Raw genomic sequence first — 72089 nt, forward strand, 5'->3', positions numbered from 1 at the left:
GTAGAATTAGGGGATCAGGTGTCACGAACCGACACGTAGATTTAGGGGATCGAGTGTCACGAACCGACACGTAGATTTAGGGGATCGGAGTGTCACGTACCGACACAAGAGGATTAATGAATATGAGGGAGCGGAGTGTCACGTACCGACACAAGAGAAATAAAGATAATGAATCTTGAAAGATGTTAATATACTCAATCTAATGAACATGATTCCCAAATGAGTATGGTATTGAGGCTTGAGTCCTCATGTGTGAACTTGACGGTAATTGTTAATGATATAGTATTTGTTGTTGCTATATGTTGAGTATCATAGTTGATTTTATGATATTACTTGGTATATATTGATTTCTATTTTGAGTTGGCCGATGATATCTACTCAGTACTTGTGTTTGTACCGACCCCCTACTTTTATGTTTTCTTCCTTGTTATTGTGGAGTGCAGCAAACATGCCATCGTCTTCAACTCAACCGCAAATCTAGCCAGTCTTCACTACATCGGATCTTCAGGGTGAGCTAATGCTTTTAGCTTGGACTGGATCTTCTTCCTCATGTCTTGATGCCTTGAAGTTCCGGCATGGACTAGCTTTTACTTGTTTTAGCTTTTAGAATACTCTTAGTTTAGTAATTTGATCATAGATGTTCTTGTGATGATGACTTCCAGATTTTGGGGAATAATAGATGTTGAATTTTAGAAGTTAATGAATTGGTTTTATTTAATGAGTTTAAGTCTTCCGCATTACTTTCTGTTGATATTATATTGAAATGTTAAGGTTTAGATTGGTTGGTTCGCTCACATAGGAGGGAAAGTGTGGGTGCCAGTCGCGGCCGGATTTGGGTCGTGACACACACATATTTAGGATAGGGGGCACCCATGCACAAAATCATAAAGAGCTGCTACTGGTACGTTGATACTCCCTAACTCGAGCTGTCATCTCGTTTTATAGCCAGTCTAAATATTTTTTTCCACGAGTTTAAGCTTGATAACTGAAACCAAATATAATTGTTCGTAGTAGACTTCATTATTTGAATTATTTACATATGATTTAATAAAAAACTTTACATATGATCGAATCTATCTAGGACAGATAACTCAATTTACCATTTTAAATTAAAATCAGAACAATAGAAAAATATTTTTTCTTTTACAATGTAAAGTTCACAAAAAAGAAATTTTAAAAGTTTTCTTATATCACTTTAAACGAAGAAAAAAGTTGCATTTGTCAACAAATTTCTAACAAAAATTATTTAATTATTCAATCTGAAAGAACTATGCACACCATAATTCTCACCTTGATAAGATACGTAGGCAACATTCTTTGGGTTCTGTGATCCTTATTTAAAAATTAAAAAAATTAAAAAAATATCTTAATTATTATTTAAAATTTTGAAAATGAAATAATATGTGTATCCATTAAAAAGAGAATTTGTCCTTATGAAAACAAAAATGTTTTTACTCATATTTCTGAAATACGTTTGATCTGATCCTTGCTTTGACAAGATACATACACAATCTTATTGTGAGGTTAGGTCCAAACTAGAAAACATTTAAAAATCCTCGTCACATAAAATGGGGCAAAAAAAATATAGATTTTTTCTTTGACTTGGTTGGTAACAGCATGCTTAGGATTATGCATAAGAAAAAGGGATAATGCGCAAGTACCACCTCAACCTATGCCTGAAATCTCAGAGACACACTTATACTATACTAAGGTCCTATTACCCCCTGAACTTATTTTATTAATAATTTTTTACCCCTTTTCTACCTACGTGGCACTATCTTGTGGGCCCAACGATGGTTGACTTTTTTTTCAAACTAGTGCCACGTAAGCTAAAAAGGGGTAGAAAATTACTTATAAAATAAGTTCAGGGGGGTAATAGGACCTTAGTATAGTATAAGTGTGTCTCTGAGATTTCGGGCATAGGTTGAGGGGGTATGTGTGCATTATCCCTAAGAAAAAATAATAAAGTGTTAAACTATTTGACAAGACAGATCAACTTTGTTGTGATCTATATACTTCCATTGACATCTCTCAATATATTTATGTCATACTTGAGAAATTATCTTGTTTAAAGTTATGGATAAAATAAATTTGATCTCATTATTTCAAATGCATTGTGTGGTGAGCTTTAGACGTAAAATTCAAAGACATGATTTTGTTGATCTAGAACTTGGTCTGAATATTAGTTAAGACAAAATTTTGAGCAATATTTAACTTGAGAAAGAATTATAGGTTTTCTTTGAATCGATTGTGCCTTTCAAACCTACCGAATGATATGTTATCCATAGAACTCCCATTTCGACCTTGAAAGCTTTTTATTTGAATAACCACATCTTAGCATATACCTTTTGAGTGTATAAATGCATAATCCCTTTATGTCACCTTCTTGAGCGCACTATGAAATTGCTAAATAACACCAAAAACCTAAGTTGGGTAACAAAGTGAAAAAGACCAAATATGTCAAAAAAAGAGATAAAATGAAAAAATGAAAAAAAAAATCTCCAATAAAAAGGAGAGAAAATTAAAAAAAATGAAGAGAATTTTTTTAAAAAAAGACCTTACAAGAAAACAAAGGTCAAATGCAAAAATAAAAAAAAAATTGAAAGCATTGTGCAAATTTTAAGGAGGAAATAGTCACTTTATCTAAAATAAATATCCTACCTTTCCCTAAGACTACATTATAAGTCAATGAAAAGTCCTATTTGATCTCATTTTTTATGTTCTCACTTTAGTGGATGCTTACACGAGGGTCAAGCTTATGATATCTCAATCTCGTGCATTGATATCTTTCTGAGTGTGAGTGACTTTCAAAAATGTCCTATGATCTAAATTATTATATTGTGTGAAGTAGGACTTTCATATGTTGAGAGTGTATTTGAAACATGAGGATATGAATAATTCTATCCCTTAATTTTGGCAAGATAAATTGATCTTGTAATTACTTAAGCATATTTAAGATACAATTTGAAACTATATAAATTACTCAAAGTTGATCTCTAATTTGTTTGAAAGTAGTTGAATGTGGTTCATATGCATAATACTAACGGAAAAGGGCTTAAAATACCCTCAAAATATTAAAAATTGTTTAAAACTAACCTCCATCCACCTATTGGCTCCAAAATACTCTTTTCACCCACCTATTGACTTCAAAATACCCTTGTCATCCACCTTTGGGTTCAAAATTGATCACTTATTTGACGGTTTCAAATTTAAACTATTTAAATATTTTTTAAAATACTTGGCGCTCAACTATGAGATAATTTAATTTATTAATATTATTTATAAACCAAACCACTACCCACCAATTACTAATTAAGCCCCACCCAATTAACAAACCATTTCTAATATCAAAATCACCCTAAGCATTACTAAAGCACGATGAAACTACCGATTTCTGACATTCAAAATTATTGATTCTGAATTGAAGCCCTAATTAAATTTAGGTTGAGTCGCTTATTTAGGAGGAAACTTTCAATAGAATTTTGTTTCAAACTTGAATTCAAATTATGATTAAAGGTAAATAAGTAGCACCTCCCGAATTAGTTCATGCACTTTTACATAAAATTTTATAAATATTTATTATTTGTTTTAAATATTAAAACTTTAATATATTCTTTTCTTAAAAAGTTATCTATTAAGTAACATTACATAATTGAGGTGAATGAATAATTAAGATGAATATAGTCAGACTTTTAAGTTTATGGATAATTTTTATTTAGACACTTGAATTATAATTTTGATTAAGGACTTGAATGTACGGTAATGTACTTCTACAGACATTTTCGCCTCAAATTTTTAGAAACACTCACTGTAGTACCTTTCTTATTGTGCATTAGTAATGGAGCGGGTTTATTAATTGGCTATGATTTAATTAGTAATGAATGGATAGTAGATTGGTTAATAAATTATATTAATAAGTTAAATTATAACAAATAGTTGAGAGTCGTGTATTAAAAAATATTTAAATAGTTTAAATTTAAAATCATTAAATAAGTGGTTAATTTTGAACCCAGCGGTGGATGATAAAGATATTTTTGAGCCAAAAGGTGGATGAAAAGGGTATTTTGGAGCCAATAGGTGGATGGAAGGTAATTTTGTACCATTTATGATACTTCAAGTGTATTTTAGGCCCTTTTCCGTGATACTAATTGTTGGTATCAACTAAAATCAAGACATTATCAAACATTAAATGATTCTTTTTTTTAATTTTTTCATTATATTTCTACAAATAAATCAAGAAAAAGAAAAATAGTTTTTTATTATTAAACTAGGTTCAACCTGATTCCTAAGATGATACGTAGGCAGTCTTTCATTGAGGTTTGGTCTAATCACTCAATAAAATAATAATCATGTTATTTCAAATGTCTAAGGGTTAAAACATTACACTGTAGCCTATGGTATGTTACAAAAAAATAAAATAAAAAAATGAGATAGTCGTATGAGTGAAAATCCTCACGAGAACCGTAAGACAACAGTAAAAAAATAAGATGTCTACTTGGTAAAAAATCACGAATGATATCATTGATCAAATGATGACATTCTGTCTTGGCATGAGCATAATCAAGATAGAAATAAAGCTATAGGCTAAAAGAGCTATAAAGCCAAATTGTGCAAGTAATTCGCTAGAGACAAACGCTGCAATGACAAATTTTTCAATTGTTGTCTTTCATATAATATGCAAAAAAAAAAAAAAAACCAACAACAACAACAAAAAAGAATTACTTTTTTCTTAATTAAATCTGGGGAATTTTATTTCATTTTTAGATTGGTCAATGTCATAATAAAAATAAAATAATATTAAATAATAATGATATAGGTAAAAAAAAAAATAACCCTAGTTGCATATAGGGCACAACAATAATCCCTATTTTATTTTCTTGTCTTCATAGGACATACTAATCTATGGTCACATATAAGGCAAAATAATTCTTATTTTATTTTTCACGTCTTCACAGGGCACAATAACCCTTGTTGCATATAGGGCACAATAACCCCTATTTTATTTTTCATGTCTTCACATGACGCAGTAATCCCTGGTTGCATATAGGGCACAATAACCCCTATATTATTTTTCATGTCTTCACAGGACACAATAACCCCTGGTTCCATATAGGGCACAATAACCCTTATCTTATTTTTTCATGTCTTCACAGGGCATAATAACCGCCAGTTGCATATATGACACAATAACCCCTATCTAATTTTTAGTGTCTTCAGAGGGCACAACAACCCCTGGTTGCATATAGGACACAATAACTCCTATTCTATTTTTCATGTTTTTACAGTACAAAATAACCCCTTGTTGCATATAGGGCATAATAACCCCTATTTTATTTTTCATGTTTTCAGAGAGCACAATAAATCCCTGGTTACTTATAAGGCACAATAATTTCTATTTTATTTTTTAATGTCTTCACAGGGCACAATAACCCCTGCTTGCATATAAGGCACAATAACCCTTATTTTATTTTCATGTCTTCACAGGGCACAATAACCCCTATCTTATTTTTCATGTCTTCACAGGGCACAATAACCCCTGATAACATAAAGGGCACAATAACCCTTTTCTTATTTTTTCATGTCTTCACAGGGCACAATAACCCCTAGTTGCATATGTGACGCAATAACCCCTATCTTATTTTTAGTGTCTTCAGAGAGCACAATAACCCCTGGTTGTATATAAGACACAATAACCCCTATTTTATTTTTCATTTTTCACAGTACACAATAACCTCTAGTTGCATATAGAGCACAATAACCCCTATCTTATTTTTTCATGTCTTCACAGAGCACAATAACCCCTGGTTGCATATAGGGCACAATAACCCCTATCTTATTTTTTGTGTCTTCATAGGGCACAATAACCCCTGGTTGCATATAGGGCACAATAATCACTATTTTATTTTCATGTCTTCACAAGGCACAATAACCCCTAGTTGCATATAAGACACAATAAATCCTATTCTATTTTTCATGTTTTCATAGGTCACAATAACCCCTGGTTGCATATAGGTCACAATAACCCCTATTCTATTTTCACGTTGTCACAGAGCACAATAACCTCAGGTTGCATATAGGGCACATTAACCCCTGTTCTATTTTTCATATTTTCACAGATCACAATAACCCCTGATTGCATATAGTGTACTATAATCCCTATTTTATTTTTCATATCTTCACCGGGCACAATAACCTTTGTTGCATATAGGGCACAATAACTCTTATCATATTTTCATGTCTTCACAGGGCACATTAACCACTGGTTGCAAATAGGGAACAATAACCCTTATCTTGTTTTTCATGTCGTCAAGGGTATAAAAACCCTCGTTGCATTTTGGGCACAAATTTCCCTTTTGTTTTATTTTTATATTTGTCATTGGCTACAATATTTTTATTCTTAGTATAAACTTTTATAGTTTACATCAATAACTCCAAATTTCATAGTGCAAACTGGCAAAAAAATCGTTTTGTTTATTATATTTTATGGTGTGCAGGTTTCTATGTAGTATACAAATTGGAAGTTCAAAGAATAAAAGAATTCACTCTTTCAAGAAAATAAGTATTCAAGAATACTATGCGGAAGAACGTCAATGGCTGAACTCAAGTCATGAAGTTTCTAATCTTGAACTCAGATGTCCAGAATAAAGTTCTGAATCAATGAACCTATCAAAGAGGTAACCGATAATTCAAATTGAAGACTCAACACCATTGGAGTAGATAGGATTTCATAACTTTCCTTTCTCTCTTTGTACATTTTATTTTTTATGTAATAGCTGGAGCTACGAACCAGAATCTCGACAAAATCTCACTCGACTATCTAACTCACTGGAACTACATCTGACTCCTTATCATCAACTCAGGATAGGTAGTTTTTCAAAAGTTAGGACGCAGTCAAACCTCTTCTCTTCTATTAGTTTTTCACATTTTGGCATAAATGTTTCAGTAAAAAATTAGTCACATTTTGTTCACGACTTTGCATTAAAACTCTTCATGTTTTCAAGCAAAGAAGGACATACAGTGAACACCTAATTTTTTACCAAAACATAAATATTTTACACCAATTTGAAAAAAAGGTGTGATATTTAAAATAAAAAAATTATTAAAATAAATTATAAGATCAGTTATAGTTTAATAATAATAAAAAATGATAAATAGAAGTTGAAACTTTAAGATATTTGTTAATTCTATCGAGTCTAAAAATAATAATAATATAGAAAATATTATGAAAGAGTATAGAAAAAAGAAAATAAAAGAAAAGAGAAGTCCTAAATAATTTCAAATTTGTTTTACCGTGTCCTAATTACTCCCAACTTCCTAACTTATTTTTTTTAAAAATCTCATCCTATCGATTTATTTTATTTTTATTTCTTTTTGCACGATTTTCTTTTGTGTTTGTTTACACAATTTTTTTGTATGTTAATTTGCTATTATTATTATATATTTATTTTATTTTTATATCCTTATCTCAATCCCAATTTTCTCAACTATTTTTCAAATTAAATCCTAATTCCGCTCTACTACGTTTCTTTTAATTAACACCAGACTTTCACCTAAAACTACTGTAAACATATACGCTCAGTAAAAAAAGGAGGAGGAAAAAAAAGATATATACAGAGACAGACTGAAATACAGAAAGAGAAAAAAAAAAGCAAAAACAAAAGCAAAGAGAAAAAAAGTAAAATTTTTCTTTGGAGAATTAGGAGAGGGTTAAAAGTTTTGATCGTGATTCCAAATTCGTGGAAAACAACTTGTTTTTATGATATCAATTTTCACAACGAGGTAACTATAAATTCTTGCGTGATTTAGATAATATTACTTGTATGGAAATTTGATTCCAATAGTATAAAGTTCTTCAAATCGCATGTATTATATTTATTATTGTTACATTATTATTGTTATTATTATTATTATTATTTGTAACGACCCGTTTAGTCGTTTTGAGCAGCAGACTTTATTTCTGGAAAAACTGGAAGAAGCGACGGACCCCACGATGGACCGTCATGGACACGACGGACCATCGCAGGGTCTCGTTTCAAAACACTTAGAAAATCTGAAATTGGGTACTGAAAATCGACTCTCTGAACTTCGTGACGGAATGGCAGGAAGGACCGTCACAGGCGTGACGGACCGTCACGGAGACTTCAGTGAAATTTCATTCTCTGAACTTTGCGACGACCTGCAGGACGGACCGTCGCAGGCACGACGGCCCGTCACAGGTTGCCCAAATCCCAGGCAGAATCGGATTTCCTTACATGTTTTAAGGGACGTTTTTGGACTATTCTTTCCTTAATTATAGATTTCGTGGATTTATATTAATAACTCAAATTCTTGGGGGTTAAAAGAGGTAACCCTAAGTTAATTAGTGGGGTATTATTGCCATCTTTTATTCTTAATTATATGTTAATTTGGGGTAAAAGAAAGAGGGTTTTGAATAAAAAAAGAGAAAAGAAAAGCGAGAGATAGATTGATCGATTAAGAGAGAGAGTCGAACGAGGAAGAAGAATATCAAAGCTTGGGAGATTGCTTGTTGATTCCAATTCTTCGGTGGAGGTAGGTTATGGTTTCTCTTACGATATTCGTAGTAAACTCTTAATAGAGAATGATATGTATTGATAATATTGTAAACCCTGCTATGTGCTTAATTGTATGCTTGCATGAATGTAATTATATAATTGTGATTATATAAGCATGATGAAGTTATTGAATCCCAAATCTTGCAAAATCTTAATCTCTTTGTTAATAATGAGGCCTTGGTATAAAAGAAGGCGTGATGAACTAAAATAATGGGATTGATGATGCCTTGGTAAGAAAGAAGGCTTGATGAATTGATGGAAGGAGATTAGGGGATCGGGTGTCACGAACCGACACGTAGAATTAGGGGATCGGGTGTCACGAACCGACACGTAGAATTAGGGGATCGGTTGTCACGAACTGACACGTATTATTAGGGGATCGGGTGTCACGAACCGACATGTAGTATTAGGGGATCGGGTGTCACGAACCGACACATAGTATTAGGAGATCGGGTGTCACGAATCGACACGTAGATTTAGGGGATCGGGTGTCACGAACCGACACATAGATTTAGGGGATCGGGTGTCACGAACCGACACATAGATTTAGGGGATCGGAGTGTCACGTACCGACACAAGAGGATTAATGAATATTGAGGGAGCGGAGTGTCACGTACCGACACAAGAGAAATAAAGATAATGAATCTTGACAGAAGTTAATATACTCAATCTAATGAACATGATTCCCAAATGAGTATGGTATCGAGGCTTGAGCCCTCATGGATGAACTTGATGGTACTTATTTATGATTATAATACTTGTTGTTGCTACATGTTGAGTTTTATAGTTGATTTACGATAATATCGATATATATACTGTTCCCTATTTTGAGTTGGCCGATGATATCTACTCAGTACCCTTGTTTTGTACTGACCCCTACTTTTATGTTTTTCTTCTTGTTATTTGTGGAGTGCAGCAAACGTGCCGTCATCTTCGACTCAACAGTAACTCAAGCCAGTCTTCGTCACACCGGATCTTCAGGGTGAGCTAACGCTTCTAGCTTGGACTGGATCTTCTCCTTCGTGTCTTGATGCCTTGAACTTCCGGCATGGACTAGCTTCTTATGTATTTTTAGCTTCTTAGAAACTCTTAGAATTAGTAGTTTAAAGTAGATGTTCTTGTGATGATGACTTCCAGATTCTGGGGATAATGATAAGTTTTTGAGTTATAGAAGTTGATTATTTATGAGTTTAAGTCTTCCGCATTACTTTCTGTTTATATTATATTGAAATGTTAAGGTTTAGATTGGTTGGTTCGCTCACATAGGAGGGTAAGTGTGGGTGCCAGTCGCAACCCGGTTTGGGTCGTGACATTATTATTATTATTATTATTATTATTATTATTATGCTTTTTAGATACACTTTGTAACTTATATCTCTTCATAATATTGTTTAATTTGAATAGATTCGTATATCTTTCCGTTTAGTTTTTCACTTTAGAAGATTTTGTTGAATTTATTGTTAACTTGTTGGATTAAGATATCAAAATAATTAGTAAATAATTTTTTAAAAAAAATATCTAAATAGAATTTTTAATTAAAAGGAGAAATAAATTTCATCTAGAGATTCATGATATAATAGTGAGAATTATTACTAATAATTACCAAAAAAAGAGAGTAAAATTTGAGAAATTATATAAAGAGAACAAAAGAATAAAAAATAATAATAAAAAAGCATAAAAAAAGAAGAAAACAACGAAACAAATAAAAAAAATATAACAGAATTTTTTTAACAGAAATAGAAAATTAAAAAAAAAAAGAAAGTGAAAAAAAAAACGTGAAATAATGAAAAAAAATTACAAGAGAGAAGTAGAATAAAAAAATTATAAAAATATAAAATTATTAAACAAAAGGTAAAAAATAAAATAAAAAAAAGAACGTACAAAAAGGAAAAATAACAAAAAATATTAATAAATAAATAAAATAATTAATAAGAATAAAAAAAGACAAATTTGTAAATAATAATAAAATAACAATAAAATAATAAAAAGTAACAGAACGTTAATAAAAAATATATATTAAAAAAAGAAAAAAAAAGCAAAACGTAACGAATATATATATATATATATATATATATATATATATATATATATATAACATTAAAAAAATATATACAAAAAATGTAAAATAAATAAATAAAATATGAGTGTTTCAAATTTTGAATTAATGAACACATATCGATAACAATAAAATAATTTCCAATAGATTCAAAAATAAATAAGATAACTTTTAATAGGTTTAAAATAAATAGCAATGTAAAAATAATTTATTATTAAGTTTAAATAATATAATATTCAAAATTAAGTCAATTCATATCAAAATTAATAAAGCTACCGTGCTATAACCACGGGACTCGAGGGGTGCCTCACACCTTCCCCTCGGTCAACAAAATTTCTTAATCGGATTTCTAGTTCGCAGACCAATAAAAAATATAGAGTCAAATTTCCTTTTGATTAGGGATTTAAATTAGGTGACTTGTTACACCAAAACTCAATTCCAAGTGACGACTCTGAATAATAATTATCTCTTTTCAAAATGTCACGTTTGAAAAAACTATTTTTCTTTAGAAACAAATAAAATCAAAATTTTGAGAAAAAAAAGGGCGTGACACGCATCTACCATCTCAAACTTCAGTTTGAACCCTATTTTCTTGACTAACTTAGAGTCTGTTGGATTTTAAAAAGGTGTGAATGGAAAATGAAGAGTTGCGACTTTTATGAAGAGTTGTGACTTCTATGAAATGTTGCGAATTTTACGAAAAATTGTGACTTTTATGGAAAATTGCGACTTTTATGAAAGGTGACGACCTTTCTGAAAGATTGTGACTTTTCCAAAGGTTTGTCACCTTTCCGGAAAGGCACTATAAGAACCTTTTCGCACTACCCTTTGTTTTCTATAAATTGAGGGATTTTTCCCATTTTAATATAGAATTCATGGACTTCTTCTTCAACTACTAAATCTAGTATTTTAAGTGTACTTTACTGCCGTTGAGTGGTTCGCTGACACCGAAATTTTTGGTATCTATACTCTGGTGATTGAGATCATTTTACCTTGGGAGGTCATATTCCAAATCAAACCTCGAATACTAGAGGGGAATAATTTTCTTAAGGAGACACTGTGAGTTCAGTGGACTTGATCTTTTTTCTATTATAAATTTTTCAGATTCTGGTACGTGTTTTTTCACAAATTTTAGATTTGTGAATTAATTTCATTTCTTCTATTCTTTTGTTCTTCACTGGTTCATTAAACTTGGTAACTTCGTGTTTCTGCAAAGTTTGTTGGAATCAGTAAGATTCTTTAGACACATATTAACAACAAGTCTTCTTTAAGAAAAATATTTCGTATATTTTTTTAAATCTGTTTTTTATTCTAGTTTCGCTATTAGTTTTAATTTTCTATTTGTGAAAATGTTCTTAAACTTTGTTGTCTTACAAAGATGTTCAAAATTTTGTTCTAAGTATGTTTGGAATACAAGATAAACAACAGAGTCTATGAAATTATGAGAACTTTCAGTGTCAATTAGTATGTGTAATCCCATTTTTGAATGGTAACTAGTCACCTTCAAGGTTCTATATCCAAAAGAATCACTTAAGGCATGTATAAAGATCTAAATGTGTTCCACAGGTTTCCTCAACTTTGGTTGTTCATTCTGTTCATTTTGTATTTCGAGACCCCATTCTTCTACCAAGTCATGCACCTTTTTTCATTCCTCCATTTCCAAAAAAATAAAATTGCTTGGAATTCCTACACTTATTTTCATGTATGTACTTTTTATTGCAAAAAGTAACATAACCCTTTTGTCCTCTTTTCATTGATCTCCTTTAAAGTTCAAAGTTTTTTTTGTTTACCCTCTTCGAAAAACTACAATCATTGACACCAACGGTAGGTAATAGAGGCTTACTATTGGTATTCTTTTGATCCATGAACCTTCTTGTATTTTTTTAAGACCGAGTAGATATTGGTTGTCTTACAACAACAATTAAGTATTATTTCAGCATTCTCGAATTCCTATACACATGAGATAATGAAGTGGGATTGGTGACCTTCACAATAATATTCAACTCAAGCTCCAAGACCCTAATAAAATAACTAATAACATTTTTCTAGGACAAATTCACACCTTGTAAGACTAATGGATACTCCACTATAATTTCCACATATGCTTATTTTTTAATTTCTTTCATTGAGTCATAAAAATGAGCCTTAATTCTCTAAACCAAATACATCACATATTGTATCGGGTTGGTTGCAAGTACTTTCCATATCTCATGAATGATAGAATATATTGCAAACAACTCAAATAAAATAGAATGATTAGATCTACTTAAAAAAGTATATTAGGAAAAAATATTTTATTAGAAATATGAAAAATAATACAAAATCAAGTAAAGTAACTAAAATAACAAAAACCACGATAGAAAGAAAAGTATGAAAGATATGAAAAAAATTAAAACCTTTATACATAGAATATGAACTATCACAACTTACTAAAACAAGTAATGATAAGACAAATCATTTGATAAACATAATTTCAAAAACAGAATATAAATATTTTTATTATTTGAAAAGACGATATAAACAAAAGAAATATATAAGCAACAACAGATAGAAAAAATAGATGAAAAAAGACAAGAACTACAACATAGGAAAGAAAGATTAAAAGAAAATATGTTGGCAGGAGTATGTAAAAAATCAATATTAGTACAAAGAAAAGTTATATTTATGTTAGAAATACAAATAGATTGCCTTGAATATAGGTTACAACACAATATAGGGCCCGTTTGGATGGGCTTAATAAAATCAGCTTTAAAAAAGTACTTTTGAAAGTGCTGAAACTTATTTTTAAAATAAGTAGTTATGCGTTTGGATAAAAGTGCTGAAGTTAAAAAAAATTTGTTGATGTGTTTGGTAAATAAGTGATGATAAACAACTTTTTAAATCAAAATGTTCTGAAATACCCTTAAAAGTTGTTAACATAATAAAAGTTAATTAATTTATATTTTACAGCCATAAATAATTATATTTTTCTATCATTCACATATTTCTTTCTCATCACAAATTATTTATAAGAGGAATATAAACTTATTATAGATTTTAAAGATATATAATTTGAATAGATCAAAGAACGATTTAAGATTTTATTTTAGTTTCATCCATAGGTAATAATAATTGTCTATCATTCACATATTTCTTTATTATCACAAATTATTTATAAGAGGAATAGAAATTTTTATTTATGTCAAGACTCAAAACGAGCCGCGAGTGGCAACCACAATTATCCTACTATGTGAGCGAACCAACAAATCTAAACCCCAACATTTCAACCATAGTAAACAGAATACAATGCGGAAGACTCAAAATCTTATTAATGTAACTAATAAATAAACATTCTAAAGTTTACCAACTATTATCCCCAAAATCTGGAAGTCATCACACCAAGAACATCTATTCTCAAATTTCTAAGTCTAAGAGTATTCAAGGAAACTAAAATAAGTAAAAGAGATGGTCCATGTCCGAACTTCAAGACATCAAGACGTGAAGGAAAGAGTCAATCCGAGCTAGAAACAGTAGCTCACCCTGAATTCTGATATACTGAAGACTGGCTAGAGTTGCGGACGAGTCGAAGTTGTTGGCACGTTTGCTGCACTCCACAAATAACAAAAGAAAAGTACAAGTAGGGGTCAGTACAAGGAACACGTACTGAGTAGGTATCATCGGCCAACTCAAAATAGGAAGCAATATATATCGAATAACAATATAAAATCAACTACAATACTTAACAGGTGACAACCACAAGTATAAGAACCATTTGCAACAACATCAAGCACACCTATGAGGACTCAAGCCTCCACACCATACTCATTTGGGAATAAGGTCCTTTTAACTTGAGAATATTAACATAATTCCACATTCAACCTGTTATCACTACCGTGTCGGAACGTGACACTCTGATCCCCTAACACTACGTGTCGGAACGTGACACTCCGATCCCCTAATACTACGTGTCGAAACGTGACACTCTGATCCCCTAATACTACGTGTCGGAACGTGACACCAGATCCCCTTATACTACGTGTCGGAACGTGACACCCGATCCCCTAATACTACGTGTCGGAACGTGACACCCGATCCCCTAATCTCATTGCTTTAGTTCATCAAGCCTCTTTTATGTCAACATCATCTTAATATAGAGGATTTAAGGTTTAATATTCAACAGCCTCATCATTCTAATCCATCACAATTTCATAATCACATCATGCAATCACACAATTAAGCATATAGAAGACTTTACAATATCACCCAATACATATCAATCACTATTAAGAGTTTACTATGAACTAGCATAAACCATAACCTACCTCCACCGAAGAATCGCGATCAAGCAAGCTACTTCTCAATGTCTTTGCTTTCCTCTTCGCTTCTCCCTTTTTCTCGCTCGTTCTCTCTCTCTTTCTGTCTCTTTCTTATTTTTCCTTCTCCAAGATTATTTTCTTTTAACCTAATTATCATATAATTCCTTATGATAAAAGTAACCCATTATTTATTTTAAGTTACCTCCTTTAACCCCCAAGCAATTACATTATTAAACTTACCCCACTATTTTCATACAGTTTGTCATAATTAGTCTAAAACACCCCTTTAAAACTTTAGCAGAAATCTGACCCAGTCGAGGTTACGCAGCTCGTGATGGCCCGTCGTACCTGCGATGGTCCGTCACAAAGCTCAGAGAGTCAAATTCAGCAAAAATGTTTGTGACGGTCCGTCGTGTCTACGACGGACCGTACTGCAATTCCGTCGCGAAGTTCAGAGAGTTGATCCCAGCACCCAGATTTTTGAGTTTTAAGTGTTTTGGCACGAACACGCTCGACGGACCGTTGTGCCTATGACGGTTCATCCTACTTGTCGTCGAGGGTAATGAAGGAAAGCAACAGGAGAATAACACAAGTACGGGACGAAGGAGTTCATGACGGTCCGTCGTTACCATGACGGTCCGTCGGGTGATCCGTCGACCCAATCAGTTTTTATCAAAAATAATCTACTGCTCAAAATGACTAAACAGGTCGTTACAATAGATACCAATTTACCTATCGTTCGTACTTGAACGATCACAAGAAGAAAAACAAGGGAGACAAAGAGTACCTGAATCTTTAAAAAGATGTGGATATCTTTCTTGCATATCAGCCTCCTTCTCCCAAGTGGACTCTTCAACATGCCGATTCTTCCATTGAACCTTGATGGATGCAATATCCCTTGATCTCAACTCGCGGACTTCTCTATCTAAAATAGCAACAGGCTCCTCCTCGTAAGACAAATTCTCATCAAGAAGAACTGAATCCCAACGAATGATGTAGTTTCCATCCCCATGGTATCTTTTCAGCATAGACACATGAAATACCGGGTGCACTCCTAAGAGTCCTGGAGGCAATGCCAATTCATAAGCCACCTCCCCCACGCGCTTCAGAACCTCAAATGGACCAATATACCTTGGACTAAGCTTACCTCGCTTACCAAACCGCATCACCCTTTTCATGGGTGAAACCTTCAGCAAGACTTGCTCACCCTCCATAAAATCCAAGTCCCTAACCTTTCGATCTGCATATTCTTTCTTCCTGTTCTGAGCTGCTAGAAGCTTCTCTTGAATGAATTTCACTTTATCTAATGATTCCCTCAAAAGATCGGTACCCCATGGCCTCACCTCAAATGCATCAAACCAACCAATGGGAGACCTACACCTTCTCCCATACAGTGCCTCAAATGGGGCCATATTAATACTTGAGTGATAGCTATTATTGTATGAGAACTCTGCTAACGGTAAGAAGTTATCCCAACGACCACCAAATTCTATCACACATGCACGAAGCATATCCTCCAAAACCTGAATCGTTCGCTCAGACTGACCATCGGTCTGAGGGTGAAATGCAGTACTAAGATCCAACCTAGTACCTGATTCAGCATGCAATGTTTTCCAAAACTTAGAGGTAAACTGCGTTCCTCTATCTGATATGATGGAGAGTGGAACTCCATGCAATCGAACAATTTCTGAGATATAAAGTTTGGCCAACTTCTCTGCATTGTAAGTCACCTTAACTTGAATGAAGTGAGCAGACTTAGTTAATCTGTCAACAATTACCCAAATGGAGTCATACTTACCCAATGTCTTTAGGAGACCAACTACGAAGTCCATTGCAATTCTCTCCCACTTCCATTCAGCAATGAGCATTCTCTGAAGTGTCCCTCCAGGCCTCTGGTGTTCATACTTTACCTGCTGACAATTCGGGCATTGAGCAACAAAATCAACAATGTCTCGCTTCATCCTACTCCACCAAAAATGTTGCTTTAGGTCACGATACATCTTGGTTGCACCAGGATGTATAGAATACCTTGAACTATGAGTCTCTGTAAGAATAGTGTGAATAAAATCATCGACGCGGGGCACACATACCCTTCCCTTAATTCTCAAAACGCCTTCCTCATCAATTTTTGCTTCTTTAGCCTCTCCTCGCCATACCATATCTCGAATCCGGATCAGTTTCTCATCGGCAAACTGCTTTTCCTTAATCTTGTCAAGAAAATAAGATCTTGCCTCCACACAGGCCAAAAATCCTCCCTTCTCTAGTACTCCCAGCCTCATAAAGTCATTAGCCAGAGTCTGAACCTCACTAGCCAATGGGCGTCTAGAAACCTGCAGGTGAGCTAGACTTCCCATGCTCCCTGCCTTTCTGCTTAAAGCATCTGCCACAACATTAGCTTTTCCTGGGTGATACAAGATAGTGATATCATAGTCCTTCAGTAGTTCCATCCACCTCCTCTGCCTCAAATTCAAGTCTTTCTGAGTAAAGACATACTGTAAACTACGATGATCCGTATAGACTTCACACTTAACCCCATATAGATAATGTCTCCATTGTTTTAATGCAAACACTAATGCATCCATTTCCAAATCATGGGTCGGATAATTACGTTCATGCACCTTTAATTGCCTCGAAGCATAAGCAATTACATTCTTCTCTTGCATTAGCACTGCACCCAAACCAGAATAGGATGCATCACAATAAATAATGAAATTCTTACCTTCCACTGGCAGGGTAAGAATTGGTGCAGTAGTCAACAAGGTCTTGAGTTTCTGAAAGCTTTCTTCACATTCGTCTAACCATACAAATGGAACATTCTGCTTAGTCAAATTTGTCAGTTGGGAAGCAACCGAAGAAAATCCCTTGACAAATCGATGGTAGTAGCTAGCTAAACCAACAAAGCTCCTTACCTCTATAACATTGGTAGGTCTTACCCAACTCTTCACTGCTTCAATCTTAGAAGGATCCACCATCACTCCATCCTTAGAAACTACGTGCCCCAAGAAGGACACTGAATCTAGCCAAAACTCACACTTGGAGAATTTGGCATAAAACTTTTTCTTCCTCAACACTTCCAATACAATTCTCAAACGCTCTTCATGTTCTTTCCTGCTATTTGAGTATATTAGTATATCATCAATGAACACAATGACAAAGAGATCGAGATATGACTTAAAAATACCGTTCATCAAGCTCATGAAAGCAGCAGGGGCATTCGTAAGCCCAAAAGACATTACTAAGAACTCATAATGCCCATACCTGGTCCGAAAAGCAGTCTTTGGCACATCCGTTGCCCGTATTTTCAATTGATGATAACCAGATCTCAAATCAATTTTTGAGAAGGTACAAGCACCTTGTAACTAATCGAACAAATCGTCAATGCGAGAAAGAGGATACTTGTTCTTAATAGTTACCTTATTCAGTTGCCTGTAGTCTATACACATCCGAAAACTTCCATCCTTCTTATTTACAAATAAAACAGGAGCACCCCAAGGGGATGCACTTGGTCTAATAAAGCCTTTACCTAAAAACTCTTGAAGTTGGGCCTTTAACTCCCTTAACTCAGCGGGAGCCATTCTACAAGGGGGTATGGAAATGGGGCGAGTACCTGGCTCCAGATCAATACAGAAATCAATATCTCTATCCGGTGGAATACCAGGAAGGTCTGCAGGAAACACATCCAGAAACTCACGAACTATCGAAACGGACTCAATCGAAGGTACTTGGGAAGTATCATCCCTGAGATGTGCCAAGAAAGCTAAACACCCTTTTCTAACCATTCTCTTAGCACGAAGAAAGGAGATGATACGAACTGGAGTTGAAGTGTAGTTACCCTCCCACACTAACGGATCTGTCCCAGGCTTGGCCAATGTTACAGTTTTAGCATTACAATATAAGATTGCAAAATTTGGAGAAAGCCAAGTCATACCAAGAATTACATCGAAATCAACCATTTCTAGGATAATACAGTCTACATGAGTATTGCTCCCCACAAAAGTAACTAGACAAGACCTATACACCTTGTCAACTATCACAGACTCACCCACAGGAGTAGAGACACGAATAGGCATGTCAAGCAAATCACAATGTAAATCAAGACCAGTAGCAAATGAGGAAGATACATACGGTAATGTGGATCCAGGATCAAATAATACAGAAGCCATGCAATCACAAACCAAAAGATTACCTGTGATAACAGCATAATATGTCTCTGCTTCAGACCTCCCGGGGAAAGCATAACAGTGGGCCCTATCACCTGTCTGCCCATTGTCCCTACCATGTTGTGCTGCAGTAGCTCCAGCTTGCCCGCCACCCCTGCCGAATTGGTGACCACCATTACCTTGGCCACCACGTCCTCCAGAATGGCGGCCTCTCCCATGACCACCTCTACCTCTGACTATTGGGGGTCTGTAACTTTGTTTTGGACAATATCTCCTAATATGTCCAGTATCTCCACATCCATAACACTCTCTGGAGTCAAGCATAGGTCTCTGTGAGAATGACGAAGTCTGGGGATAACCTCCAAACTCAGAGAAATGTTGACCGGTCTGCGATGGTCCCCCAGTTACAGCCTGTAGTGAAGACTGAATAGGTCGGGCGGGGTAACCTCCTGAACTCTGCCCTCTAGAGTAACAGCCACTAAACTCACCTCCCTTACGAAACTTCTTAGATGTCGATGCCATGGTGAAGTCGTCTGGCTTCACCCCCTTCACCTCTATCACAAAATCTACCACTTCTTGAAAGGATTTTGCTGCAGCAGCTACCTGTAAGGCTGGGATCTGCAAATCTAACCTCAATCCCTTCACAAGACGGCGAATCCGCTCTTGCAGACTGAAGTAAAGCTGGGTGGCATACCTGGATAGCGCACGGAATTTAGCCTCATAAGCAGTAACTGACATCCTGCCTTGCTCTAGGCTCAGGAACTCATCTCTCCTCCTATCCCTCAAAGTCCGGGGTATTGACTTCTCCATAAATAGGCTAGAGAATGATGCCCAAGTCATAGGTGGTGCCTGTGCTGGTTGACACTCTACATATGATCGCCACCACATTTTGGCAATTCCCTGAAACTGATAGGTCACAAACTCAACGCCGAATCATTCTACTATATTCATCTTATGTAGCAGCTCATGACAATCAACCAGAAAATCATAGGCATCCTCAGATTCAGCACCCTTGAAGACTGGAGGTTTCAATTTCAAGAATTTAGTGAAAAGTTCATGCTGATCACTCGTCATTATAGGCCCTGTAGTAAATCGAGGAAACGTGCCTACTCCCAATGAGGCATCCATGCGGGGAGCCACAACAGTTGCATGTTGTACTCCCGGAACCTGAGGTGCTGGTGCAGAAAACACTGGAGGTGTTTGGTCTTGATCAGATAACCCTCTAAGATAAGCAAGAACCTGGTTAATCATCTCTGGGGTAGGTTGGGGTGGTAATTCCTCATCCTGCACTTGCTCATTTTCTCCTTCCTCACCCTCTCTTACTACCTCATCAGTCGGTGGAGGAGTCACCGCCCTAGTACTAGCTGGACCAGGTGCTTGTCCTTTACCTCTAGAGGACGTCCTCCCGCGACCTCTACCACGGCCTCTTGCCACTGATCCTCCTCGAGTTACAGCCCCAGTGGCTGGCTCAGACGCACCCTGTCTTGCCGGTGTTGGTGTTGGCACAGTTGTTGCTCTAGTTCTAGTCATCTGCGAAATAGAGTGAGGATGTCAGATACCAATTTGTATCACCCAGATACCAATTGGATCCAAGTAATAGCACGAAAGAAAGAAAAAATAGAATTTTCCTAAAGTCCTATAGCCTTTCAAAGAAAAGTAAAAGCGTCCCCCTACCGTTCCTCAAGACTCTACTAGACTCGTTCTTGTGTGATGAGACCAACGAACCTAATACTCTGATACCAAGTTTGTCACGACCCAAAACGAGCCGCGAGTGGCACCCACAATTATCCTACTATGTGTGCGAACCAACAAATCTAAACCCCAACATTTCAACCATAGTAAACATAATACAATGCGGAAGACTCAAAATCTTATTAATGTAACTAATAAATAAACATTCTAAAGTTTACCAACTATTATCCCCAAAATCTGGAAGTCATCACACCAAGAACATCTATCCTCAAATTTCTAAGTCTAAGAGTATTCAAGGAAACTAAAATAAGTAAAAGAGATGGTCCATGTCCGAACTTCAAGACATCAAGACGTGAAGGAAAGAGTCCAGTCCGAGCTAGAAACAGTAGCTCACCCTGAATTCTAATATACTGAAGACTGGCTAGAGTTGCGGACGAGTCGAAGTTGTTGGCACGTTTGCTGCACTCCACAAATAACAAAAGAAAAGTACAAGTAGGGGTCAGTACAAGGAATACGTATTGAGTAGGTATCATCGGCCAACTCAAAATAGGAAGCAATATATATCGAATAACAATATAAAATCAACTACAATACTTAACAGGTGACAACCACAAATATAAGAACCATTTGCAACAACATCAAGCACACCTATGAGGACTCAAGCCTCCACACCATACTCATTTGGGAATAAGGTCCTTTTAACTTGAGCATATTAACATAATTCCACATTCAACCTCTTATCACTACGTGTCGAAACGTGACACTCCGATCCCCTAACACTACGTGTCAGAACGTGACACTCCGATCCCCTAGTACTACATGTCGGAACGTGACACTCCGATCCCCTAATACTACGTGTCGGAACGTGACACCCGATCCCCTAATACTACGTGTCGGAACGTGACACTCGATCCCCTAATACTACGTGTCAGAATGTGACACCCGATCCCCTAATACTATGTGTCAGAACGTGACACCCGATCCCGTAATCTCATTGCTTTAGTTCATCAAGCCTCTTTTTTGTCAATGCATCATCTTAATATAGAGGATTTAAGGTTTAATATTCAACAGCCTCATCATTCTAATCCATCACAATTTCATAATCACATCATGCAATCACACAATTAAGCATATAGAAGACTTTACAATATCACCCAATACATATCAATCACTATTAAGAGTTTACTATGAACTAGCATAAACCATAACCTACCTCCACCGAAGAATCGCGATCAAGCAAGCTACTTCTTAATGTCTTTGCTTTCCTCTTCGCTTCTCCCTTTTTATCGCTCGTTCTCCCTCTCTCTCTGTCTCTTTCTTATTTTTCCTTCTCCAAGATTCTTTTCTTTTACCCTAATTATCATATAATTCCTTATGATAAAAGTAACCCATTATTTATTTTAAGTTACCTCCTTTAACCCCCAAGTAATTAAATTATTAAACTTACCCCACTATTTTCATACAGTTTGTCATAAATAGTCCAAAACACCCCTTTAAAACTTTAGCAGAAATCCGACCTAGCTGAGGTTATGCAGCTCGTGATGGTCCGTCGTACCTGCGACGGTCCGTCACAAAGCTAAGAGAGTCAAATTCAGCGAAAATATTTGTGACGGTCCGTCGTGTCTACGACGGTCCGTACTGCAATTCCGTCGCGAAGTTCAGAGAGTTGATCCCAGCACCCAGATTTTCGAGTTTTAAGTGTTTTGGCACGAACATGCTCGACGGACCGTTGTGCCTCTGACGGTTCTTCCTACTTGTCGTCGAGGGTAATGAAGGAAAGCAACAGGAGAATAACACAAGTACGGGACAACGGAGTCCATGACGGTCCGTCATTACCATGACGTCCGTCGGGTGATCCGTCGACCCAATCAGTTTTTATCAAAAATAATCTACTGCTCGAAACGACTAAACAAGTCGTTACAATTTAAGTTATATGTGCAAATTATTTTACATTTTAATAATATATAATTTGAATAGATCACTTGAAAGATTTAAGACTTTTTTTATTTTCATTCATTAGTAATAGTAATTGTCTATCATCCACACATGAAAAGAGAAAAATGGAAGAAAGAGATATTATGGTTATGTGGATAATTTGGAGATTGTATAAAAATATTAAGGGTAAAAAGGTAAAAATATGGTCAACTTAAAACAACTTATAAGCTAAAAAGAAAAAGCACTCCTACCCCAGCTTTTAACTTTTGGCTTAAAATAAGTTTTTTTTTAACTTAAAATAAGTTATTTTGAGTATTGCCAAACAGCTAAAAAAGTCAAAAATCAGCTTTTAAGTCAGTTTGACCAGCTTTTAAGCTGAGCCAAACAGGCTCATAATTCATAAATTATAATGAATAAAGAAGAATTTGCTGTAGACGAAAAGACATATGAAAACCAAGATGGATTAACAATAAAAACAATATTTTCAAATTTAGGAAGAAGATATAAAAAAAATAGGAAATAACTTATATTTTTAATGTTAGAAAAAGAAGCAGTAAAATTAGAAGATATTCTAACAGCTATGATAATAATAACAAAAGAAAATGAAGAAATAGAAAAATCAAAAGAAATTGAAAAGATAAAAATGCAAGCAAAGCAAGAAGTACAACACCTAGAAGAAATAAAAATACAAGAATAATTGAATTAGAAAAAGAATTAGTTAAGTTAAAATTATTATATGAAACTAAACAAAAAGAGAAACACATAGAAAAAAATAAAGAGCTCGAATTAACTAATGAAATAAATGAGATGAAACAAAAATTAAATGAAAATCTTGAAGTAAATGAAATAGACGAAAATGAATCGGATACAATAAATGATCAAAACTCTGAAATAAGTGATATAAGTGAAACATACACCGAAATTTTAGAACAAGTAAATAAACCGAAAAAATTAGAAATAAACACAGGAGATATGAATCGACCTAGCACATCAGGAGTTCAAAACCCGGATAATAGTCCTAGAACTAGTCCTAAATGGACACCACCAACATATTATACAGAAAATTATGAACAATCAGATAGAACAAACGCAATATGGAATAACAGATTAAATAAAAAATGGACACCTAAGCCAATAACTGAACAATATAATTTTTTAGATTTAGATTGTGTTACAGATATAAATAAAGCAATATTACTATGGATAGGAAATACATCTAAACAACTAATTGATAATAAAATAACAACTAGAGAAAAACGCCAAGATTTATAGAAAGAACATTTGTAGGAACAACAAAATTATGGATAGAAAATCTACCCCCAGAAAGTTTAGAAACACTTAGAAGTGATAAAAAAAATAGATGGATCTCCATCAACAACAAATATAGATATACTAGATAAATATGAATTAGCAATAAGAAATGAATTTGGTGGTATGACCACAGATATAAGAGAACAAAATAGAGAAAAAAACAATAAATAGACAACTTATGACAAAATTAGCTATATGTAAAATGTGTTACATAGAAGAATACACATGTGCATTTAAAGAATATTATTACAAAGCAAGATATAATATGAATGAATCAAAAGAAATAAGACAACAATATTTTATAAAATTACCAAAACCATTCAGTACAAAAATAATTAAAGATTGGAATGATGAAGGATTAACAGATACTTTAAAAGCTAGAATAAAATTTTTGCATCAATGGTTTATACAACTATGTGAAAAACAAAAACAAAAAATAAAAATGAAAAAAGTACTAATTAAAAATTTAGCTTGTTGTAAAAATAAAACAGCACCACAGTTTGGATGTACAAACAAATACTATAAAAAGCAAAAAGCTAGAAAATATAAAAATTATAGAAAAACTAAAACTAGGTATAAATATAAAAAACCAAGACAAAGATATTATGTAAAAAATAATAAAATAAAAAGACCATATAGACCAAAAAGAAAAATATCACAATGTACTTGTTATAATTGCGGAAAGTTAGGATATTTAGCTAGAGGCTGTAAGTTACCTAAAGATCCAGAAAGAAAACAAATTGCAGAAATAATGATAGATAATGATGAATATATGCAAATAGAATATATAGACTATGAATTAAGTGAAAGTGATAGTATATATGAAGTATCAGATATAGAATTTAAAAATGAAGAAGAAAATATTTATATAGATAATGATGAAATAGAAGATGAAACATAATGACTGAAGAAGACATAAAAATAATATCTAAAGAAGATTATCAAAATGAAGAATTATCAGAACAAAGAATAATATTTGATAATACAATTTTTGAACAAATAAAAGGAAAAGAATTAGATTTAAGTGTTGAAAAAGTATTTGAAATACCTACTTTAAGAAATTGGTTTAAAAGACAAAAAGAAGAATACTATGTAGTTAGTCAGAAAGAACATATTATAGATTGCAAATATACAAAAGGAAAAGCACAAATACCTATACTAAGTAAACAAATAATAAATAGAGAAATACAAGATATAAAAGCTAAAACACCTATAAAATATGTACATTTAGGAGGAACAGAAATATTAATAAAAGCTTGTTTTAGAGAAGGAATAGATACACCTATTGAAATATATTTAGCAGATGATAGAATTATACACCCTATAGAAAAAAGTGTAATTAGTGCAGTTAGAGGAAATTTAATATACCAAAAAATTTAAGTTTATAATAAGTGTCAACTATTCAGTAGCATTAACAGATAGAAATATAGATAAATCATTAGTATTATATTGGAAGATGTCTGTAATAGAGCTAGCACCAGGAAGTAAAATATTCACAGCAAGATGTAAAAACTTATATATATTAACAACAAAACACAAAGTAACAGCGAGAAATAAAATTGATAGAATAAAAGTAGAAAATCCCTTTGAAAAATTAATTACTATAATAGATAATAATGACTATAGTTATAAAGAAATTGACATAGAAGAAGATTTAGAAATAGTAAAAGAAAGATTAAGTACTTCAAGCGTACCAAATACACTAACAAGAACTACCTCATCAAGAATGAGTACATCTAGAAGAAACTATGAAATTCCGAAAAATTTATTAGAAGATATAACAACATATCATTATTTTATAACAGGAATAGTAGACCAAAGAAGATATAAAATTTTAATAAATACAGGAGAAGAAGAAAATTACATAATAAGAGAATTAGTATTAGAAATAGAAATTATAAAAACAGGACAATTATGCCCCGGACTACCTAGCGAGATAGTAAATACGAACGAAGAAATAACAAAAAAGAAAATAATTATAGGAGGAATACCGTTAATAATACCATTTAAATTTTTTCAAGGAAACCAGAACATTACATTAGGAATAAAATGGTTAGAGAAAGTTAAACCATACAATATAGAAAATGAACAACTAACAATAACTTGTCAAAATAAGAAAATAATCATTAAAAGGACGAAATGAATAATGAAAATATATATACTTGCAAAAATTATTGTAGAAGGCTATCACAACAGATATTATACTCCTATGATAGATATTGGAGCAGAAGCAAACATATGTAAATATAATTGTTTACCAGAAGATAAATGAGAAAAATTAAAAACACCTATGGTAGTAACAAGATTTAATAATGAAGGAAGTATGATCACATATAAAGCAAAAAATATAAAAATACAAATATGGAATAAAATACTAACAATAGAAGAAATGTACAATTTCGAGTTTAAAACGAAAGATATGTTAGCCATTTCTAGATAAATTTTACCCACATATAATAACAAAAACACATTGGTGGTTTACTACACCCTGCAGAAATAAGATAGGAGCAAAAAGAGTAAATAACAAACAACGTAAACCTATAGAATGGATGAGAGGAAGTGAAAAAATAAACCAAGAAATGGAAAATATAAATAAAAAACAAATAACACAATTAGAAATTATCATATTTACAATAGATAAAGTTAAAATAATTAATGAACAACTAGAATTACTTTATAATGAAAATCCATTACAAGGATGGGAAAAACATAAGACAAAAATAAAAATTGAATTAATAGATGAAAACAACATAATAACACAAAAACCATTGAAATATAATTTTGATGATTTAAAAGAATTCAAAATACATATAAATGAACTATTAGAGAATAATTATATACAAGAAAGCAATAGTAAACATACAAGTCCAGCATTTATAGTTAATAAACATAGTGAACAAAAACGAGGTAAATGGTTATAGTTAATATATTCTAGATATTCACTTTCTCGGGTTCTTCGGTACATATACAAATTTTCAACTAATAATTTTTCTTCTAGATCTATGTTTTCTTTAGTTTCTTTCCAATATTGTAGGTACATATAATTTATCATTGAGCTCTGAATATTTCTAGATCATCATATAAATCTATGTCAAAATTATTATCATAAAAATCATCTTGTATAACTAATTCAGCCCAACCATGGGTTGTTATTTCTATTGCTTCATATGTTAATAATTTGTTATAAATTGTCCTTTTTATATCAGTATTCAAATTTTTCAATATATAGAGTATTAATATTTTATAATTAACATCGTTATCTAATAGGTAGGAGTTCATTCTAATCATATTTTCGCTAAAATTTTATTCCTTCCAACCTCTTAATAGATTCTATTTATTTATTATTGTAACGACCTGTTTAGTCGTTTTGAGCAGCAGATTTTTATTTCTGGAAAAACTGGCTGAGACGACGGATCCCACGGCGGACCGTCGAGGGGGTCTCGTTCCAAAACACTTAGAATTCTGAAATTAGGGTACTGAAATCGACTCTCTGAACTTCGTGACGAAGTGGCAGGACGGACCTTCACAGGCATGACGGGCCGTCACAGATCTTTTAGTGAAATTTAGTCTCTGAACTTCGCGACGAAGTGACAGGATGGACCGTCACAGGCGTGACGGGTCGTCACAGACCCTTGGTAGAAATCCAGTCTCTGAACTCTGTGACGGAAGCAGCAGGACGGACCGTCGCAGGCACGACGGGCCGTCACAGACTGCGTAATCCCAGGTTGGGTCGGATTTCTGTTAAATGTTTTAAGGGGCGTTTTGGACTATTCCTGCTATAATTATAAATTTAGTGGGTTTATATTAACAATCCAATTTCTTGAGGGTTAAAGGAGATAACCTTGAATTAATTAATGGGTTAATTCATCATCTTTTATACTTAATTATATGCTTATTAGGGTAAAAGAAAGAGGGTTTGAATAAGAAAAATAGAAAGAACAAAGAGAGGGAGAACGATCGATCAAGAGAGAGGAAAAACGCAGCTTTGAGGATTAGCTTGCTTGATTTCAATTCTTCGGTGGAGGTAGGTTATGGTTTTTATGCTATTCGTAGTAAAATCTTAATAGCGAATGATATGTATTGGGTAGTGTTGTAAACCCTTCTATATGCTTAATTGTGTGTTTTGCATGATGTGATGATATAATTGTGATGAAATAAGCATGATGAAGCTACTGAATCCTAAATCTTGAAAACCTCTTTGTTAATGATGATGCCTTAGTATGAAAGAAGGCGTGATGAACTAAAGTAATGAGATTGATGATGCCTTAGTATGAAAGAAGGCTTGATGAACTAAAAGAAAGAGGTTAGGGGATCGGGTGTCACGAACCAACACGTAGTATTAGGGGGACCGGGTGTCACGAACCGACACATAGTATTAGGGAGACCAGGTGTCATGAACCGATACGTATTATTAGGGGGATCGGGTGTCACGAACTGACACGTAGTATTAGGGGGATCGGGTGTCACGAACCGACACGTAGTATTAGGGGGATCGGGTGTCACGAACCGACACGTAGTATTAGTGTCACGACCCAAACCGGGTTGCGACTGGCACCCACACTTACCCTCCTATGTGAGCGAACCAACCAACCTAACCTTAACATTTCAATATAATATCAACAGAAAGTAATGCGGAAGACTTAAACTCATTAAATAAAGACCAATTCATTAACTTCTAAAATTCAACATCTATTATTCCCCAAAATCTGGAAGTCATCATCACAAGAACATCTACGATCAAATGACTAAACTAAGAGTATTCTAAAAGCTAAAAATACATAAGAAGCTAGTCCATGCCGGAAGTTCAAGGCATCAAGACTTGAAGAAGAAGATCCAGTCCAAGCTAGAAGCATTAGCTCACCCTGAATTTCCGATGTAGTAAGACTGGCTTGAATTACTGTTGAGTTGAAGACGATGGCACGTTTGCTGCACTCCACAAATAAACAAGAAGAGAACATAAAAGTAGGGGTCAGTACAAAACACGGGTACTGAGTAGATATCATCGGCCAACTCAAAATAGAAATCAATATATACCGAGTAATATCATAAAATCAACTATGATACTCAACATGTAGCAACAACAAATACTATATCATTAACAATTACCGTCAAGTTCACACATGAGGACTCAAGCCTCGATACCATACTCATTTGGGAATCATGTTCATTAGATTGAGTATATTAACATCTTTCAAGATTCATTATCTTTATTTCTCTTGTGTCGGTACGTGACACTCCGCTCCCTCAATATTCATTAATCCTCTTGTGTCGGTACGTGACACTCCGATCCCCTAAATCTATGTGTCGGTTCGTGACACCCGATCCCCTAAACCTATGTGTCGGTTCGTGACACCCGATCCCCTAAATCTACGTGTCGGTTCGTGACACCCGATCCCCTAATACTACGTGTCGGTTCGTGCACCCGATCCCCTAATACTACGTGTCGGTTCGTGACACCCGATCCCCTAATCTCCTTCCATCAATTCATCAAGCCTTCTTTCTTACCAAGGCATCATCAATCCCATTATTTTAGTTCATCACGCCTTCTTTTATACCAAGGCCTCATTATTAACAAAGAGATTAAGATTTTGCAAGATTTGGGATTCAATAACTTCATCATGCTTATATAATCTCAATTATATAATTACCTTCGTGCAAGCATACAATTAAGCACATAGCAGGGTTTACAATATTATCAATACATATCATTCTCTATTAAGAGTTTACTACGAATATCGTAACAGAAACCATAACCTACCTCCACCGAAGAATTGCGATCAACAAGTTATCTTCTCAAAATCCTTGCTATCCTCTTCGTTTCTCTTTCTTTTTCTGTTTTCTCTTTGTTCTTTCTATTTTTCTTATTCAAACCCTCTTTCTTTTACCCTAATTAACATATAATCAAGTGTAAAAGATGGCAATAATAACCCACTAATTAACTTAAGGTTACCTCTTTTAACCCCCAAGTAATTAGACTTATTAACATTAACCCACTAACCTTATAATTAAAGCAAGAATAGTCAAAAACGTCCCTTAAAACGTATCAAGAAATCCGACCCAGACTGGGATTTCGCAGTCTGTGACGGCCCGTCGCGCCTGCGACGGTCCGTCCCTCTATTCCATTACGAAGTTCAGAAAGTCGATTTCAGTACCCAATTTTCATTTTTTCTAAGTGTTTTGAAACGAGACCCTGCGACGGTCCGTCGTGCCTATGACGGTCCGTCGTGGGGTCCGTCGCCTCAGCCTGTTTTTCCAGAAATAAAATCTGCTGCTCAAAACGACTAAACAGGTCGTTACAATAGATACCAATTTACCCATCGTTCGTCCCCGAACGATCACAAGAAGGAAAACAAGGGCGAAAAGGAGTACCTGAATCTGTAAACAGATATGGGTATTTTTCTCGCATATCCGCCTCCTTCTCCCAAGTGGCTTCTTCAACGGGTCGATTCTTCCATTGAACTTTGATGGATGCAATCTCCCTTGATCTCAACTTGCGAATTTCTCTATCTAGAATGGCAATAGGTTCCTCCTCATAAGACAAATTCTCATCAAGCAAAACTGAATCCCAACGGATAATGTAATTTCCATCCCCATGGTATCTTTTCAACATCGACACATGGAATACCGGATGCACTGCGGACAGCCCTGGAGGCAAGGCTAACTCATAAGCCACCTCCCCTACTCGCTTAAGTACTTCAAAGGGACCAATGTACCTTGGACTTAGCTTACCCCTTTTACCAAACCGCATCACCCCTTTCATGGGCGAAACCTTCAGCAAGACTTGTTCACCCTCCATAAACTCCAAGTCTCTAACCTTCCGATCTGCATACTCCTTCTGTCTACTTTGAGCCGCTACAAGCTTTTCTTGAATAGATTTCACCTTCTCCATCGAATCTCTCAGAAGATTAGTAACCCAAGGTCTAACCTCGAACACATCAAACCAACCAATGGGGGACCTACATCTCCTACCATACAATGCTTCAAATGGAGCCATATCAATGCTCGAGTGATAGCTATTATTGTATGAAAATTCCGCTAAGGGTAAGAAGCTATCCCAATGGCCACCAAATTCTATCACGCAGGCACGAAGCATATCCTCCAACACTTGAATCGTTCGCTCAGACTGACCATCGGTCTGAGGATGGAACGCAGTACTAAGATCCAACCTAGTACCCAATTCCGCATGCAATGTTTTCCAAAACTTAGAAGTAAACTGCGTACCTCTATCTGATATGATGGATAGTGGAACCCCATGCAATCGAACGATTTCTGAGATATAGATCTTGGCTAACTTCTCGGCATTGTAAGTCACCTTAACCGGAATAAAATGAGCAGACTTAGTTAACCTATCAACAATCACCAAAATAGAGTCATACTTACCCATTGTCCTTGGAAGACCAACCACAAAGTCCATTGCAATTCTTTCCCACTTCCATTCCGGAATGGGCATTCTCTGAAGTGTTCCTCCGGGTCTTTGGTGTTCGTACTTTACTTGTTGACAGTTTGGACACTTGGCAATAAAGTCAACAATATCACGCTTCATTCTACTCCACCAAAAGTGTTGCTTTAGGTCACAATACATCTTGGTTGCACCCGGATGTATAGAATACCTTGAACTATGAGCCTCTGTCAGAATAGTGTTGATCGAATCATCGACGCGGGGTACACATACCCTTCCATTGATCCTCAAAACACCTTCCTCATTGATTTTTGCTTCCTTAGCCTCTCCTCGCAATACCTTATCTTGAATTCTGCGCAGTTTCTCATCATCAGACTGTCTTCCCTTAATCTTGTCAAGAAAGGAAGATCTTGCCTCCACAGAAGCCAACAATCCTCCCTTCTCATTTACTTCTAATCTCATCAAGTCATTAGCTAGAGTCTGAACCTCTCTAGCCAATGGGCGTCTAGAAGCTTGCAAGTGAGCTAGACTTCCCATGCTTCCCGCCTTTCTACTTAAAGCATCCGCTACAACATTCGCTTTTCCCGGATGATACAAGATAGTGATATCGTAGTCCTTTAGTAGCTCCATCCATCTCCGTTGCCTCAAGTTCAAATCCTTCTGAGTAAAGACATACTGAAGGCTACGATGATCCGTGTAGACCTCACACTTAACCCCATATAAATAGTGTCTCCATTGCTTTAATGCAAACACTACCGCAGCCAATTCCAAATCATGAGTTGGATAGTTACGTTCATGAAATTTTAATTGTCTTGAAGCATAAGCAATCACATTCTTCTCTTGCATTAGCACTGCACCCAAACCCGAATAGGATGCATCACAATAAACAATGAAGTTCTTACCCTCTACTGGCAAGGTAAGGATAGGTGCGGTAGTCAACAAAGTCTTGACCTTCTGAAAGCTTTCCTCACATTCGTCCGACCATACAAATGGAAAATTCTGCTTAGTCAAGTTCGTCAATTGGGAAGCAATAGAAGAGAATCCCTTGACAAATCGACGGTAGTAGCTAGCTAACCCAACAAAGCTCCTTATTTCTGACACATTAGTAGGTCTTACACAATTCTTCACTGTCTCAATCTTAGAAGGATCCACCATCACTCCATCCTTAGAAACCACGTGCCCAAGAAGGACACTGAATCTAGCCAAAACTCACACTTAGAGAACTTGGCATAAAGCTTTTTCTCCCTCAATATTTCCAATACCATTCTCAAATGCTCCTCATGTTCCTTCTTGCTCTTTGAGTATATCAGTATATCATCAATAAATACGATCACGAAGAGGTCCAAATATGGCTTAAAAATCTCGTTCATCAAGCTCATGAACGCAGCAGGGGCATTCGTAAGACCAAAAGACATCACTACAAATTCGTAATGCCCATACCTCGTTCGAAAAGCAGTCTTTGGCACATCCGTTGCCCATATTTTCAATTGATGATAACCGGATCTCAAGTCAATCTTAGAGAAGACACAAGCACCTTGTAACTGATCGAACAAGTCATCAATGCGGGGAAGAGGATACTTGTTCTTTATGGTTACCTTGTTCAGTTGTCTGTAGTCTATACACATTCGAAAACTCCCATCCTTCTTCTTTACAAACAAAACCGGAGCACCCCAAGGAGATGCACTTGGTCTAATAAAGCCTTTGTTTAACAACTCTTGAAGTTGGGCTTTTAACTCTCTTAACTCCGCGGGAGCCATTCTATAAGGGGGTATCGAAATGGGGCGAGTACCCGGTTCAAGGTCAATACAGAAATCAATATCCCTATCTGGTGGCATACCACGAAGATCTGCAGGGAACACATCCCGAAACTCACGGACCACCGAAACCGACTTAATCGAAGGTACTTGGGTAGTGTCATCCTTGAGATGTGCCAAGAAAGCTAAACACCCTTTACTAACCATTTTCTTAGCACGAAGAAAGGAGATGATACGCACCGGATTGGAAGTGTAGTCACCCTCCCACACTAACGGATCTGTCCCAGGCTTGGCTAACGTCACCGTTTTAGCATTACAATCCAAGATCGCAAATTGCGGAGAAAGCCAAGTCATACCAAGAATTACATCAAAATCATCCATTTCTAAGATAACCAAATCTACATAAGTGTTGCTCCACAAAGTTACCCAAACAAGACCTATATACCTTTTCAACTACCACAGACTCACCCACCGGAGTAGAAACACGAATAGGCATATCAAGTAATTCACAATGTAAGTTTAGACCATAAGCAAATGAGGAAGATACATAAGAAACTGTGGATCCAGGATCAAACAATACAGAAGCCATGCAATCACAAACCAGAAGATTACCTGTGATGACAGCATCAGATGCCTCCGCTTCAGTCCGCCCAGGGAAAGCGTAACAATGGGCCCTATCGTTTATCTGTCCATTGCCCCTACCATGTTGTGATGTAGTGGCTCCAGTTTGCCCATCACCTCGACCATTTGGTGACCACCATTACCTCGACCACCACGTCCTCCAGAATAACGGCCTCTACCATGACTACCTCTACCTCTAGCCATTGGGGGTCTATAACTCTGTTTTGGACAATTCCTCCTAATATGTCCAGTCTCCCCACATCCATAACACTCTCTGGAGTCAAGCATAGGTCTCTCAGAGAAGTGTTGACCAGTCTGAGGTGGACCCCCAACTACAGTCTGTAGTGAAGACTGAATTGGTCGAACTGAGTAACCTCCGGAACCCTGTCCTCTAGAGTAAGAACCATTAAACTCACCTCCCTTTCGAAACCTCTTTGATGTTGATGCCATGGTGAATTCATCTGGCTTCACTCCTTCCACCTCTACCACGAAATCTACCACTTCTTGGAAGGATTTTGCCGTAGCCGCTACCTGTAAGGCTGAAATCCGCAACTCTGACCTCAACCCCTTCACAAAACGACGAATCCGCTCTTGTGGACTGAAACAAAGTTGGGTGGCACATCTGGATAGTGCACGAAACTTAGCCTCATATGCATTGACCGACATCCTACCTTGGTCTAGGCTCAAGAACTCATCCCTTTTCCTATCCCTCAATGTCCGAGGGATATACTTCTCCATAAACAAGCTAGAGAATGACGCCCAAGTCATAGGTGGTGCTTCTGTTGGTTGACACTCAACATGTGACCGCCACCACATTTTGGCGTTCCCTTGAAACTGATAACTCACGAACTCAACACCAAACCGTTCTACAATACCCATCTTGTGTAGTAGCCGATGACAGTCAACCAGAAAATCGTAAGCATCCTCAGATTCAGTACCCTTGAAGACTGGAGGTTTCAATTTCAATAACTTACTGAAAAGTTCATGCTGATCATTTGTCATTATAGGCCCAGTAGTCAGACGTGGAAACGTGCCTATATCTAATGAGGCATCCATACGAGGAGTCATAATGGCTGCATGTTGTACCTCTGAAAGTGGAGGTGTTGGTGCAGAAAACACTGGAGGTGCCTGACCTTGATCAGACAACCCACTGAGATAGGCGAGAACCTGATTGATCATCTCTGGGGTAGGTTGGGGTGGCAATCCCTCATTCTGCACTTGTTCATTTTCCCCATCCTCCCCTTCTCTTATTACTTCCTCAGTCGGTGGTGACTCCTTCACCGGCTGAGGAAGTAGTGAGAGAGGGGGAGGATGGGGAAAATGAGCAAGTACAGAATGAGGAATTACCACCCCAACCTACCCCAGAGATGATCAATCAGGTTCTTGCTTATCTTAGCGGGTTTTCTGATCAAGGCCAAGCGCCTCCAGTGTTTTCTGCACCAGCACCTCGGGCTCCGGAGGTACAACATGCGGCTACTATGGCTCCCCGCATAGATGCCTTATTGGAAATAGGCACGTTTCCTCGGTTGACTACGGGGCCTATAATGACAAGTGATCAACATGAACTTTTCAGTAAGTTCTTGAAATTGAAACCTCCAGTCTTCAAGGGTACTGAATCTGAGGATGCCTATGATTTTCTGGTTGATTGTCATGAGCTACTACACAAGATGGGCATAGTAGAACGATTTGGCGTCGAGTTTGTGACCTATCAATTTTAGGGGAACGCCAAAATGTGGTGGCGATCGTATGTTGAGTGTCAACCAGTACAAGCACCACCTATGACTTGGGAATCATTCTCTAGTTTGTTTATGGAGAAGTATATACCCCGGACTTTGAGGGATAGGAGGAGAGATGAGTTCTTGAGCCTAGAGCAAGGCAGAATGTCGGTTACTTCTTGTGAGGCTAAGTTTCGTGCACTATCTAGGTATGCCACCCAGTTTTGCTTCAGTCCACAAGAGCGGATTCGCCGTTTTGTTAAAGGGTTGAGGTCAGATTTGCAGATTTCAGCCTTACAGGTAGCTGCTGCAGCAAAATCCTTTCAGGAGGTGGTAGATTTCGTGATAGAAGTGGAGGGAGTGAAGCCAGACGACTTCACCATGGCATCGACATCTAAGAGGTTTCGTAAAGGAGGCGAGTTTAATGGTTCTTACTCTAGAGGGCAGAGTTCAGTAGGTTATCCAGCCTCCCTATTCAGTCATCACTACAGACTGTAGCTGGGGGTCCACCACAGACCGGTCAACACTTCTCTGAGTTTGGAGGTTATCCCCAGACTCCGTCATTCTCACAGAGACCTATGCTTGAATCCAGAGAGTGTTATGGATGTGGAGAGACTGGACATATTAAGAGGTATTGTCCAAAACAGAGTTACAGACCCTCAATAGTCAGAGGTAGAGGTGGTCATGGAAGAGGTCGCTATTCTGGAGGACGTGGAGGCCGAGGTAATGGTGGTCACCAAAACGGCCGAGGTGACGGGCACGCTGGAAATACTGCAGCACAACATGGTAGGGGCAACGGACAGATCGGTGATAGGGCCCATTGTTATGCTTTCCCAGGGAGATCTGAAGCAGAGACATCTGATGTTGTCATCACAGGTAATCTTTTGGTTTGTGATTGCATGGCTTTTGTATTATTTGATCCTGGATCCACATTTTCATATGTATCTTCCTCATTTTCTACTGGTCTTAATTTACATTGTGAATTGCTTGACATGCCTATTCGTGTTTCTACTCCGGTGGGTGAGTCTGTGATAGTCGAAAAGGTGTATAGGTCCTGTCTTGTGACTTTTATGGGGAGCAATACTCATGTAGACTTGGTTATCTTAGAAATGGTTGATTTCGATGTAATTCTGGGACTGACTTGGCTTTCTCCAAACTTTGCAATCTTGTAATGCTAAAACTGTAACGTTGGCCAGGCCTGGGACAGATCCGTTAGTGTGGGAGGGTGACTACACTTCCACTCCAGTTCGTATCATCTCCTTCCTTCGTGCTAAGATAATGGTTAGAAAGGGTTGTTTAGCTTTCTTGGCACACCTCAGGGACGATACTACCCAAGTACCTTCGATTGAGTCAGTTTCAATAGTCTGTGAATTTCTGGATGTGTTTCCTGCAGACCTTCCTGGTATGCCACCGGATAGGGATATCGACTTTTGCATTGATCTGGAGCCGGGTACTCGCCCCATTTCCATACCCCCTTATAGGATGGCTCCTGCTGAGTTAAGAGAGTTAAAGGCTCAACTTCAAGAGTTGTTAAGCAAAGGCTTTATTAGACCAAGTGCATCCCCTTGGGGTGCTCCCGTTTTGTTTGTGAAGAAGAAGGATGGATGTTTTCGGATGTGCATTGACTACAGACAACTGAATAAGGTAACTACTAAGAAAAAGTATCCTCTTCCTCGCATCGATGATTTGTTCGATCAGTTACAAGGTGCTTGTACCTTCTCTAAAATACGGACAACGGATGTGCCCAAGACTGCTTTTCGGACCAAGTATGGGCATTATGAGTTCTTAGTAATGTCTTTTGGGCTTACGAATGCCCCTGCTGCTTTCATGAGCTTGATGAATGGGATTTTTAAGTCATATCTGGATCTCTTCGTCATTGTATTCATTGATGACATACTGGTATACTCGAAGAACAAGAAAGAACATGACGAGCACTTGAGAATGGTATTGGAAATGTTGAGGGAGAAAAATCTTTATGCCAAATTCTCTAAGTGTGAGTTTTGGCTAGATTCAGTGTCCTTCTTGGGGCATGTAGTTTCTAAGGACGGAGTGATGGTGGATCCTTCCAAGATTGAAGCAGTGAAGAATTGGGTAAGACCTACTAATGTTACAGAGGTAAGGAGCTTTGTTGGTCTAGCTAGCTACTACTTTCGATTCGTCAAGGGATTTTCTTCCATTGCTTCCCAATTGACAAACTTGACTAAGCAGAGTGTTCCATTTGTATGGTCGGACGAGTGTAAAGAAAGCTTTTAGAAGCTCAAGACCTTGTTGACTACTGCACCAATCCTTACCTTGCCAGTAGAAGGTAAGAATTTCATTGTTTACTGTGATGCATCCTATTCTGGTTTGGGTGCAGTGTTAATGCAAGAGAAGAGTGTAATTGCTTATGCTTCGAGGCAATTAAAGGTGCATGAACGTAATTTTCTGGTTGATTGTCATGAGTTACTACATAAGATGGGTATAGTATAACGGTTTGGCGTCGAGTTTGTGACTTATCAATTTCAAGGGAACGCCAAAATGTGGTGGCGGTCACATGTGGAGTGTCAACCAACAGAGGCACAACCTATGACTTGGGCATCATTCTCTAGTTTATTTATGGAGAAGTATATACCCCGTACTTTGAGGGATAGGAGGAGAGATGAGTTCTTGAGTCTAGAGCAAGGTAGGATGTCGGTTACTGCATATGAGGCTAAGTTTCGTGCATTATCCAGGTATGCCACCCAAATTTATTTCAGTCCATAAGAGCGGATTCGCCGTTTTGTGAAGGGGTTGAGGTCAGAATTGCGGATTTCAGCCTTACAGGTAGCGGCTACGGCAAAATCCTTTCAAGAAGTGGTAGACTTCGTGATAGAGGTGGAAGGAGTGAAGCCAGATGACTTCACCATGGCATCAACATCAAAAAGGTTTCGAAAGGGAGGTGAATTTAATGGTTCTTACTCTAGAGGACAGGGTTCAGGAGGTTACTCAGTCCGACCAATTTAGTCTTCACTACAGACTGTAGTTGGGGGTCCACCTCAGAACGGTCAACACTTCTCTGAGAGACCAATGCTTGACTCCAGAGAGTGTTATGGATGTGGGGAGACTGGACATATTAGGAGGAATTGTCCAAAACAGAGTTACAGACCCCCAATAAGCAGAGGTAGAGGTGGTCATGGAAGAGGCCGTTATTCGGGAGGACGTGGTGGCCGAGGTAATGGTGGTCACCAAAACGGCCGGGGTAACGGACAAACTGGAGCCACTACAGCACAACATGGTAGGGGCAACGGGCAGGCAGGTGATAGGGCCCATTGTTATGCTTTCCCTGGGAGATCTGAAGCAGAGACATCTGATGCTGTCATCACATGTAATCTTTTGGTTTGTGATTGCATGGCTTCTGTATTGTTTGATCCTGGATCCACATTTTCTTATGTATCTTCTTCATTTGCTAACGGTCTGAATTTACATTCTGAATTGCTTGACATGCCTATTCGTGTTTCTACTCCGGTGGGTGAGTCTGTGATAGTTGAAAAGGCGTATAGGTTTTGTCTTGTGACTTTTGTGGGGAGCAATAGTCATGTAGACTTGGTTATCTTAGTATGATGAGGATCGGAGTGTCACGTACCGACACGAGAGAAATAAAGATAATGAATCTTGAAAGATGTTAATATACTCAATTTAATGAACCTAATTCCCAAATGAGTATGATGGGGAGGCGTGAGTCCTCATTGATGTGCTTGGTGTTGTGACCAAGGGTTATGGTAATTGTACATGCCTCATGTTGAGTATTGTAGTTGATTTTATGATATTATCTGATATATATTGTTTTCTATTTTGAGTTGGCCGATGATATCTACTCAGTACTTGTATTTTGTACTGACCCCTACTTGTATGTTTCTTTCTTTGTTATTTATGGAGTACAGCAAACGTACCGTCGTCTTCAACTCAACCGCAACTCTAGCCAGTCTTCATTACACCGGATTCAGGGTGAGCTAAAGCTTCTAGCTTGGACTGGATCTTCTTCTTCATGTCTTGATGCCTTGAAGTTCCGGCATGGACTAGCTTTTTATTTATTCTAGCTTTCTAGATACTCTTAGCTTTAGTAATTTAAGGATAGATTTTCTTGTGATGATGACTTCCAGATTTTAGGGATATTAATTGATAAATTTTAGAAGTTATTAATCTATTTTTATTAATGAGTTTTAAGTCTTCCGCATTATTTTCTGTTTATTATTGGTAAATGATTGGGGTTTAGATTGGTTGGTTCGCTCACATAGGAGGATAAATGTGGGTGCCACTCACGACACGATTTGGGTCGTGACAATTATGTAATAATAATGGTTTAATAATCATCTCGTCTGGTCACTACTACAGTTTTCTTCTTTGATCAGTTACCCTAACAACGCCTCAACTTTTTTTACTCCCCTAAATGGCCTTCTTGCCTATCGATTTCAAGCTTAGGATGACATAGTCTGGGTATACCTATTCGCAGAATATTTCTGTAGCAAACTTTCTAAAGATGGTTATTATAACATTATTAAAACATAATAAAGAATTATAATCAACAAGAGACTATCAGGAATAAATCAGTTTAGCTACTCATAAATTTAAATGAGTATACCTGTTTCTGTAGATCTTTTGATCCTTCTTTGTTTTCCATATCTTATTTTAGTTATCTAGCTCTGATACCAATTTTGTGGGAAGCGGAAAGAATAGAGAAGAGAGAGTGAAGAGGAGAGTTGATTAAGAGTAGCCAGTTTATTACTGAGGGAGAAACCCTCTATTTATACAACAATTTTACAAACTTGGCCAATAGAAATGACCAACAATATACTTTACAGTTGGCCTTATATCTTTTGGCAGACACAAGACGATAAAATACTTTAATAATAATGACCCTTTACTTTATTTACGGCCGACACAACTTTTTACATATGGACACCTTATCTTTGGCCGACACAAGACGATAAAATACTTTAATAATAATGGCCCTTTACTTGGCCGACACAACTTTTTACTAATTAGACATACAATTTTATACTATACACATACTATTTACTACTTTTACATATTTACTCCAGCTATACATCTGGAATATAATTATCTTCTCCTTAGCACTTTGAACATAGATGATCGGGATATTTTTGTCCTATTATCTTACAATATCTTGTCATTAGATTAGGAAAAATAAAATTTTTCCGAATTGCTGTTGTTGTAGGTGTTTGCTCTGGTTTTAATAGGCTTAATATCCACTGCCTTAGGTCTTCCATATCTGCTGCTAGGATTTCTCTACAGTTGGAGTATATGATTGTCTGATCTCTGTTATAGTAACTACAAATTGCATTTTCGTTCAAATAGTTGTTTGCTATTTCATTTAATATAGTAGCTATTCCAATAGTTCTCTTATTTGCGTAAAACTCTGGAATATCTACCTTTTGTATTTCTTCTTGCGTATCTATCTTTTCAGGGATTATCATTTCCCTAGTTAATCCAATTTTTATAGCTTGTATTGTAGGTTTGATCTCATCATATAGTATTTCCGCTGTAAATGAATAGAACTTTATGTAAAATAGAGTTCCTTTAGTTATTCTCTTGTATTGTAAAAATGCCTTATATAATTCTGACATGTTGGATACTTCTTAACAACTTTTGTTGTATATACAGTACTTAATAATCCATAGTTGTAGTAGGTTGCTACTAGGTTTGGATTTGTTCCAGGTTGTTCGATTAGCTTGTTATAACCTTGTAAATATTGGGTTACATAGTCTTCATTCAGGTTTTTTGTATCTTTTGCTCTGGGGTTCTGATTTAGGAAAGTTTTTATTTTGTATATATTTTATATGTACATTCTAGTGATGTGGTTGTATATCTGTTTCTGTGAATCTAAGCTGGCTTTATAAGTGTTTATCTGTGGAGGTACGAATATGTCTTTTTGGGTATTTTGAGGAGTATATGGTTTAGAAAATAATTTATTCATGTTTGTATTTGTATATTTTACCTTAGCTTCCTCCTTTTTTGTAGATGGTCCTGCTGTAGATGTACTCCCTGCTGTAGCTGAGCTCCCTGCAGATGTATATATCTTTTTGTTTTGGGTTTTTAGGTGTTTCCCATCGTCACCTTCTAGATCCGCATTGTTTAAGTCATGCTGCTGACTTAGCTCCGCATATTTTAAGTCATGCTGCTGACTGTTTACTGTTTCTTTTAATACTTGTACGTCTGTTTCTATTTTCTCCATCTTTTGACAAAGATTTGTCATCATAGCCAATATTTTTTCCATTGTATCTTTTTCTTGAGAGATAGTCTGCAACAAGATTTTTGTCAGTTTTAATTACCTCAATTGTAAATGTAAAATTTAATATATTTAATACCAATCTCCTTATTTCTTTTGTTGTAACTGAATCCTCTACCTTTTTGGTTATCCACCATTTTACCTGTGTATTATTTGTTCTTACAATAAATTTATTGTAAACAATATATGGTTCAAATGCTAATAAACATTTATATAATGCAAATAATTCTTTTTTATTTATTTCCCATTTTATTTTTGCTTCTGCATAAGATCCTGAATAATATCTACAATGGTGTTCTATTTTTTCTTTTTCATATTTATATTTTAAAAGTCCTCCATAACTATGATCACTTGAATCTGTTTCAAGAATATAAGTAAATGATTTATTTTCATCAGGGAAATATAGTTTTGGTAATTTTTTACATAAATTTTTAATATTTCTTATATGTTCTTTATCTTTATTGTCGAAATAGTAGAATGGTTATCGATTATCGCAACCTAAATGCTAAAACTAAAACATATAATTACCCAATACCGAATAAGATACTAAAAATAAGACAAATACAAGGATATAACTATTTTAGTAAATTTGACTCGAAATCAAGATTTTATCACCTAAAACTAGAAGAAGAATCTAAACAGCTAACAGCATTCACAGTACCGCACGGTTTCTATGAATGAAATGTTTTACCATTTGGATATAAAAATGCACCAGGTAGATATCAACATTTTATGAATAACTATTTTAACCAATTAGAAAATTGTATTGTATATATAGATGATATATTGTTATATTCTAAAACACAAGATGAACATATAAAGTTATTAGAAAAATTCATACATATAATTAAACATTCAGGCATAAGTTTAAGTAAAAAGAAAACAGAAATTATGAAACCACATATAGAATTTCTAGGAATACAAATAGATAGAAATGAAATAAAAATGCAAAACCACATAGTACAAAAAATAATCACCCTTGATGAAAATATAGATACAAAAAAGAAATTACAATCCTTTCTAGGATTAGTAAATCAAGTAAGAGAGTATATACCAAAATTAGCAGAAAATTTAAAACCATTACATAAAAAAAAGACAAATTCCATTGAATGACTCCCCCCTCAACTACATCACTCTTTCATTAACTACCACATTCTTCATAAAGAAAAAATGTTCAATCTTAACCAATCAAGATCTAAGATATTTCTGTGCAAAATCTTAACAACTCTATTCTTGATCATTAATTGAAATTCGATTGATGAAAATGATAATTATTACCATTATTACATCATATTTCTCTTTTTCTATAAAAACCTACTCTTTCATGTCGATTAACAATTTCCTCTTTTCTCGATGTAAGAACAATCTTTTGATTTTCCTAGCAACTTCCTTTTGTCCAAATGGAATAGTCTTTCTATGATTTTCTTCAGATAACTTATTCCTTTATATGAGATTGTGATCGAAAATGGTGCAACATCATTCTCATCATTCGCTAAGTAACACATGCATATTATGACAACTGTACAAACAATAGTTTTCAAAGTAACAGTGTTCATTATCTAATCGTTCCTTTGATCATCAATTTTCAAATGTCGAACCACTCCAGCTTTCGCCTATACCACACAAGTACTATTTCCTCTGCTGGGTAACTAACCTAAAAAGATAATATGTTCATAAAGTTCTTCAAATTATTGTTTAACCTCATCATTCAAATATCCTTGAAATGCATCATCGAGCCATCACCTACTCAATTCCTTCGAGTTGCTAAACATTCTGAATTTGACCATATATACTTTCAATAAGTCTATCACGCCCAAATCAGATCTAGCCTACGATTCGTACACAACATACCAACGACTCACATTAAGAATCACACACGAGTCATCACTATAATAAACAGAGTCGAATGAAGTGATATAAACCAGATTGGATTAAGGAGACATGATAGAGATTTAAGAAGTGAAGATTTTTCCTAGAAGTCACCATAGCTTCTCAAAGATAAGCAACAAACGTCTCCGCCCGATCCTCGAGACTTTATTAGACTTGACTTGTACACACATGAGACCTATGAACCTGAAATTTTATACCATTTGTCATGACCTAAAAATGAATGTGATGACACTCATCTTATCCCACCAATAAAAGTTAGCCCAAAACTTCAAATAATACTATAAATGTAGAAGTATAATGAGAATAAAAGTCTATTACTATAAAATAATATAAAAATACATAATCAAGTTTATTACTATAAAATAATGCAAAAATACCTAATCAACTTAAATATGCCCTCAAAACCTGGTTGTCATGTGTACAAGCCTCTATTATATTACAACAGATTTGTAACGACCGGGACACCCCCTAGAAGTTACTTGCGTCATCGACCTCTTGGAGGTCTTAGACAAGCCTCTTAGCGTTCATTCATCGCATTGTCATAAAATTTGTGGAAAATTTACAACTTTTTATAGAATAACATAATGCTAAAACATCACTTCATTTATAAAATCATAAGTACATAGTTTAGACACTAAGTCCCCTTTTGCCATCTTAGACTCAACATAAATAGAATGGAATAGGGACACGACCCTTTCACAACATAAATGAATAATTTATACTATTACATGATCTTAAAAACATATTGACATGAAGGTCCTTGAATCATAAGGATACACTTGAACTTGGGAATAACTATCCAAGCTCTTCATTCTAAGGAAGATCTTCTAACCATTACCGCCTACACTTTATGTAAAAAGATGAAGAACAATGATATTAGTACAAGAATACACTAAGTATAATAACCATGCAAAGCCATGACTTAAAGATGACATTTAGTTAGAAATCATACATCATGTATTTATAGTAAAACTTCATGAACATCGCTACAATAAGCACAACATAGTTCACATACATCATGTAGATAATGATATCACTCATAAAAATACTTAAAGCTATTTTATCACATTTAATTCGCATTCATTTAAGAACCATATACACATAAAAACCACCACCTAAGACAACCTTCAAATCTCACTAGTTCAATGTACAAGTAGCATCACATAATACTACTCACATCAAGTTAACAAGTCACCCTAGGCTTAGGCACATCTCATCAAATAACATACCACACATTTATTTAACCTTAGACATAAGACCAACATACTTCATTAATGGTCACATAAGAACTCTTTCATTCATTACATCTTAGTCTTAACTCATTCAGTTCATATCATAGGAAAACCAGCCCCCACAACCCCTTGACAAACTTACTTGTGCTATGTACACATGGAGTCCCATACCCCCACATATACCAAGCAAACCCATTTAGAATTCATTAGCGTAATTAACATGAATAATCATAATTCATATCTTGATATAAGTAAATAAACCTTTACATACATTCATATTTACATACATGAACCATAATCCTTATTTCATAAAGGAACCTCCTCCTAACTTCTCTTAGAGTCCACTTGTACAATGTATAAGTAGGGCTCATAGTCCTACCTACACTAAGTAGTCCTTTAAGTAATCATGACTAATATTCATAATCTTATCTTAGTTTATTTCTTAACTTTAGGGAGACTTATCCATAACCGACATAAGCCATGTGAGCTACATGGAATTCAGTGTCATATAACCCTACACTGAAAGAAGGTGTTCTAATTGCCAAGGTATAACCTACATAATAACTATCTAGGTGGATCCACTAGCTAGAACCTATAGGGTCACATAGTTAAGGGATAGTGAGATTGCTTCTAGAAAACCGACCTATAGCATTAGCAAAGAGGCTTCCATTTCATGAGTATAACTTGGATGACCCAGCATATTGCATTAACAGAGGGGTCTTTTCCTCATTGTACATATCCTCTCAATGCTATGGTTAACTCCCTCTTTAAAATCTTTAAGCCTTTACTTATCATTAGTTCATAAAATAGGTTAGGGACTTGCTTCTTCGTATATTATATAGCTCAAAGGTTTCTAGGATGGGAATGAACTTTCATTATAGAACCTATATTATGTGAGAATGTCCTTTCAGGTAATCCTATCATTCATGACATAATCTAGTTTTAAAAACAATTGGGGAAGCCCTACAAAAGACTCACTTGCGCTAGATTCTCATAACATTATTCGTTCATGCATTCATATGTATGTGTGTGTGCATACATATGTGAGAAATCCTTTCACATAACACCTTTAAAGAACAGATGATCATACTCCCTTATTCATATACTTCACATGAATTATATGAGATAAATGTGCATATGAAAACTACCCTTTCAATTGACACCATAAAAATATCAGACTCATAGTGATGGATGGAGTGTGTCTGTTCATATTGGTTATCATGATCACATAAGAGCAACAACTTAGTTACTTATGAAACCACCCTTCAAAGGATTACAACACATATACAATGTATCCCTCAAGTCATGAACAACTCACATATAGAACGTTTAGCAAATCTAGGCCACACACCCACATTACATCATAGGAGACAAGAGCATATTCAGCATTAGAATAGAAGACTCCCAACATACATAAGATCACACATTCATATTGTGTTCACATAAGTAGGGGTCATTCTACAATGGTACTTATCACAACCAAAAATGTAGAGCATACATTGCCCTAACATTAACATACACATTTTACTTCACACTATGAACACACCTAGATCATGATACTAGAATTAAGGACTACACATATAAGATTCATACTCTTGATAATCATCATATCAACTCAATATACATTTATTTCCCTAAAGTCCATAATCGCATAAACACCACCACCATAAGTACACCATACCAACAACATCAATTACTAGACTATAACGAGGAATTTAGGTCAACTTACCAATCCTCCAAGCTATGATCACCATAGAACAATTCTCAACAATTCATAATAAAATGATATCGATAGAATTAGTATTAAACAATACACTACAATCTAATCACAATTTAATCATCATCTAATCAATATCGCAAGACCCACATTATAGGCTAAATTGAGAGATTAGTGAGATCATGGGTTCTTCATGGAATTGTATTGAAATGCATCTTAAAAACAATAATTAAACATAAATCTATCATTAGAATGACTTTGAAATGAGTTTGACAATGAACCCATGGCTAGATTAAAGGATAGGAAATTTGACCTTAGAATCACATTGGAAAACCTTTGAAAATCCTCCTTAGTTGAAAGGTTAATTAAGGATCAAGGGTTACCATACCTTAATAGAAGAAAATACCACACATTTGGAGAAGAAAGAACTTCAAAATTCATGTTCTAGATTGATCTTGAGTTTGACCTCCAATGGAGGTTTGAGAGAATCTGGAAGAGAAGAGAGTTTTGGGATTTTTAAAATTTTTATTTTGTATTGGGGTTTTTTATTGGTAAAAGGGTTAAATATGACATAAAAAAAGCTTATAAACAACTACCAAAGTTTCCAAAACACCTCATACTTATTTGGACTATTAGACATGTCAAACTTGACATTAAAATAACGCAACCGAATCTAGGACATGGTAGCGCGTCGCGAAGGCATCTCCCAATTTTGCCTCACAAATTATTTTAGGTAATGAGCCTCGTGAAAGCCGTGCAAAGGGGAGGAAAGTTGAGTGCCAGGCGCGCGACACGGACTGGGCTCTAGATCTTGCCTCTGAACGCTGCCTTTGGCAGTTTCTTTGTCTGACATTTGGGTCCTCCTCAAGGAACCTTAGGGTGGTCCTCGGGGAGTCGTACCCAAAAGTTTTGACCTTTAAAATGTTTATTGAGGAACTAAGGTCACCTCCACTATTTTTAGAATCCAAATAACACATAAAAACAAGGCAAACATACGAGGACACACAACACATAAAAGACTAGTTTCAGGACGTCTTGGTCTTTCCTTGACGTTTGAGTTCCAAACTCTTTAAAATGACTATCAAAAGCTGTGACACACTTAATTAACATGTTAATAACTTTTAAGACACATGGGAGGTTCTAGATTATCCTATTTCATTTTGAGTGTTGTTACAAGATTTGAAAGAAATAAAAAAAGTCTCAAATGATGTTGTCTCTAAAGTAGAACAACACCACAAATAGGAGCGAAAAGGTCTATTGAGATGACAAACAACTACGTCATAAATCTCCATTGGAAGTCTCAAACAAGAAGATAAGAGAGAGTATGATGAAAATCATGCTCATAATATACACAATGTAGAAGCAAGGGTGAGAACCAAATCACACAACTCATCAAGTGAACTCCTAAACACAAATCAAGTATATAGAATACGGGTACTCCTACCACCCCAACCGAACCTCCACAACTACAACCTGCATAAAACCAGCCCAACATAAGAGTTCACAATTTCATAGCACACAACTCAATAACAACATTCCAACAATTATAGATCAGCAACATATACAATCAAGTTCATGATTCATAAGTTCCACTAAAGGCACTCACAAGTTCACAAATGATAAATATATGTTGATGTGTATCTGACCTAGTGATACACAATCAGTGTTTCTTAGTGTGGGACCCATGAGATACATATCTATCAATGCATTTATTGCGGCGTGTGACATGACCCTCGATAATAAAGTTCGTTGTGGTGTGCGATACGTCCTTCGAATCATAATATCCATCACGACATGCGACATATCCTTGAAATGATGCATCCTCTTTAATTTCTTATTCTTCCTTAATTCACATAACACTTGTCACAACCATGTCTCGAAAACAAATGACATATTCACACAAATAATGAGGAGATGACCAATTCCATAACAATGCTCAAATCATAACAAAACAATTGTAATACAACATCAACTATGAATCACTAAGTCTTTCAAACAATCCTCAACACATCAAACACCAATAATGAATCACACTACCTTTTATTACCTTCTTTTCATCATTAGAATTATTCAATATGGACAGGTCAATGCATCACCAAGTATCATCACTCCCCAACACATGCCACAAGAAAAATACATGATTTTATACACATAACAAAGCTCGAGAAATCCACTTTCCTTTAATTATTGAATGATCACTCCGATACATCAGTTTTCCCCTTTTGTTGGGCTTCTAAATTAAAACAAACCTTTCAAACAAATAATCACAATAAGATTTAAACACTTAACGACACCTATATTACTATATCTCTAGTATAGAGACCAAAAATCACCAAGATCAATAATCAAATTTCTAATTTTGATGTCAATTAACATGTGAACTCTCATATTTTTTTTATTTTCAAACCTAGGGTTAAGTTTCAATTTTTCCTATATAAGTATAATAAGTTTCATAATTATAATACACCTAATATTTAATTATATATACCATCATATCAAACTTTGAATCATAATCTGATAATCAAATCCAAAACTAAACCTAAATACTCCATCTGTAACTCTAACCGCGAGAGGAAGAAATGAACCAAACCCCAACAACAGATCGATTTACATTTCACCACCCTTACACCACTTTTCAATCATTAACCAATTATTATTTAATAACATTCCAATCATTATTTATTAACTATCCATTGAAAATTGTCTCCAAATGTTGCTTCTAATTACACAAGCAAGTGTACGTGATTGTCCAAGTAATATAATGACTCTTAAAAGAATCAAATTATTAAATCCAAAGGACTTGTTGATGAACTATTTTTACTAAATTATACTGATTTAATTATTTATTTAAGAGTGTCAAAAGAAAAGAATGCATGAATAAAATACTAAAGTTACTTACAGTGATATGGAAAATCCAGGACTGTAGCATGTATTTGAATTCATGTATCATATTATCGGCTTAGAACTAATTTTATTTGTCAAGTTACTAATTTACAGGATTAATTGTATGAGTCGGGCTACACATCTCTTGTCTCCTACTCCAGTTAGTTGTCTAACTACATCATTGAGCGGGAATAAACAACCTAACTGACGAGTATTTATATTTCATCCTGTCCGTTAGGGCATCACTTTAGAATACAAATCACCTCAACTTAATGTGTCGATCAAGATCTCTATATTCTTTGTTGTATCTAACCCCTCCTCTCTCGATTTTAAGATTAGACAATAGACTTATCTAATGGTGATCAAGCACAAAATACTAAAATAAGAATATAGAAGTAACTTATAATGACAATCAATAATTAATTTTAAAACCTTAAATAATTAACGTTCAATCCGTAGCTATAGCCCAAAAACAAGAATAAGGTCTTTTAGCTACTAATCTTTAAGAAAATAAGAAGGAAAGAAATGAACAGTAAAAATTATTGACAACTTTATACTTTGATGCCCTCTAATTAATTTTCGCCTTTGGCTAATATCCAAATTAATTATTTCAATAAACTATTTATATATGTAGAAAACCTTAAACAAAATAATTAAGTTCAAAATAAATTCGAACATCAATATCAAACACAATAAGACTCCGTGCGAATTGTAACGGCCTCATAAATTACGTCTTTCATTGATTGACAAGTGCTTTCAGAAGCTGCCATGTTGCTTAAGGGCAGTTTCCACCAATTTAATTTTTTTTAACTTGCGGTGAGCTTTCCATATATAAAAAATATTAATATAATATTCACTCTTTCATATTTAATTAGTTTAAGCTCCAAACTTCTTTAATTTCACATCAATTTAGATCTATAAATAAAATACACTATTTAGTACAAATTCATAAAATTTATAATCCAAAGGACATATGTAAATAATAAATGTGAGGAAAATAGTGATTGAAAAAATATTTTAACCTCACATAATACTACTAGAAATTTATTAATTTGCCGATTATAAAATTGATCGGAATGTAGTCTAAAATTGGAGTTTGCCGATGATCTTCCGACTACTTTATAATAGTCTATATCCTGAACGTCGAAAATTCTTTACCGACTACATTAGTCGACGTTTTTCGACTACGATAGTCAGAAATATATAACAAGAATTGACCATTAAGTACCTAAATGGACGACTATTGTAGTCGGAAACTATTAAAATAATAATTTAATAATTAAAACAATGTCGACTACTATAGTCGGTAACTATAAAAATAAAATGTAATAATTAAAAGAATGCCGACTACTATAATTGGTACCTAATAAAATAATAAATTAATAATTAAAACAATGCCGACTATAGTAGTTGTAATAGCTGAACAATTAAATAATCAACTAATATATATTCTGACAAGTGTGGTCAGCATATAATTTATTTGTTAATCATATTAGCATTTTTCGACTATTATAGTCGGTATTATTTTTTCACTATTAGGTAATCTGTGAATTATTATAGTCAGCAATTTTAATTTTTTCTAAAATAAATTATATGAAATTACATACTATTGTAGTCGAATAAACTACATTTACTACTGAAAAATATTGGTTTTTTGATAGACCACCTGCTAAATTAATACTATCATTCATCCACAAAAACTCAAAAATAAAATCAAACATCGAATGTATTCGTAAACATTCAAATTGCATTCAATTCAATTCAATTGAGTCTAAAAGTTCAAGCATCATCAAAATAAAGTCTAATAAGTATTAAGTAGTTATTTAATAGGGAAGTAAATATTTCAAGGCACGTCTAAATCTCATAAAAAGAATCCAAACAACCATAAAGTAATTTACTCTTCATCAGAGTCGATTTTTCACTTTCATCAGATTCAACCATATGTTTCTCCATGAATTTATGCACTTAAACAAATATAACTTCAGATGATTGAAGTCGTTTTGTAAGCTCTGAAATTTGTCTTCACATTGCTTCCATTTTTTTTCGATGATTGAGAAGTAGAAGCACCAGACAACAATGATGATGGATGAAACGAGGAACGTTGTGCTCCATAAACTCTACCTTTCTTCACACCTCCTGTCACATTTGTTCATATTAATGTTATATCACTAGATGATGTGGAATCAACCTCGGAAGTAGGAAGTACGATGTGTCTGACGCCATTCATCCAAGCCTCTCTGAAATCGAACCTGAAATAAATGTATATATAAATTAATAATCTTATTTCTTTCAGACATAATACACAATAAATTAAAATTATAATTGGTTTCCATGATTTCCATTTTATAAGAACACTTCTTCAGCCTTTTGTTTTTGTCCAACCTCCGTTTTCCCTAATATTGAAGTGTTATAACTTACAAATGTCTCCTCTGCATGTGGCTCCATCCATTCTTCCCTTGTACCATTCTTATTTTTTTTCTTATGCGTCTCCTCAAATACCTCATATTAGACATTTCTGCACCTTTTAATTTGTCTGCAATAAAAGTTATATGATGTTTAGTCACATTTAGTTAAAATGAAGGAGATTCAATTAAAAAATTAGCATTTTTCTTTTGTGGGATGCGAAACTCATAGAACCTCCGATTAAAAAATTATCATTTTTCTTTTGTGGGATGCGAAACTCATAGAACCTCCGATGTGTAAAGATCCACCTTTTACACATGCCCGAGCTGCCTTTGCTCGCTCACACTTCTCCTTAAATTCAGGAGTGTTCCATTTCTCCAAAACTTTAACCCATATGTCTGCTCGTAGTCAATTAGGCTTCTTGTTATTTTTTCGAGCTACAAACAACATTTCAGTAACTGGTATACGAGCATTCTTCTCAAAAATAAAATTTATTTTCTTCTCATAACATGGCTGTCATATTGTCTACACCATAACAAAATGTCATTTGATTCAAAATTCAATATTTGATAACTAACATAAGAATATATTTTATTTTTACCTTAAATTGATTCCATATTTGTTCTGTGATATTGTAGGGAAATTCTTTACATCTACCCAAGCATCATTGAAGAATGGTGTAATAGATTCTGCAACCGTATGTGAGCCAAGATATGATGACAGAAACCTGCATTAAACTTGAACTAGATACATCCATCTACCTTGAACTGGACCTCCAAGTCGTGCCTCTTGCACAAGATGAATAGGGAGAGGTTCCATTACATTGAAAAAGCCAGGAGGAAATATTTTGGCTAACTTATTTAAAGCTAGGAAAATATTACTCTCCATATAATTTAGGTCTCCACCCTCAATGTGCTAGAACACAACTAGTTGAAAAAAGGCTTATTTCTGCGATAGGTTTCCATATTCTACATGCAATGACTTGAATGGATAAGCATCAAAGATTCCATGAAAATGTGACAATCATGACTTTTCATAGACATCAACTTTCCTTCTTTCATATCAACACATCTAGATAAATTTGAAGCGTATCCGTCAGGCATCTTTAAATTCTTGACCCGATCACAAATCTCTCTCTTGTCATCCAAACTGAATGTGTAACTTGTCTTGGGCTTCTGAATCTTGTTGTTAGGGTATGTCAGGTAAAACTCACTTCTCCTACGATATTCTTTTAAGTCCATCCTAGCCTTCAAGTGTTCTTTTGTCTTGTTATTGATATCCATCACAATATCAAATATGTTTTCAAAAAAGATTTTTTCAATATGCATGACATTCAAATTATGACGAAGAAGGTTATGCTTACAATAAGGTTAACTCCCAAATTATGCTTTGTTTTGTCTAATTATATGGAATACCATAAGCATGTATCTTAAATGATGGAGAGTCTGTTACCTTAGGTATATCCCGAACTCTATGCCACATTTCCTCAGGCGATAAAGTTGCAGGTGGATCTTCAAAATCAGTTTGATTCTTTAAAAATGCACTAGTATTTCTCCTAAATTCATGATCCTTTGGCAAGAATCGACGGTGACAATTGAACCATGACTTCTTACCTCCATGTTTTAAATGGAACGCTTTTGTGTCTTCCATACAACATGGGCAAGCAAACGGGGACATGTTACTCAAGGCCTAATTGGCTGAAGACAGTCAGCTGTAGCAAATCTATGATGTAACCTTCGTTATGAGGCATATACCTTTGACTAAATCTATGTGTTTCAAATGTTTTTCTTTTCTAGTTCAATAAGAAGGGTGTGTATGAAGGAGTAGTAAAACCATCAAAACAAACAAATTTTTAGTATGAAGGTTTACAAAACTAACAAAATATGATGGAAATAGTCTATAAAGGTTTTCGTTTTGGAAACTAACATTAATGCTGTTCTTTACTCTTGCTTGTTGTCTTTAGCTCTAGTAATCTCAATTTCTTTTACCAGTTTCTTGACCTTTTTCTGTTTCCTATTTGGTGCCAACAGCCAAGTGGAAGTTACTTGAGGAAAGCTTATCCCCTTACCGAGATTTGGCCGCAAATTTTTCTTTCTCCCTTTTGTTGTACTTTACAACTGTTACATTGTTTTCTTTATGTGGATTTTCTTTCTGGTGGCATATGTTATTTGCTAAACTGAAAGCCTTACTGTCTTAGCTGTACATGTGGGTCACAAGTACTTATCCTTCCTGCTCCCAAATTGTGTGTGGAAAGGTTAGATATAGATTCCCTTCAACTTTTAGCACCTTCTTTTCCTTCTGAATCTTTTGTGATTATGTTGTTCGGGGGTAATAATTTGATGTACATGTTACTATTGAGACACTAGCCCAGTGTTTTCTTTCTTTTGTTTTATATATAACTGGGAAATCCTCAAGGGCCAGTGTCTTGCTTGCTTGTGGATGAGTGTTTAAAGACTTCCCTAGTGCATGGTGTTTGATGTCCTCACAGATCTATCAAAATTGAGTGTTAAATAATCATACTTCATATGGTGGAAGATTTCTGATTTAGTGCCATATTCTTTATAGTCATGTTTGAAGAAAGTTACAAGTAAATAGAGAATGTGTGTAGATACAATTTTCCTAATATAAAAATTTATAACTTACCTTTTGCTGAAATGTACACCAATATTTATGACAACATACAATGCATTTTTTGCATGATGCAAAATTTTGATATATGTATCATCATTAAGCTTATGTTGACAATTACAACATGGTACATCAAAAGAAGTTTTTATAGATTGTGTAGAGAACTAATGAAGTCAATCATGGCCTCAACAGCACAAGATGATGTACATTTGCCATTTTGCCCCAATGTCTTCAAAATTTTGGAGTACTCTCTCTCCAAATAACCCACCAAATTGTTCCTGGGATTGCATTCCATATCCGTGAATATATGTTCCTCACCCTCTTTGTGCCAACTTTGTACAAGTTTGTAGGTATTGTCCATTTAGGTCCAAAATGTTGAAAAACATATCCCACAATTGTGCAATAGTGTTGCAATACAGAAATAGATGGGATGTGTCATCTGGTTGTTCTTCACATAGGGAGCATCTGTTGCAAATATATTGACATCTTCTTTAGAAATTAGTCTAGACGCATTTTTGCCTACTAACAAGTGACAAACTGAACTTTACAAGGAGCAAAACTTTTCCAAGGCCAAACTGATGTTGCAAATAAGAATGTGTAGCATGATTTGACTGTAAAAATGCCATCTTTCTTGCCGTTCAAACAAATGGTGTCTTTCTTGTCTGAACTTGTGGAATGTTTCCTAGTAGTTGAAGTAAGATGCAAGTCCTCTCTAATTCTCAGTCATTTCAATCCCCCCACCCATTCCAGCCATGATTGGAGTAGTATCAATACAGAAGCACTCTGCTTGGCAGCCAGCATATAAAGAAGAGGGAAGTCCAACTTTGCGAGAGTGTGTCACAATCAAGTGTCATGCCAAAAGCTAATCTTCTCACCATCACCATCTTTGAAGTATGTTTTGCCTCTGAATTCATCCCAGATTATTATGATACTAAGTTAGGTGCCTTTATTATCCTATTTGGTTTCAATGACCTTTCTCTTCTTCCTCGTGTGTGAATCTCCAAAACCATTGTCTGGTCAGCGCATCTGTTTGGGTACAGAGGGCCAATTTATTCAGGAGATTGACGTTGTGTATTTTCACCAAGCCTACCAGAAATTATTGCCTTCCAAGACTGATCTCCACTTGACTATAGTGAAGGTTTTGTTTTCTCTGTTTCCTTGCCAAAGATAATCCAGATTTCTTGTGGAGTTTTTTCATCACTGAAGAAGGTGTTATAAATATGGACCATACGAAGTGAACCCCATACATTATTTTCTATTAAAACTAAGGTTTCCGCTTGTAGAGAGAGATTCTCTTCCAACTTGATAACCTTATTTCACATTTTTCCAATAATGCCATTCCATTCCATACGGATGGTGGTGTTTATGTCCATATGGTAATCCCAAATATGTGGAAGGTAATGAACCTATGTTACACCAAAGAATATGAGCCAACTGTTGGAGGTTCTGAACTTCATTTACAAGCAGTAGTCATTTTTTTGCATGTTTATATGTAGGCCTCAAAAGCCTGTTGTTTAGTGTATGTTCAAGTCCGGATCACACTATTGCCAATCTGTGTTACGAAAATCAAAAATTACTTATTGTAATAAATCATTTAGAAACATGAAGTAACTGAGATTTTTAGAATCAGTAAATAAGATGAACAGAAATTTATTTGTAAAAAATAATTGAATCTGTAAAACTTACCAGAATCTGGAATACTCTTTTTAATAATTTAGGAAGAAAATCAAGTCCACTGAATTCACAGTGTCCCCTTAAGGAAATTATTCCCCTCTAGTATCCGAGGTTTGATTTGGAATATAACCTCCCAGGGTAAAATGATCTTAATCAGTAGAGTATAGATGTCAAAAACTCTACAATCAGCGAATCAATCCACAGCAGGAAAGTACACGAAGAAATATGTGTTTTTAAGAAGAAGAAAGATCATAAAATTCGTTGGGAAATATTCTGAAGACTGAATGGTATTTATAGGCAAGAAGAATATATTCTGAAAGGTTGCAACCCTTTCAGAATTGACATGACCATTAATGAAAGGTTGCAAACTTTCAAATGGTATTGACTGTTCCTGAAAGTTGCAACCTTTCAAAACAGTGGCGGGAATTTTTTAAAAATAACGGAATTTAAAATGGGTCACGCGTGCGCATCCGAGTCGGGTCGGGTCAACTAAAAAGTTGAAAACATTTAGGTTAACTTCTGTTATCAACTAATTAATTGAAAATAATTTTTGGCTATTTAATTAATTAAATAAATAATTAAAATAAATTTGTACACAAAATTATCTCTCGATCGATCATTTGCCAAATCCAAAGCCAAAGTCAAAGCCAAAGCCAAAGCCGAAGCGAGCAAGCGACGACGACGGCGGCGCGAGGGGGGTCCCTCTTTCCAACTCTTTTAACAATTAATAGGAGTGTTTATTTATTTAAACTCTCCTATTTTCATTTCCATTACCGATGAGGGACTATTGCCTTTTTCATTAAATCATCAGAGGACTTTTCAAGTTCTCAACCTTTCAAGTTCTAAACTTTTCAAATTCCTCTCCTTCCCTCTATTTCCCATCAATTCTTGCTACATACCCAACACACACAAGATTAAAGTATCATCTGCATAAAGAATGTGGCAATGCGCCTTTTCCTAGTATCTTGTCCATGCTGAGAAACCTCTAATTTAACTCTTTCCCATAGAAGATTGAAGCATGTTGCCAAGACCTTCTTCTGCACTTGTAAAGCGAAAGAGGATTCCATTGCCTTATTTCCCTGTGTGTCTGACCATTTACAATTTCAATATGATGCAGTTCGGTGTGTAACTTCTAAACCCAAAATCAAATCATATATAATTATAAGTATGAAGCTCAAAACTTAAAAGTTGAATTACTACTTTGTCTTTCTAATAAATTAAAACTTTTATAATTTCATATATATAATCTTCTTATTCTCATTCCATAATCTTGACCTTTCAAATTTCTAACACAAATGTAAAAAAAATAAAATTGAGTAATTATTCCTTATAGACAAGAAATTAAAGTAGATTCATGTATCTTTAAAATTAAATTTCATCTCTATCTTTTTTATATTTATTTATACAATAATTCATGTGACTTTTCATGTTTCCATAATTTTGTTCTATAAATTTAACTTTTTTAAGAAAAACTTTTATTTACCACTCCTACAATTCTTGTGTGTAGGAACTCTAAACATGTGAAATAATGTCACAATTTGAGGTGAAAGTTGTGAGATTCCATTCTGCAGTCTTGAGAATAGACAAGAATTTAATTACTGAAGCATTGAAGCTTGATGTGTTAGTTCTATACTTATTTGTAGTAAGAGTTATAATAAGCTTTTTTGTCTCTCTTTATATAGCCGAGTTCTTGTTTTATTAGCAAGTTGCTCTAAATTCATATTTGTATTTTGTATGCTCAAATGTTCAGTTTCATTATAGAGACAAAAATAAAATGAAACGCCTAATCATCTTGCTCATCTGTACCTTTTTTTTTTCTTCGCACTTATAATTTTACATATACATTAATTTTCATCTTTAAGAATGAATGTGACAAAATAGGATGTTTACTCTTTTGTTTTCTTTTTATGGAAAAAAAAGGTGAAACATATAATACTAGATTAACGGTGAATAAGTTATGTATGAAGAGAAAATTAAATTTTATATAAAAATAGTAGTTATTTATAAATATTCTGATTTTCAAAATATAAATAATAAGACTTTTTACATCATAGTTTTAAATATTTATAGTTAACTAATTAGTTTAAGGGGTTTGTGGAAAAAATTTGATACAATACTTTAAACACATTAATTATAATTATCAAGAGATTCAAAAGGCAAAGTAAAAAAGTTGAAAGGTTTTGTTTTCCTTTCACTCAAAGTTAATCTTACACTATTTCTTCTAACATTATTCTACCAATAAAATGAAACTATCGAGAAATTTAATTTAGATAGTTGTTATTTTTCATTTTTGCTTTGCAAACTTATTTTTGAATTATAAACGAAGTTTATTTTATTAATTTCTCATATTATTATCTCGATGCATTCACTAGGAGGTCAGAAAATTAGAGTGTCACAATTAGTAGTAAAACAAGGTAAGAAATCTCAATTAGACATATTTTATTATTTAATAATATTATCTTTTAAGAAATAATACACCCATAGGTTACACGCGCTTTGCGCGTGCTCGGAAACTAGTATACCAATAAGCTTTTTATAGTGTTGTAGTAGTCGTACTCAAGTATCATTAGACTCATCTCTTTCTGAGTTCGAGCGAGTTGTAGACTTTGACATAAATATATAACTAAACCGAACAATTAGGTAGTGTTTACATTTTATAAAATAAATCAAATAAATTTATATGTAAAAAATATATTTTATAAATTAAGTGGTAAAATTCTGAAACATTAAATTTTTTGCCTCAACTCTGAAACCTATTAACTATAGAATGACAAACTAATAATATAAAATAAATATAGTAGCTACCGTTTGATTTATTTGTGTTCCATAGCAAACTGTTTGCCAGTCACTCTCTCCCTCATTTTCTCGCTCGCCACTCTCCCTCTCTCGCTCGCTTCCTTCGCTCGCCTCTCTCGCTTTATACAATAGAATTGTATAAATTATGTTTCTAATTGCTTAAAGCGAGAGAAAATTGTATATACACATGCAAATACGTATATCTCCGTCTTATACACTTATAATTATACAATAAAAATACTTTCTTGCCCAAGCCTCTTTTGTTTTTCTCTCTTTCTAGTTTTATACAAATTCAAATTGTATATAATTTCTCTCTTTCTCGTTTTATACAATTCGATTCAATTGTATATTCTCTGCCCAAGTCTCTTTTGTCTTTCTCCCTTTCTCATTTTATACAAATTCAAATTGTATATAATCGTCATATACACTTATAATTATACAATTCATTTTATATACTTTGTTTTGCACACTCCGTTTTATACAATTCTCTGCCCAAGTCTCTTTCTCTTTCTCGTTTTATACACTTCATTTTATACAATTCGCTTCAATTGTATACGTATAACGAATTATACATATATATGTTTGCTATGGAGCACAATTATGCAAACTTTACTATAATATACAAATAAAATTTTTATCTTTTCTATATGTGAAAGTTGCCCAACATATAAGTCTAGAATCTTGATTATTAAGCAACAAAGTATTTCAACAATCTTGAATAGCAAGCTAGAAAGTATTAGATATCTATCCTCTCATACAATTTAAATTTGTGTAACTTACAAAAATAGCTATAGTTTTAGGTTATTAGATTGGAATAACTATAGGTATGCTATTTATATTTAAAATAAATAGCTACACTTTATGTGTGAAAATGGCCAGACTTGCATAGCAATAGGCATACCATCAATTTTGTAGTACTTTTTCTTGGAATCCATTTTTTTTGTTATGATTTTGACCAATTTGGAGAAAACATTTTTTCCCCACGGTTATTCATGGTATCGGTCGCTCAACTAGATCAAAATGTATCCTTAAAATTGATGAGCTTCTCTTCTCACCGAAGTAGATGAACGTACTGATAAGATATAAAATTGCAAATTTATCAGCATCAACATCATTCTCGACACCCCATACCTTATTATTATACTTCCTGATCAACTGTGCCTTTCTGATAATACTTTACCCTCAAAGTACTGATGGATTATTCTTTCTGGCTCGCTTGTGTCAAATAAGAAATCATCCTCATCAGCGAAGCAGTTCAGACAAATGATGATAGCAAATTCTTAAATACCAACATAGAGTGTGTTATGATTTATACGAAAGAACAGTTTATCGGGGAACTGTTCTCCAATTCACAAATCATCAAATACCTAAAGATTTGTGGTTGTGCCTCACACACGTGCATTTTGGTATAGACTCCAAAATATGCATCTTTGAATCAATCAAATTGGTTCGTGTAAGCTTCTCCTTCAAATATGTAATTATGTTATGGTTTACATAAACCTGCATGTGCGAGGGTTCGATCAGGCGATCTCACACATAAAATTTGATTCTTTGTAATGAGAAAATACAATACTATGACATTGTGGTTACTTAACATTAGTAATGGTTAAAACTAACCAACACTTTCGGAATTCAGTAATAGCCAAACACAAATATAAAACATATATTCTGGTTATATGCATACATAAGAAATAATATATTCAAATGAAGTGCAAGTGACACAAAATATATTTGGTGCAAATAATAGTCTGAAAAGTATTCAGGTATTCATTCAAATATATTTGGTTCAAATAATAGTCTTAAAAGTATTCAGGTATTCATTTAACTACCAGTTACATTAACCATTTACATTTTAAAAACCATAATAACAAAATAACTCCAAATATAGTGAAGGTATTCAATATGTATAAGTATGCCACAATATAACATGTAGAAAAGTATTTACTCAAATATAAACTTTCTATGTTCAAATTACACATCATTCATACGAATACAAACCATTGCCTACCATACATTGAATCTTATATAAATAGGTTGAACAATAAGAGAAAATTTATGTATATATGTATAAAAGAGAGCCAATTGAATACAACACCTAATACAATAGAGGTAACAACTAAATACATAGTCAACATTATATAAATTCACAAATAAATAACCTCTTCGCCAAAGAATTTGTGAGAAAAGCTAAAAAATTCTCTCTCCTACTTCATGGGAAGAAACATCTTTTCTTGACACCTTTTCGACACTCTTACCGGAAAATCTCTCTCTCACCTCCCTGAGTTATCACCTTCTTTGGCAACTCTCTTTATTTTTCCTTATTTCATATTTCTCTCAGCCAGGCACTATATTTTAAAGGATGGAGGACAATAGGATGTATTTCAATGCAGGGTTTAAGTTATTTGATATCACTAGGTGGAAAATGGCAAGTTTGAATGGGTGGAAAGAAGTAGGAAGATGATGTGAAGGTCCACTGTGAGCAGAAAAAACTATGGAGTGTATATGCTTTTGTATGAAAAAGGCATCGAAAGATCATAAGAAGGAGATCAAGAGATGGATATTTTGTTAATCTTACAATAACATGTATTTATAAGGTTAATAAACAGAAACAAAAATAAGATGAAGCAGAAAAAATATAAAATACAAGAATAAATCCGAGTCCACAGAAACTACTGTGTCTCCTTAAGAAATTTAATCCCCTCACTGTACCCAAGGTTATGGATTAATTTCTCCCCAGATAAAACGGATTAAACCTGTTAAAGAAATAGCGGTACCTCAAACTTCTTTAACTTCAACAAACTTAAGAACAACAACAAGTCACAGAGACTCAGTCGATCGACATTTTGATTTTATTTGAGAGAAAAATAAATGCAGAGAGAGAAAAATTTTCAGTGGTTTAAAAAATCAAAAATTGACTTCCTTTTATAGCCTTTTTCAGCAAGGAACATGTATGTTCAGTGAAATCTGTTCAGACCCATTTTATCAGAAAGTTGTGTCTTTTGGAAAAAATAACAACTTTTCAGAAAGTTGTGTCTGTTAGGAAAATAACGACTATTTGGAAAGTAACGATTTTTCGGAAAGTAACGACTTTTCGGAAAGAGTAACAAATTTATTTGATTTAACAAAAACTGATTAAATAAATTTTGTCCAAAAAATTTATCAATCAATCACATCATTTGCCAAATCCAAATCCAAATCCAAATCCGAAGCCGAAGCCGAGGCCGAGCGAGCGAAGACGACGGCGCGAGGGGACATCTTCTTCTTAGCTCTTTAAGAAGTAATGGAAGTGTTTCCTTCTATAAAGACAACAATTTCCCTTTCTTTTGCCGATATGGGAGAAATGAATTTTCATTTGCACTTTGCAAATGACTTTTCATTTTCCCTCCAAATTAGTTCCCTCACTTTTCATATTCTCTCTTTTCTTTTCCCATTCACACTTGCTAAATCCCAACAATCCCCCACATGAATGGGGAAGGCTATTGTTAAAACATATGCATGAAAAAACTTGTGTGTCTTGTAGGTAAAGGTTAATCGTATCTGGATAAGTAGGTTTCCCTTTAAACTTTCCATAGTGAACATATATCAGATATACTCGGTCAATCGGTAGATTTTTATATCTTTGAACCGTCGAGCTTTGGTGTATACCTAGAAAACATATGTCAGACAATCAACCCTTGAACTGTTCTTAGTTCTCATTGTTTTGTTCGTTTTAGCCATGAACACATCTTGGATAGTAAGTTCTTAAAGAACTGGCCTTACCGGATTCTCCTTGAAGCGGCTTACACTTCACACTTACATAGGTGATTTCTAAATGTGTTATCCCATAGATACACCATTTGATATTCCCTGTATCAAACTTAGAAACCATAAAAGGTCCTTATGTCTTTATCCTGGTTACTAAACATTGTCTCATCATGAGAATGGACCATAAAATAATAATAATTTTTTTCTTTTCCTTTGACAATGTTGAACCGTCATCAATGACTTTGTTTTATCTCCTTGAACCTAGATCTTGGGATCTCCAGTCTTCTAGGTAGAGTTATCGCCACGATGACTTGTTCTCGGCCATAGTCCCATTCCCATCGATGATTTTTCAACTCCCTCTCTATTTAGACCTTTTGTAAATGGATCCGACACATTATCTTTTGACTTCGCATAGTCAATTGTGATAATTCCACTAGAGAGTAGTTGTCTCACAGAGTTATGTCTTCGTCTTATGTGACGAGACTTGCCGTTACACATAATTCTTCCAGCCCTTCCTATTGCAGCTTGACTATCACAATGTATACATATAGGGGCCATTGGTTTAAGCCAAAATGGAATATCTTCTAAGAAATTCCGGAGCCATTCAGCTTCTTCACCTGCCTTGTCTAAAGCAATGAATTCACACTCCATTGTAGAGCGAGCTATACATGTTTGTTTGGATGATTTCCAAGATATTTCTCCTCCACCAATAGTAAAAACGTATCCATTTGTGGATATTATTTCAGTTGACCCAGTAATCGAATTTGCATCACTATATCCTTCAAGAACGACTGGATACTTATTGTAATGTAAAACATAGTTTTGAGTGTCATCTAAGTATCCCAAAACTCTCTTCATTGCCAACCAATTATTATGATTAGGATTACTTGTGTATCGAATCAGCTTACTGATAACGCAAGCTATGTCTAGTCATGTACAATTCATGACATACATTAAGCTTCCCAATACGCTAGCATAGTCCAATTGAGACTGACTTTTACCTTTATTCTTTGAAAGATGAAGATTTACATCAATTGGAGTCTTTTCCCTTTTAAAATTCAAAAATTTAAATTTTTCAAGTATCTTTTGAATATAATGAGTTTGAGACAATCCTAGACCGCTAGGAGTTTTAAAAATTTTAATTCCTAATATCACATCAGCAACTCCTAAATCTTTCATATCAAACTTACTAGCAAGCATACGCTTTGTAGCTTTTATATTAGCAATGTCTTTGCTCATTATAAGCATATCATCTACATATAGGCATAAAATAACTTTCTGATTTGGAGTATCTTTAATGTAAACACATTTATGACATTCATTGATCTTAAATCCATTTGACAACATGGTTTGATCAAACTTTGCATGCCATTGTTTTGGTGCTTGCTTTAGCCCATAAAGTGACTTATTAAGTTTTCACACTTTCTTTTCTTTACCAGGAACTACAAAACCCTCAGGCTATTCTATGTAAATTTCCTCTTCAAGCTCTCCATTTAAGAAGACTGTTTTTACATCCATTTGATGAATTTCAAGATCGTATACTGCAGCTAGTGCAATTAACATCTGAATTGATGTAATCCTACTCACTGGCGAGTATGTGTCAAAATAATCAAGCCCTTCTTTTTCTCTAAAACCTTTGACAACAAGTCTTGATTTATATTTGTCAATAGTTCCATTGTCTTTCATCTTCCTTTTAAAGATCCATTTTGAACCCAAGGGTTTGTTTCCTGGAGAAAGATCAACCAACTCCCAAGTATGATTGCTTAAGATTGATTTAATTTCACTATTAACAGCCTACTTCCAAGAGGTTGAGTCGCTAGACAACATTGCTTCCTTGAATGTTTGAGGATCACTTTCAAGAAGAAATGTTACAAAATTTGATCCAAATGAAGTAGATGTCTTTTGACGTTTACTGCGTCTTGGACTTTCTTCATTTTGTTCATTCTCTTTTGGTTCTTCTTTGGCTTGTTTAGATCTCCCACTAGATGACTCAAGTCTAGTTTTATACGGATAGATATGTTCAAAACATTCAGCACTATCTGATTCCATTACCGTATTATAATGAATATCCGGATGTTCGGACTTATGAACCAAAAATCGACATGCCTTACTGTTTGTGGCATATCCAATGGATACACAATCCACAGTCTTAGGTCCTAATTTTTCCCTTTTAGGCATAGGAACTTGGACTTTGGCTAGATACCCCACACTTTGAAATATTTCAAATTGGGTTTTCTACCTTTCCATTTCTCATATGGAATTACATTTGTCTTTGAGTGAGGCGCTCTGTTAAGTATCTGATTTGCTGTAAGGATAGCTTCCCCCAACAAGTTCTGTGGTAAACCTTAACTTATAAGTAATGCATTCATCATTTTTTTTAAAGTTTGGTTTTTCCTATCTACAATTCCATTAGACTGAAGAGTGTAGGGAGCAGTAGTTTGATGGATTATTCCATTTTCTAAACATATTTCTGCAAATGGAGATTCATATTCTCCACCTCTATCACTTCTGATCATTTTGATCTTTTTATCTAACTAATTTTCAACTTCAGTTTTATATTGCCTAAATACATCTATTGCTTCATCCTTACTATTTAGCAAATAGACATAACAATATCTAGTGCAATCGTCAATAAAAGTTATGAAATACTTTTTCCCACCACTTGATGGTGTTGACTTCATGTCACAAATATCAGTGTGAATCAATTCTAAAGGATTTGAATTCCTTTCAACAGATTTATAAGAATGCTTAGCATACTTAGATTCAACACAAATTTGACATTTTGATTTATTGCACTCAAATTTTGGCAAAATATTTAAGTTAATCAGTTTTCGCAAGGTTTTGTTATTAACATGTCCCAAACGTTCATGCCATAAACGTTTAGTCTCAAGCAAGTAAGAAGAAGAAAAATCTTTATTCATATCAACTGCAATTACCTTGAGTTTGAAAAGGCCATCACTAAGGTAGCCTTTTCCTACATACATATCATTTTTGCTTACTACTACTTTATCAGAAACAAATACACATTTAAATCCATTCTTGGTCAGAACTGGAATTGAAACTAAATTCTTTCTCAATTCTGGAACATATGAGACCCTATTCAAAGTCACCACCTTGCCTGATGTCATCTTTAATAGGACTTTGCCAGTTCCTTCCACCTTTGCAACATCAGAGTTTGCCATAAACAATTTTTCATCAGTAAGTGCTGGAGCATATGATGAAAATAATTCTTTGTTGGCACAAACATGGCATGAGGCACAAGAATCTATCCACCATTCTCTTGGATTTCCAACCAAGTTACATTCTGAAAGCATTGCACAGAGATCGTCCATTTTTCCTTTGGATTCACTCAAGTTTGCTTGATCCTTCTTTTTCTTGTCCTTCTTAGGACCCCGCCATTCATTAGCCCTATGACCATATTTACCCCAGTTAAAGCAGTTTCCATTGAATTTCTTGTTAGGAGGATTGCTTTTTGGACCATATGCTTTCTTTCTTTTCTTTAATTTTGTGGGATCTTCTTCAACAAAATTTACTCCAGATATTGCTAAATTACCACGTGACCTCTTTTCTGCAGCCTTATTATCCTTTTCGATTCTCAACCTTACTATGTGATCTTCAACAGTCATCTCCTTGCGTTTGTGTTTCAAATAGTTTTTAAAGTCCTTCCACAATGGAGGTAACTTTTCAATAATTGCAGCCACTTGAAAAGCATCATTCACAATAAGTCCTTCAGCAAGAAGATCATGGATTATGACCTGCAATTCTTGAACTTGGGTGACGACAGTCTTACTGTCTATCATCTTAAAGTCCAGAAATTTTGCTACAATGAATTTCTTCATTCCGGCATCTTCTGTTTTGTACTTCTTTTCTAAAGCATCCCAGAGTTCTTTTGAGGTTTTGGCATTGCTGTACACATTGTATGGATCATCTTGCAGACCACTCAAAATATAATTTTTACACAAAAAATCTGAGTGTGTCCATGCTTCTATTACCAAGAATCGTTCATCAGCCGGAGTTTCATCTGACATAACAGGAACATTCTCATTGATGAACTTCTGCAGACTCAACGTAGTGAGATAGAAGAACGTATTTTGCTGCCATCTCTTAAAGTCGACTCTAAAAAACTTTACAGGTTTCTTAGCCGGTGCTAAGGCAGCATTTGAACGATTATGTGCAATCGTTGTTGTTGCATCACTTACTGTTCCAGCATTTGTTTGACTTGAATTAGTCATTTATTTTTTTTCTGTCACAAATGGCAGATAAATTAAGTATTTAAAATACTAACAGTAAAGAACAAATCTTTACACAAACTGTTTCTGATTTAACAATAAAGTTTTTATGTTCTTTTAATCGTTAATCGAATGAATTTTAAAAATTCAAGAAGAGTAGAAAACCATAAAGGTTTTAATCTCCAGAAACCTCAAATACAGACACTGTTAAATTCCTTAAGATTGTTAATCTTACAATAACCTGTATTTATAAGGTTAATAAACAAAAACAGAAATAAGATTCAGCAGAAAAAATATAAAATACAAGAATTAATCCGAGTCCACAGAAACTATTGTGTGTCCTTAAGAAATTTAATCCCCTCACTGTACCCAAGGTTATGGATTAATTTATCCCCAGATAAAACGGATTAAACCTGTTAAAGAAATAGCGGTACCTCAAACTTCTTTAACTTCAACGAACTTAAGAACAACAACAAGTCACACAGACTCAGTCGATCGGCACTTTGATTTTGTTTGAGAGAAAAATAAATGTAGAGAAAGAAAAAATTTCAATGGTTAAAAAAATCAGAAATTGACTTCCTTTTATAGCCATTTTCAGCAAGGAACATGTCTATTAAGTGAAATCTATTCAGACCCATTTTATCAAGAAAGTTGTGTCTTTTGGAAAAAATAACAACTTCTCGGAAAATTGTGTTTGTTAGGAAAATAACGACTTTTCGGAAAGGGTAACGTGATTTATTTGATTTAACAAAAACTGATAAAATAAATTTTGTCCAAAAAATTTATCAATCAATCACATCATTTGCAAAATCCGAAGCCGAAGCCGAGGCCGAGGCCGAGCGAGCGACGACGACGGCGGCGAGAGGGGGCATCTTCTTCTTAGCTCTTTAAGAAGTAATGGAAGTGTTTCCTTCTATTAAGACAACAATTTCCCTTTGTTTTGCCGATATGGGAGAAATGACTTTTCATTTGCACTTTGCAAATGACTTTTCATTTTCCCTCCAAAGTAGTTCCCTCACTTTTCATATTCTCTCTTTTCTTTTCCCATTCAAACTTGCTAAATCCCAACATATTTTCAGGAGGATAGTCAGATGTTTTTTGCACTAGAAAGAGCAATCAACACGGGAGATTCATAAGCCTAATCTCATGAAAATGAAGGGGAAAGGTCTGGTTAATTAGTCCAGAGCTAACATTGAATTGTGAGTGGATGGGTGTTGCATTAAAGATAGAAGGGTTCATCAAATGGAAAAAGAGAAAGGTACAAAATACCTCATATAAACGGTGATGGATGTCAAGTACCCATTTGCAGCAATTGTACAAGAGAAAAAGTCTCTGTACTGCTGTGATAAAGAGTATGAATGGCAACATAAAAGTGACTAATTGAATGGACGATCATGAAAAAATGCCTACTCAAGAGATGTGTAGTTGGTTACTACGAAGAAGCCCAAGGAAAAGTCAACACTTGTTGAAATCAGAAGGTGGTCCTCAACAAACTAGGAAAAAAGCATTTGGTGTCAACATATACGAGCTCAATGGTGAGTCATTTCTATTAAAATTTCATTACAAACACATGGCGGAGCAAACCTTACAAGGGTAATAGAGATGGAAGAACTTCGAATTGCTTGTGGAATGGTGGAACTCTTTAGTAGGATGCTTTCCAAACTCCTTAACATTCAAAGAAACTTGGATTAGAGTGCTAGGCATTCCCCTGCACTTGTGGTCTCAGAAAGTCTTCCAAGAAACTGGAGAAGTATGTGGAGGATGGATAGAAATTGAGGAACAAATATAGCTAAAAAAACCACATGAAATGGGAAAGAATTATGGTGGTCAGCGACAATAGGATAATAACCAAGGAGATCTACATAGAGCGAAACAAAATTACTTGTCACTTTCTAATATGGGTGGTGTGCAAACCCAGGTTTGAAGTAACACTGGAATCAGTCCAGGGTCCAATGGAGAATAATCAAGGTTGAACCAATACAAGGTTTTACCCAAAGGATAACCCAAAGTGCAAGTTGTGATTCTGTACTAGAATCCCATCAATTAAGGGATTCTAGTCAGAAACAACATGTGGGTTGTGAGAGAAATGACAGATGGAGGGTAAGTTTTAATGAGACATGTGACTTGCACATGGATCATTTAAATTTAAGATCACATTTGGTCCCCTTGTCCAGGACCAAGAGCAATATGCCCCCCAAAAAAGTATAAGCTCAGATTGATATTTAATAAAATACATGGAGAAAAAAACCATGAAGAAATCCGAGAAGACAACTTCATTGATGCCATGGTTCTACAGGCTTTGCATGCGACAACGGAAACAGAGAAGGGAAAATCTTATGCAACAATGGTGATGAGGGAGACAAATATATTAAAGGGGAAAAAGTTTGTCAAGAAGAGGAGGTTCAGTGGCGAAATAGGAGAAAGTAGAAAAAGCGAAAGAGAAGATAATTCAGTTGCAGTTCAAAATTAAAATAATGAACTTGTTAATAGGGAGATTGAAGAAGTGGATCCAATAATAATTCATCAACAACACAAAATCAAGAAATAGAGAAAGACACATCATTCAATAAAGGTGGGGAAGATTTTCGGAGTGTTTCAAAGGCATGAAGAGGAGGCCGCATAACTACTCCTATAGATTGATAGTTTTAGACATGCAAAAAGAATGAAGCAAGAGGTTGAAGGGAAAAAGTCAAAGATCAAGGGGGTTCAAGAATTAAAAAATCTTTTTTCATTTGATGTCAAATTCAAAAGTTCTAGGAGTAGGAATAAAGGGAGAATCACAAGCTCTTCGTAATAATTAAAGTCAAACTGGTGCCATGAAATGTTAGGGGACTAAACAATAGAGAAAAGAGGAGAGTTGTGAATAGTTTGATTAAGGAGTCGGGTGCAATGTAATGTGTATACAAGAAACAAAAAAAGAAGAAGATATATTAGAGATAGTTCAACAACTTTGGGAAGGGAGATGGATTAGACATGCATTTTTGGATGTAAGTGAAAAAGAGGGGGAATTCTCTTTATGTGGGATGAGAGGAAGTGGAAGGGGAGATTCTGGAAATAGGAATTTATACTATTTGTTGTATATTTGTATACCAACTATAAAATTATTCGTGCCATATAACTTGAGTAATTCTTCTAATTTCTACAAGGAAATGAGGTTGGTTGGGAAAAAATAGGAGCACTGAGGGGTCTGATAAAGGGACCATGGGCTCTATGTGGGGATTTCAATGTATCAATGTTCAATTTTGAGAAAAAAAATTGCAACAATAGAACAAAAGGCGTGAGCAAATTTTCAGATTCATTGAATACATGAAGTAGATTGATTTGAAACTAACGGATGCTACTTACACGTGGTTCAAATGGGAACAACATGAAGTAGAATCCATAATTGTTAGGATCTTGATTTTAGAAGAATAGGATGCTAACTTTAATAATTTGAAACAAGTATCCCTCCAAATATTGAGTTTAGACCATTTCCATTAGCCTTGTTGGGTGGATACTGGGGGAGAAACAAGAACTATTTCAAATTTGAAACTGGTGACTTGAAATAGAAGGTTTCGTTGACATAGTAGAAGGATTGTGGGATTCCTTCAACTTCACTGGAAGACCTGACCATGTTTTAGCATCCAAACTTAAAGTTGTTAAAACTAAACAAAAGGAATGGAGAAAATATGATGCTAGAAATTTGGGCAATCAGTGGAAAAAGCTACTTGAAAAAATGGCAGTAATAGATGCAAATAGAGAACATAGAATTCTCACAGAGAAAGAGATAACAAAGAAGGCAAGGATTATGTTGGGAAAAGAACGGGAAAAGAACACCAAGTTTTTTTCACAAAATAACAAATGCACATAGAAGATATTATAACCTAGATTAGCTCATGGTACACGGAGAAATCACTCAAGAGACAGAGTAAAGGCTTCTATTTGGTGAAGTGGAAAGTAGTTATAACTAACAAGAAGGTAAAGAGTATGGGGATAAATAAATTGAAAGTACAGAGTAAAGCTCTCCAAATGAAATGATTGTGGAAGTTCGATGCCAGTGAAAATCGGATGTTATGAAAAAAGGTAATAAGTGTAAAATATGAAGGTGAAGATATGTGGATGATCAAAGAAGTGACTACACCTTATGGGGTGAGTATATTGGATATTAATAAGAGACATGTGGGATGAAGTTAAGAGTAATGCAAGGATCAAAGTTGTAGATGGAAGCAAGAAAAGATTTTGGAAAGATGAGTGGAATGAAAAGGGAAACCTAGAAGTTCTTCTCCCTGACATATAAAGATTGGGACAACACAATACTATAACAGAGTTATGGAAAAAGCAGGGGTTGATCTTCAATTTCAGAAAATAATTCAGTGACTGGGAAATAACAAGAGTGGCAAAATTTCTCAACACTGTGGAAGCTTTTAATGGGCTACAAACAAGGAAAATGTTATGTGGTGGAAGGGAAATAGCAGAGGGGAATTCAAAGTTAACTCAACCTATAAGTTGATGGATTAGACAAACCGACAAGAATACAGGTTGCCATAAAAACAAATATGGAGAAGCAAAATACCCCATAAGATGTCATGCTTCATATGGTTATTGACCAAAAAAGCTGCTCTGACTCAAGATAAATTGAAGAAAAGAGGGATAACCTTATGCTCTAGTTGCTTTATTTGTGGGGAGGCATTAGAAACAGTGAACCATCTATTCCTACACCGCAAGTATACCCAACAACTATGGAGGATTTTTTTGAATCTCAAAGGAATATCGCGGACCATGCCTAGGAAGGTCTCAGAGGCTTTGAAGAGTTGGGAGGCAGCAAGGGTGAATAAAAAGGACAAACCAATGGAGAATTATCCCTAGTATATGGTGGACTATTTGAAAAAAAATAACAAATTCTTGGTGTTTTGAGAGCATAGAGAATGATGTCCAGAAAGTCAAGTTAAACTGTAATTTATTATTATGTTTTTGGTGCAATCAAGTTTACTCCAATGATATTGTATCAATTTTTGATGTTTTAGACTTAATATACACTGAAACAAGTGGAATGGAGAAATCTGTATATAATGTTTTTAGTATAACCCTGTGACATAATACAAACTTACCTATTTTAAAAAAAACTTCACAAATAATAT

Source organism: Solanum lycopersicum, chromosome 5 (genome assembly GCF_036512215.1).
Source record: "Solanum lycopersicum chromosome 5, SLM_r2.1".
NCBI classification, from domain to species: domain Eukaryota; kingdom Viridiplantae; phylum Streptophyta; class Magnoliopsida; order Solanales; family Solanaceae; genus Solanum; species Solanum lycopersicum.